The 72,089-nt window shown below is 44.6% G+C and overlaps 1 protein-coding gene across 1 annotated transcript; it reads right to left on the reverse strand.

Moving 5' to 3' along the window:
• Positions 1 to 24,637: 24,637 nt before the first annotated feature.
• LOC142767048 (uncharacterized) lies at positions 24,638 to 33,411 on the reverse strand. Its single transcript, XM_075868271.1, has 2 exons — positions 33,074 to 33,411; positions 24,638 to 26,280 (listed from the first exon to the last, which is right to left on the reverse strand). Exons 1-2 carry the CDS (start codon positions 33,353 to 33,355, stop codon positions 25,156 to 25,158), a joined length of 1,407 nt encoding a protein of 468 aa, XP_075724386.1. The 5' UTR covers positions 33,356 to 33,411; the 3' UTR covers positions 24,638 to 25,155.
• Positions 33,412 to 72,089: the final 38,678 nt, after the last annotated feature.

A 72,089-nucleotide genomic window follows, 5' to 3' on the forward strand; every position in this document is an offset into this window, starting at 1 on the left:
TGCAAGACTTGTAACCGGTGTTACAAAACGGTACGAAGCACTTTCCCATTATGCAGGCTCATGAAAAAGTTCGAAGGTTGGGAGCTACCTGGCAGACAAATGAACAATGCTTTGACAACACCCGGCGAGCAGCAACAACGCGCCGTGAACAAAGCTGCAAACGGCTAGTGCTGTCTGAGAGCGCGAAGCGAGTGAGCGGGCACAAGTTTCTAGCGCCCTCTCTTGACGAGCGGAGAAAGGAGAACTCTAAGCGTGCCGCAGTGGCCCTCGCCCAGCGCGCGCCGTTCAGTCACCTAAGCTACTACTTCTTACACCGTGGTCTAGCCCACTCACTGGGAAGGAATAACTTTGTAAAGGTTTTTGTAATTAAAATTTTGCATGGGCTCTATGAGCTGAAACCACAATATGATTACGAGGAACACTTCATTTCAGGTCTTTGGAAAAATCGAACACCTCAGGTTCTTTAATGTGCATGTAATTGCTACTCAGGCCTCTCGAATTGCACCTCCATCAAAGTAGTACCTCAGCAACTTTGATCACGCCCCTGCGATCTGCATCCACAGTCAAGCACTGTAACCACAGTGCACCAGTATCATTTTCGTCGCTGCTGTCATCCTGCAGTTGCCGACTATTGTTACCGTCGTCTGCAACATGCCTGCGCACTGTCTTCTCACTGCCTGTCTACGCAATGCACACCAACCACACTCAGTGACCTTGTGTGGCACATCCACCACACTGTTTCTTTGGAATGGGACTACATATACTCAGATAGTCTAGCATTTCAAGTACATTTTGCTCATTAGTAAATGCTGAAGTAATTCGAAAAAATAAGTGCGCAGTCACATTTCAAGCCAGAACTTTGTAAAAAAATATTTTGTTAATGCTCATGCCAATGCTAAGATGGTATACACTTTTTGTGAATAAATGCACGTTGTGAACCACGGTGTCATATATTCAAAGCAGAAAGTTATTGTCTAGAGTCTGGCCTTCATCAGGCCAGACTCTAAACCGAAACGTCAAAATAAACCACGTTGTGACCACTCACGGAGAATCTACTGGACTATATATATATTATATATATATATATATATATATATATATATATATATATATATATATATATATATATATATATAGTAAAGTACATCCTCCGTGAGCAGTCACAATGTGGTTTATTTCCACGCTTCAGCCAGTCTGGCCTTCATCAGGATTGAGGGTACAGTTTGTTGGTGCTCAGCTTTATAGAATCTCAAACCAGAGGGGGAGAGAGAGAAAGAGGAAAAAAAGAAAGAAGGTAAAGTATGTAAAGTGATGCGAGAAACACACAAAGCAACAAGCACACTATCCAAGTTTTCGATTAACATACGAGAAAGCTAACATGCGATTCCTCTGATGTGGTATACCTACTCGAATGCAACGTGTGCAGTATGCAGTACATCGGACAAACAGAAACACCATTTTCGATTGGCTTCAATAATCACAAAGCCCATGTGAAATCAGCCCCAAGTCTACCTCTATCGAAACATCTCAAGTTTCTCGACCATGCATTTGACAAGCTATCAGTAACACTCTTAGAGACGGGATTTAAATCAAACCGACAAACGTGAACAACGAGGGTCATACCTTATCCACCGATTTAAGACCCTCAATTGAGGAGTAAATGAAAATCCGCGTACACTTGCAGCAATTAAAGTATTAGAAAACAGTAACGGTAATAATGAAAATAATAACTGAGTTCACGATACCGCAGCTGCGAAGGGCACTGGACATCTCAAAGTATTTCCAAGTGTAACTACTCTTTCTAAAAACAGCTGTCATCCATTTTTACCTTACTATCCAATCAATTGTCCCAAGCATGACATGCCCAACAGCAATCCTGTGCACAATCGGGAGGCTCCTACTGCACGCGTAATCGAGAAGCAGGCAAGAAATGACATTGCAACCGCTTGCTGGCCTCTGCAGCAATATGCTGCGCCCCTTTTTTTTTACGGCGAGATGTCGACGAGGCGCTGAGTAGTTAAAGGCGTAAACTTCTTTAAAAAAAGCTCTTCCTCCCCCCCCCCCCAACACCAAACCACCGGAGCCAGGATGCGCGATCTGTTGGGAACAATGCTTTAGGAAAGAAAGAATACACAGACCACAGACATCCTAAAGGTGAAAGAAGAAAAGGGAGAGAGATAAAGGAAGTCGGAGAAAGAAGAGTGAAAGGGGACGTGCGGGGGAGTTCACCTTATGTTCTCTCTTTATTTTTTTTCATCTTTTTTCTATTTTTTTCTTTTTCCTCTTTTTCTCTCTCTCCCTCTGATTTAAGATTTATAAAGCTGAGCTAAGGCTGAAGCATCCAAATAAACCACGTTGTGACTGCTCGCGAAGGATATACGGCCATTCAACCACCATGCCTGCATATATATATGCTGGTTATTTTTTCACCCACTTTTCTTTCTTCTTATTTAAATTCCATTGGTTGTAATAACTTCCCTATACATTCTTTGGCATTACTGTCTGTTAGATCTGAGTATTATTGTGTCGAAACACAGAAACACGAGCCCTTAGGTATACACTTCTTTCCCTGATATATATATATATATATATATATATATAGATGTGTGTGTGTATATATATATATATATATATACGTGATGCCAGGCTTGTCTGATGAAATGAAGCTGAAGCCACGTGGTATCTGTTGTGTGCCTCATGTCAGAAGAGTGACAAGTACATGTAAAAGGAATTTGTAAAGATACCCTCAGATGACTGCGAAAAGGTGGATAATTGAACACTGTTATGCACCTTTGTCGTATTGAGAAGCTGACGAGCAAGTCAAGCAACACTAAAGAAAAAAGTTAGAGGTAAAAAAGATGATGCCCATGGCCATTACTGTGGTGGTATCAGCAAAGGCTAAGGAGTTCCAGGCACAACGACAATTAGGGTAGCCGAACGCAAGCCCCTCCCGTTATCGACAAGCTCCAGATGATGCAGACAAATCATGTGATGTATTTCAGACCCAGTAATGCAAAAATGTACAGGAAACACAAGTGATGCAACACCTGCCCAAGTTGGATGAGCAGCAAAACGTGGCATTTGTGACTGTTTGGAAAAGAAGGTAATTTTGATAGAATAAGCGAACCTTTTTTTGCCCATATATAACACAACCCAACCAAAAGAAGTCATAGAGATTGGATTCACTTGGCTTCTTCCGAACCTTGGCACAAGCACCTCAATGTAGCTTTGTTAAGTATCACCTTGCACTCAAGCCTCATCTACATAGTAAAAGGATAGCAGAACTTCTTAGGTGTACAGCATGAATCCACAAGCATGTTGTTAATCAATTTATCAGTAGCAGCAGTAAACACAGTAAAGTTGTAAAGAGTATGTAACCTGTGTCGTTCGGATTTTGCACCAATTTCAGCACACCAATGATGTTTTTGTTTGTTCTATTGAAAGTATGCTCCACCTGTCCATGGCGGGAATTATTTCAACACTTAGGTCATTTCACTCGGCAGTCATCAATAAAATCCATAAGTTCTTAACGGTTGTCCAGTAACCATGGAAAATTTTTGTGCCTAGCTAATTTAGAGACACAACACAATAGTAACAATGTCAGAAATGAAGTCTGCAATGTGTGACCTGGATTGCAATGACCACTGAAAATCCGATTTTTTTGTTCAGTGATCCAAACTATTTTTATGCCAAAAGAATTGACAGTTTTCTTACACTTTGAATATAAATGTAAGGAGATGGGGCTCTGAAAATGTTCTACACCGTATAGTACCAGTGGTCATTCTTCGTTATTTGTCTTTATCATGCATTAGTTTGTTGTCTGCCTGAAAATTATCTTTTCATGTCAATTATGCAGGCCAAATAAATAATCAAATGATGTCTGAGGTGCCCCGCCACGGTGGTTTAGTGGCTAAGGTACTCGGCTGCTGACCCACAGGTCGCGGGATCGAATCCCGGCGGCGGCGGCTGCATTTCGGACGGAGGCGGAAATGTTGTAGGCCCGTGTGGTTAGATTTGGGTGCACAATAAAGAACCCCAGGTGGTCCAAATTTTCGGAGCCTCTCCACTACGGCGTCTCTCATAAACATATGGTGGTTTTGGGACGTCAAACACCACAAATCAAAAAATGTCTGAGGTACGCTAAGTAGGCAATCATACTTGTCTCTTGAATCGACCTCCTGGATAATCAAGTGTACCCAGAATTTACCAATTAGCTAAGTTACCTCCACTTCAAAAACACAGTGCATCGAACATGACGGCAGCTGTACGCAGTGCTGCTCTGTAAACAACACTCGTAACTTGCCAACGAAGTCGTAGCCCTTCTGCTCGATTAGCACAAAAAACAAGTCTGCCGCTGCTGGGAAACTCTACCGAGGGGCTTCGTAAATGTTTTGCCACTTTTTCTTTCCAGTTCTCACCGCAACGCGGTAGGAAACCAATGCGCAGCATATAATACACAAATCATTAGCTGGCTATAACAATTATGCTTCTTCAATCTAATTGTTGAATCATGGCAAATGAAACACCTTGGCCTGCAGAGAAACACAAATATTTTACGAAACAAATTTCTACCGCGAGAGTTCAATTAAGACAAAAATGTCCTTGGGATGCAGTGTGTAAATACATGAATGCACACTTCCGTGTTATGTATCGAACGCTGTATTGGCGCTCGCCCACGCATGATCATTCATTAAATGAAAAAGTGTTGTTTACCTGTTAATAGACGACAAAAATTAAGGCATCTGCTGTTCACACTTTGTTGTTTTTTAATTGTGAGAACAAAAGTGAAGTGAATATATCGCGATTGCGGTATGCTTGGCTTTGTTTACTTACCTTACGGTATGATTATTGTTTCTACTTGCTCTTTATCACTTGCCATATCTTTCGGCGACAAAAGTACTCCACGGTTGTCGCGATTACATTGTTCCCTACTGAACGTTCCGTATGAAATCTTACAGCAAAAATGGACTCCGTAACATTTCCTTATGCTACATACGGAAAAAATATGGAGTTTTATGAAAATATACGGAAGTTGTATGGCATTTACGGAAAGCTTCTTATGGATTCTTTGGAAGCATAAGGAAATTGTATGGCGTATACGGAAAGCTTTTCATGGAGTATACGGAAATATAAGGAAAATGTATGGCATAAATGGAAGGCTTTTTATGGAGTACATGGAAGGATAAGAAAGTTTTATGGCGTGGATCAGGTGAGTTTTCTGTAAAATATGGAAAGATTAGGAAACTTATGGAGCATACAGAGAGTTCATTATAGAAGATATGGAAGGATGAGGAAAGTGTATGGAGTGTACAGAAGCTTTCATAAGGAAAATGCAGAATGTAAGGTCTTACGGAAATATACAGATTGTGTAAGGTGCTTACGAGATTGTGCAATAGTGTATAAAAGGCATGTAGAAACTCTACAGTTGTTGTCACATTTTCAGCAGGAAATCCGAGCTGTATAAAGTTATAAATGAATGCACAGTGACATATATAGTACAAAAGAATAATGCAGGCTAGTCTGTTTGCCAGTCACCGCTGTTCGCCCTTTTCCAGGATGAATACAACTTCTGCAGATGACCAGGTGCTAAAGTCTGTCAAACGGAAAATGTGTCATTCACAAGGAATGACAATAACTGTCATTTTACTTGCATGCTGTCACACGAAAACAAATCAAGCAAAAAAGCGTAACTTTAAGGGCTCGTTTTGTGGTAGAAACAATAATATTAATAACTAAATTCAATGTGAATGAACTTGTCAATAATAATGAAACTGTTCTCATTAACATTGGCAAAGAGAAATGTCATTTTAAAATATCGACCATGAGCTTAGCTCTCCTGAGAACCGACAAAAGAAATGAAAATCTATGAAAACTAAATGCATGTAGCCTAAAAATATTCTTTTATTGATAGTATGTGCTCCTACAATATAAATACAGCTATACACAACTTGCCACAGCTTCATGACAGAAACGAGGTAGGGGCAGAGGGAGTGGTCAGAAAACTAATTAAGTATGAGAGCACAACTGATATGTACGGACACATAATGGTGCTTATCATTGATGCACGGATGGTCGTGTATAGAGCTGGGTCGTTTTGAGATTTTCAAAAGCATTGTTTCAGACCACCATGCAGATTACGCTTCAATTGTAGTGCTACATAAGACACAACTTATTGGCCAGCTTTAATCAATAAGAAGATTATAGGTGAAACAAATGCTTTAAAATATATTAATGCTGCATGGACGCATACAAAGTATGCAAAGCGCAATAAAGTGAGGACGCATGAGCTTCTCTTGATGCTTCAGTTCTATATAGATGCTTCAACTGTGCTGCAAAGAAATTTAACCAATGTCTGTGTGTGCAACATTGTCCATTTTAAACCATCTATATGTATAATTAAAATTCCTACTGAGAGTTAAGCTACGTAGCACTCCATAACTCTTCCTTTTATTAAGGGCAATTTTTCAAACAATCAACATTATTCATTTTCTGTCTCATGACTTCGTGCCTGATTTTCTTGGTTTGGCTCGATCACAATTGTGCAGCCCTTATTTTGGAGGAATCAAAAAACATCAACCAAAATATATTTTGGAACTGCTTCTCGGTGATATTGCCTTCCCTGAGCTGCCACAGCTTGAGGTGAATGATATAGCAAGTCTCGCGCATACCTAGGGCCTACCCTAGAAGAAAGTGGCCCGGCTGTGAAATGCTCAGTTTTTTCTCAAATAAATTTTTTGGTTTGAGTTTTCTCAGTTCTCGAGTCCCTTCACAATCAAGCAGACCTAATGTTCCCCTTAAACCATAATTTTGTTATAATATGAAAGAAATAAAAAATTAATAATGAAAATAAAAATACTAATAACTGTTGCGCAAAAAACACGGTCCCACATACGTACTTGAACGCAATATTGCTTTTATTTTGTTTTAGAACCTAAGGCATTACAAAAAATAGCAGTACAATAAAAACGTTGAAAAAAAACAAAAAAAAAGTTATACTTGACGGGACTCGTACCTGCGCAACTTAGTTGTGCTCGCGTACGTGAACTGAGTGCGTTAACTTGCTGAGCTATTCGCGCTGAACAGTTCACGTGAGTTTAAGTTATGTATATAAATTTGCTTTTTACATGCAATGTGTTGGCATATTATGTACGATATGCGATCGTATCTATTGTTGTGTGCATATGTTTTGTGATTGTGTATACGTCACATGCTTTTCGCATGTCTTTCAACTACAGATTGCTGCCCCGCCGTGGATGAAATCAAGTATTTTTACACCCACACACAAGCTTGAGCAGTTGAAGGTTGTTTCCCGGGGCTCTCTTGCGATTGAGTCGGCCCCCACAGGGAATTAGAGTGATACGCCATTAATCCCTGCATCTAGCTGTATTCAACTTAGTAGCTCTATCGCTTGATGACAAATCGAGCGCGGGGCGCGACGCTATTGCGCACGACCATGCCTTACGTAGTGGCGACATCGGCTGATTGCGCCGGCCCGCTTGCTTCGATTTGCTTCAGAGCAAAGAAATGTCATACCTTGAAAGATTGCGTACTGCACTATGTCAGAATGTTACTGCTTTGTAGCCATCCTATGATTCATTGAGAATTGATAACTCTGATATCACTACTGTAGAGCTTTGCGTCGGCGACACGCACCGAACGGGAAACCGCACTACGTCTCTCGTGGAAGCAGTAGGAGGCTGTCGTCTGCTAGAACAAAAACAAAACAAAGACCTGCGAAAATATTCATAAGTTGTAACTTGTTTTCTGAATAACCGTTTATCACTTTTAAGGTTATTTGCCAGATAACATACATTTTTTTCAGTTTATAGCAGCGACAGATGTTTTTTTTATTTTCCTCACACAGATATCCAAGCCAAATCCATTCACAGCTAAAAAGCCACATGTTGTTTTTCTTTGTTTCCGACGGCATGCCGTTTGGGTTCGTCTCTCATGTGTTTGCGCTGCTACACACGAGCTCACGAAATGTTAAATTTACGCAAGGAAGCGCCGTTCCTCGTTCGTGTGATGTGCTAAGATTGCGCCCTATTCCCGTGGTTGTTCGAGTGCGGATCAAGTGCGAGTCGTCCAAGGAATCGGTGGGTTGGGCGGGCACTCGAAGGACACCGAGGTGACGGCTGACACCTGTGGTGGCTTTCCTCAGGACAGTGTGAAAGAAACTAAAGGTAAGGGGGACACTTTTTCATGTAGACCAATTATGCCACTCAGTGCAAGTGTGTGTGTGCTGCTGCACTCGAACGAGGCATCGTGAAACGGCAACCTTATGCGCCTGTGCGAGTGCGGTTGCCGATTCGCTTTGACAACGCTAACGCCAGCAGAGCCATGGCGCATCGGAGCGGCCTTACTGGAGCTAATTCGAGACAACTGCGGCAACATGCATGTGTATGGTGATCGATTTTTTCATATGTGCAATGTAGTGAGGAAGACGCACACGGCGCTTCCTACGTTGTTAATTAAACGAAGCCTGCAGTGCCATTGGATGCAAAGCAGCATTTTGTTTACGTTCGCGGGCGATACAATTTGTAACTTGGCTCGATTCACCTAGCCAACCGCCTAAGTGGGTTGATTAGCATACGTTCACGGTAGAGCGTTATTGTGCCCCTAAACAGTGGCGTGTGCTGGTTAAAAGATATAATGTGTGTGCCTAGTGTAGAGAGAGAGAGGTGTTCGTGCAATCTGCATGTGTACCTGCAAGACGCCTTTGCTTGTAACTAATAATGTACCGGCCAGCACCTACATTGTACGCCTGACTTTGAAGAAAACTTGCATGCACAATGTGAGATTTTGTAATCTGCCAGAGTTGCTTTTTATAAAATAATACACTGCCAGCATGTTCAAAATATGTTTCGCTGCTGTGTGGCAGGCGTGCGGTTATCACGCTGTTGTGTAGTTGCTGATGCAAGCAGTTATAGTTTTGATGCGCTAATATTTCTCATCAAACTCATCAGGTGTTCGGCTGTTTCAGCACAAACAAGGCAAAGAGAGAAGGAAGACGGGTAATGACAGGACCAGTGCCGACTTTTGTTTGCAGGAGAATACCCATGTTGGTGTATTTATTGTGACAGCCTTTCTGTGTTGTTTGTTTGCACAATTTATGCAACAACACAGTTGTCAGCAATATGAGAGAGAACACTGAAATTAGCTTTTAAAGATCGTGGTGACTAAATGCCTAGTAATTCACAGCACAAAGTAACAACAAAAGACATCGGTATGATCAATGTGGACGAGTACAGTCTTGCATCTAAAAAATATATTGTGCAAAATGTTGCCTATGTAAGAAACCTCTCTATGTTTGCAAATAGTGTGACGTCACTTCGAGCACTGTGCCATCCATTCCCTCCCTCTGTGCAAGGGCTGGTTGGCAAAGAAGTTGTTTGTGACGTTCCTGATAGACCACTAAGATGTATGCGATTCTAAACCTGTAGCCTAATATATACGTAATCTTTTGCGCAGTTACATCGCTGCATCTGACACCTACAACTTATTTGCATATTTACTTTGCCCCTTAGGACCTAACACACAAACTTGTTGTTTGCATTGTCACTTCATGAATATCGAGCGGTAAAGTTACTGAGTATATGTGAAACAAGAATCTCTGCTTATTACACGAAGACATATGAGGCCTTCGATAAAACGAGTTAAACCTTTATTGGGCTTGCGTACTCGTCGGGGCGATTCATACATGCAGCTTCAGCAAATGGTATCTTCTAGCCCCGTGACCATGCAATTTTTTTCTGCACACAGCGCAAACACCGAGATGTACCCACTCGCAGATGGTGGCGTCAAGTGCATATTTACCTTGACTAAAATGTCGAATCAAGTTTTTTCATCGACCGGTCCCTGCCATGAGTGCTAACGTTTTCGCAAACAAGACACATTGTTATTGGCACTGCACACACCACACACAATATTCTCAGTTGAATCGATATTCTCAATACCTTTCAATGCACACTACATGCCGCAATCAACAGTGCACATTTTTGAAGACTATGCCGCTGTTCCTCGCACAGGCCACCACGTGTGTTCACTTCTTCAAGATAAAGAGACAGCGTGGCAAATATTTTACCACACAGTTTACCACACAGCTAGATGTTTGCTGACACATATTACAGCTAATGTCGACATGGTAACGTGAAGTGTAAGCTTTGAAAATTTAACACTTGCCCCAAACACCACACGACTGTACCGGGCTCAGCCACCAGCGGGAGTGTTTTTCCAGCCACACCTTTTACATTTGCCAGTGACATCATGCTGTGACGTACCTCGGTAGGGGCCTATCGCTGCATCCTTTATGTGAATGAGTGTCCTGTTAGTGAAAGCAGGCATTGTTGATTTCGTAACTTGTTCATGCCCAACTGGACCTTCATTTGCACAAGTTGTCTGACTGATATTCAGGCGAACTGTTGTGTGATAATGTATACAGTTGGCAGTCTGTGCTTGCCCCATACTGTTGTTACTGGTGTCTCTTGTTGTTACTTTGCACTGCTCATTACGGCTCACCTACAGAAACTAGCCTATCTTGCTGCTGTTTTGGACAAGATGCAGCTGGCAAGTGCGATACTGTTCATAACTCTAAATTCTCAAGCAAAGTTTATCGTTTCATATTCAGTTAGTTGCATTCATATCAGTACATTATAAGAAATCATTGATTAAACATTGATCCGTGTTCCTTCACATAATGCTCACAACTTTTATATCAAATTGAATGGTGTTTATAAAAAACATGGGTTTTAGCTAAACTTCATGCTCTTTTCTCGAACAGCTGACAAAACGCTATTGCATGCTTACTTGCCATGAATTGGACTGTGCTTGAAATACATTGCAATTCTTCACCGGACTGCTAGTACACTTCACATTGGGGGAACATATATTAACCATGGATTGATTAATTAAAAACGGAAAGAAAGAAGCGGCAGGCGGGGTTACTTGATATTGGCATTCGTTTTGCTATCCAGCGCATTATTATGCAAACTTTCTATAGAGTGGTTATGTGTCTTGCATGTGTGTCTGTAAACCAAGAACTTTTGGTAGAACTATATTTATCTTACAAATGGTTGCAGGACTGTGGAGGCTGTAGGGCTGCTTAGGAATGGTGGAATCCCTGGACATGTGTTCAACCTTGCTGCATCAGCTCCTTGGTGTTTTCACAGCATCTTTATAGATGTGTTGGGTGAGTAAAGCAAGCAGGTTTCAACACAAAGAAAAGTATAATATGGTAGCACCTCTTGTGCGTGCCTTACATCCCAAGTATATCAAATATTTATCTTGCACCTTGTGGCCTGTAATTTTTAAAGAGACACTTCTTTTTTCTTTATATTTTAGTCTTGATGCTTCGACAGCAATGTATTTGTGTTTGACAGCAAGTGTTCTTGAACAAATAACTGATCTAAATAATGACAAAACACCCTTCACACTTGGTCCTTAGCATAAGCTAGCACATATCTGTAGCAGATTCAATTATTCATTTTTTGCTGGGATGATAGTGGGCAAGTAGCAAAGGCAAGTTCAGATTGGAGTGGTCGGTGACGTCTGTTTAGGCTCTGCCATATTGCTTTGCAACCAGAGTTTAAATGGGGTCATGTGGCCACATATACAATGAAGCAACATGACGTGCATTCTAAATGAGATTACCATATCACATTTCACTGCATCTTAGTATGTGCCAAACAAATGCAGATATCATTAGCTTGCCACTATAAAGGGATCCTAAACCAACACAAGGTTGAAATTTAGTCGTGGTGTTGCAGCTGTGGATGACTCTACAATGAATACATAGCCGTGATAATTTGTCTATATGTTGTTGCAATAGTAATGTTGCACACATTGTATGATACAAAAGAGGTCCTCGCTTATTTCGCTTTTTTTCGCTATGCTTCTATCTTGTCTCTTCTTGCCATGTGCTTCTCCTCACTGTACAAGGAGCAAGAGTAGTGGGCACACAAACACGTATTTAAATAAATGTCATGTGAGCACTGAGAAGCTGAACACTTCCAAAAGGCTCAAAGAGGTAAAAGTATTGTTTCTAGCTACTTTTTGGGCACCCATAGCTAGTTGTGCTGCTGCAGTTAAAAAATAAGTTAAATGTTAAAACCTAATTGGATATGGTTTGGCACCTATAATTGCAGTTACATACAAAACTAGGTTTCAATGCGTAAGCAAAATCTGTTCACTCTAAATCAATCATAATGATATATGAAATTCAGGAAATATTCACAGAAAAGCTCAAGAAAAGGCTAAGTGGTTGCCCCTTGAACGTGAAGAAGATACCCTTCTTCTAAAAGGTTAATAGACAGTGTAGTAGTCTCGATATTACATGCACTATAAAATATTCTGGTGTGGTACTTTTCATGCATGTTATAATGAGAGGGGTTTTTAATAGAACTGTTGTCACTTTGCCCTGCGTTGCTGAAATTGTTCACGTAGTTATAATACATGAATCACTTTATGCCTTTCAATTTTATGCAAATGATTTGCTTACCCAGTCGGTTTAACTTGATTTGGATAAAAAAATAAATGCTCTAAACTCTTTTTATTGTACAGCAGGTTTATTTTTAATATACGCGACCATTGATGTGAACGCAGTTGGTGGCGTGCTTGATTAGTCCTTCACTATCACCACTCTAACTACACCTGCTACAGTGCGTCGTGTGACGAAAGTAATGGTACTTAAAATTACTGGCAGCATACACTTTTATGTCTCAAAATGTGTTAAAAAGCCTGGTTTAAATGTGTGTACGTTTTTTTTTTTTCGCTCCAACTAAATATTCTGGTCTACTCAAAGTAGCTTCCGCTCTTTTAAGGTCCTCAAACTATTAGGTGTTCAAAAGAAGTATCAATGCCATATGCTTTTTTTGTCAGCCTACTCACGACTCCAATAATTAGAATTACACGACATTACCCAGTAAAGTACAGGGATGTTATAAAGAGTAATGTCAATTCAATTGTCAAAAAACATTGTACGTTTTTGTTCGCTTTTCTTTTCACAATTTTGTTAAAGTTACTTTTGATAACATCCCCTATAGTTTGTTTGGCATCATTTTCTGCTGGTTCTCATTATGATGTGTTCAACAAATCAACAAGCCCTCAAATTTATAGTTCTTTCCTTTACTAATGAATCTGAAAAAGTGAATCTCAGTAATCTTAGCAGTGTGTGACTTGTTTTTTTTTTGATCAGTTGTGCATGTGTTCAAGTACATACATTTAGGTGGGAGGGCGAAGCATTGCCACCTCCTGTGACTAGCAGATTTTCTTTGAACTGACAGATGCATAATGCTGCCAAAGAAGTATGGGGATATCGGAAGTAATCGTAACGTAATTGCAATCGTAATGTAATTGCCAGTAGCCAAAAAAAAAGGTGTCCCACACTCGCCATAATGGTAACAGGCAGCGCTGACTGACTCTTCCATGTATAAATGCACATATATACCGTACAAAATGGAAGAGGGATAGCCGCCATGGTAGCTCAGTTGATAGAGCATCGGACATGTTATTCGAAGTTCGCAGGCTCAGTCCCTGTACAGGGCAGGTTATCTTTTTTTCCTTCTACTTTTCTTTCTTCACAATTACAACCCTTCTATTCTTCTTGAAGAGTTTCTGGTGTAAAAAAGGTACCCTATAATCTGAAGAGGCAAACAGAATGCGCCAGTGTACGAGTTTGCTCTTGTAGTGGTTACAAGTAAGATATATTTTGAAGAATAAATCATTCTGCCACTTGCCTAAAGAATGGCTACAGGACATGGCACTGGATGCACTTTGTTATTTTTGAATCAAGCTATCTTGTATTCTATTTTTATAAATTACATGGGATACACATGACGGTATCACACACTTTAATGCCACAAAGATTATGCAGCGAACAATGTTATAAATGCGAAATTGCATAAGGATAAGGCGAAAACTGCACCCTCAATGAGAATGTACAGGGAGCACAGGGTGCAGGCGTCATTCCATCTGCCCGTGCTTTTCAAGTCTGAGCTGTTTTCACCTCGTTCTGACCAACTAACTAATTGTCATGTGTTGTTATAGTGCAAGAAGATTCTACACAGGAAACTAGGTTTGTCTCAAACTTTGCGTGTGTCTTTCAATCTATATGGTGCCCGGTTCAAGAGTTTATGCAGACCAGATCGTGTAAAACAGGACCGTGTAAAATGGACAGTGTAAATAAAATAAAATGGACCAAGTAATTCAACAGGATCGTGTAAAATGTCGTTTTCGTGTGCAACTGTAGTCGTGGTAGTGCTGAATGACCTTTCTTTATATACACTACATAACAAACTTGCTCCTTTAGAGTCGAGTGCATCTTCGGATCGATTGTAAATGTTTGCATATGCAAGGCCTTAAGTTTTATAAGAAATTCCTCAGTGTGCCACAAGGAAATGTTTGTTCAGCGAAAATTTGCATAATATTATATACAACTCTTAAAGCATCGTCTACAACTTTGTGCAGGTTGACCTGGAGCAGAAAACGAGGAGCGGCAGCAGCCCCCAGAAAAGAGCAAGCACCCTCCAAGCTCCCGAAGCTCTCTTCGACAGGAACAGCAAGGTCACTGTGTGGCATTGAAAACCATTGCAAGGAGTGCCTTATCAGTACACTGTGCTGCTCTTTCATCGCAGAAAACGAAGTTGACCACTCCAGAGGAACTTCACGCTGTGTATTGTGAGTGCTTCAGTGGTTTTGTTTTTGTCCAGCCAGCAGTTAAGAAATCATGTGTCAGATTCAGCCGGGATGGCTAGAGGGAGTCGGGCAGGCATGTTTGGACATTTGTCTAGCCAAGTAGTGCCAATTTTCGCACTTGCCATATTGGAGTTACTGCCACAATCACAGAAGCTACGTCACCTCTCTAAAGGTACAGATGTGTCGGGGAAGATTAGCTGCATTAGGTTTTTCTATAACTGATAGCTGCCAACATTCTTCATTATACAGAAGTTTTGTTTCTCACTTCAGGTTGTAAAGCCCTCCACAGAAAAAATGCAACACGTCTACTTCCTGAAGGCTCCAAGGCCCTACTTGTAGGTTTTTTTGGCTTGTATCATAAGCACCTCGTTTGGGTGTACATGAACTTTTTATAAACATGTAAAGCGAAAAATTTGGGTGGCCGGTCGTTTTGTCGTTATCATGTTCCTCGCAGTTTTCTTAAGCATGTTGTGCATTACGTTGTCAATCTGGTTCATGTGCATAGAAGACATGACGAAGTTTCAGGCTACAGTATAAAAAGCCTGGAAGCAAGCTATCAATATTTTTTTAACAGAGTTGCTTAATCTGATACATAATACATCACTAAACTTTCGTGCTTATTTATCAATGTAAGCTCGTCTTAGTGTTATCCAAAATGAAGATGTGAGTCGACAGATGGAAACATCTAGTGGGGTAATCAGGGTGAACAGTGGAAGTGCCTCAGACAGGCTGGCCGATGTTGCGATGGGAGGACCTATTTTTTAGAAGTCACCTTGTCATCCTTGGCGTGTTAGTTTAAATAGGGTCAGTAATGACATCATCTTATCGTGTAGGCGTGTGTGCCTGTTAGAAATGTTTGTCTGAAAGAAAAACCTATAGCGCAGAAGAGTGCAGCCCTTGCTTCTTTTCAAGTTAGGTTGCGCTGATACAAAGTGTTCTCCTGTCGGAGGTTGGGGGTAAGGGAAGCAAAAAAAAGATAAATGATAGAAAAGAAGAAAAGAGAAGAAAGAAAAGGGGGATGCAAAGTAAAAGTAGTGCTACACTGCTCCTACTTTGCATCCCCCCTTTTCTTCTTTTTTTCCCTTGTTTTCTTTTTTCACCTTTTTTGTTACATTTGCATTGTCCCATCTAGTGCATGAATCAATGACACATGGCTTTGCAATAGCAAAGATGCCTATGTGGTGTTGTATTGAACAGTGCATTGTACTTCATTCAGTTAATTACAGACTGATTAGTCTTGCAATATGTGCTTCCTGTCTATCACCACACATGTTCAAATGAAAAGTTTGTGCTTGGCTCTTAGTATGCTGGTATTTAGCTTGTGTCTTGGACTACTCAAAATGAATGTCATTTTGCTGCTTTTTATGGTAATTAATTTATCCAACATGAAAATATCTTGCCTTGTGAACTTTGTCGGACCTGCCTTTCTTTTTCTTTCCTATGCAGGCATTGTATGTGAGGGAGGCAGTAACACAGAGATGATAGCTTGAGCTTCGGAAGAATAAATGTTGGCAGTGAAGCAATCACAAATCAAACATCCCAGCCATTTTACCAACCGTCCTAAATGTGTTTTGAAAAAAAAATAATGTGCTCGTTTACTGTATTGAAAACAGCAAAATGCTAAAATATATCGCAGAGAACAAAATATTAGACCACGTTGGTGCCTTCTCGACTTCCCAGGATGTCGTCTGGGTGTTGTTTGTGAAAAGTAAAAAGTGTTTCAAAAATACTGCTTCTTCTACACCGAATTTCGTCTAGGTATTAAGTAAAGGTGATTGTGTGTAGTGCATGAAGCTCAGTAATATTAGTGCAATTTTTTGCCACATCAAAAGCAAGGAAGCAGTTCTCTTTATATGGCAAGGTATATGATTACACTTTGTCTTAAAGTAGAAATAAATTTTTGAAGTTTTCTTATGATGGCTGTTTTCTGCATTTGGTATACGACAGCTTCCGTTCCGAAGTTCCCCACGGCCCTCAATAGAAGACTTCAAAAATCATTTTCCTCATTTAAACAAAAATTGTAATGATAACACTTGCCCTATAACAAGAACTGTTTATTTGCTTTCAACTTACACATAAAAGTAATCTTTAATTAGACAAACACACAGCTCAAGTTGCATTTCAATGTGGACAAAAACGATACTATAGTGATATTTGTAATCTGGACCTAGCATTATTTTTTTCGTGAAATATAACTTCTGTGCAGTGAGTATTTGTGGATCAAATATTCATACAAAGTACAGTATTGCCATACAAGAAACGCCAACGAAAAACAGTTTGGCTGAATTCTTCAAAGCTTATGTAGCGGAAAAATTGCACTAATGTTACTCCGCTTCTAATACTTTAAGAAGCACCTTTACTTAATATGTAGATCAAATTTGATATAGCAAGAAAAGGCGGTACTTTGAAATTTTTCTCACAAATAACACCCGCACGACATTCTGCAAAATTCTGTAGGTACCCACGCGACCACTACTTTTTTCTCTTCAAAACATTTCTGCAAATAACTATTTTCAGAAGAGTAAATTACTATCACTTTTTATACTATACATCTGTGATGGTTGCCAGGCAGTATGGTTTGTATGTTTGGTGTAGAATAGCCCAGTGCGAAAAACAACAAATGTCTGAGCATCCTTTGACGCTTGGGCAACTTCGAAAGCATTTGTTTGTTAGCAGCAATTCAGTTAAGCCCTTGTCTTTATGCTTAGGCCCAGAAACAAAACACAAGTAACCAAAGTAGTCTTAACAGTCATGCAGTCTCGCTTTTCCAAGGCTTGTGGAGCCAAATTTAGTGCAAGCTTCACCAATTTTTTAAAAATTCAGATTCAACCAACACGTTTTGGAGGCATAGTGCATTTTCAGCTAACTTGTTTCACACCAGTTACTAAGAAAAAAAGCGGAAAGTAGAGGTAAAAATACCATTTTAAAGGCATTGTAGGTAATAACAAAAAGGACTGCTTTCTTTTTTGTGTGGTGCTTTGCGTTAACGCTGTGCTTTTTGTGGTATAGTTCATTGTCTAGTGAACATAGGCCTCAAAAACTAACATTAGCCATGTTGAGCTCGATTTCTTGGTTATAGTCATAGTAGCCATAATAAAAATATGACTTCAAACTTGATTGTTCTTTTGAAGATTTTTTCTTGCATAATGATATTGCAGAGTCTTAGTCAATTTTGTTATAAGAAAACGTGATGTCATAATAGGGTCACTTTTTGTAAAGTCGTTAAGTTCTACCTTACCTTTTACATTCCTAATAGAGCAGTTATTTTCAATATCGGTATTTAAAATTTAATGAGCGTGCTGTATGTAGAAAGGTGTAAGCACTTGCAGATAGCACATGCACCCAACTTTTCTGTTGGCAGTTTATTTCTGTTATTCTTGATTTATATGTGGGGTTTCACGTCCGAAAACCGCTATATGATTATGAGAGACGCCGTAGTGGAGGGCATTGGAAACTTCGACCACTTGGGGTTCTTTAACGTACACCCAAATCTGAGCACACGTGCCTACAGCATTTCTGCCTTCATCGGAAATGGAGCCGGGATTTGATACCGCGACCTGCGGGTTAGCAGCCGAATTTCTATTACTCTTGCTCCCCTATATGTGTGCAGTTCGGTTATAGTTATCTGGCTTGCACAGATTTTTAATGGCACCTGCCTGGTCCTGCTTGCTTTCATGGTGACTTTAACCTTCATAAGTTGCATAGGTATAACTCCCAAAATTGTTCAAGATGCCAATTTGTGCACAAACTGTATAGTATAAAGGCAGCAGATGTACATGCGCACACTAATAAATGTATATTGAGAGCTTTCACTTGCAGTTTCTAGAGTTTTACTGTGCAGAGAGCATTTAAATCATAATTTCATAAGGACATATTAATCGATTATCTCTACCATTGAAAATTGTGACAACCTAGTTATGTTCCCTGTGATAAGCATGCTGTTTTCTTTGATGTGGCAGAACTAATTTGTACACACATTCCTTCTATTATTCACATATGCATAACATGAAGGATTGTGTGCCTTACATTTTCAGTTTCATTCTGTGTGTTATATTTCTTGTGCATGCGAACTAATGTAATAACATGTGTCTATGACATTATTTGTGCCAATTATTTTCATTTCCAGGTGCCTATGAAGGACACATAAGTTCTATGGCAGTGACCTTCCAAATTTACAGTGGTGCCGGAGCCTCAAGCAGCAATTCGCCGATCTCCACAAGGCGTTCATGAGACAAACACAGCGCCGCACTTTCACAGGGCTATGATTATTATTTATGTTTAAACATTTCGTTTTAAAATTGCTGTTACATTGTGTTTTGTGCCACCATCCTGTGGCTTAGGTGGAGCTCGTGAAATTACGGTGCAGTCACCTCATTTGTGTACCATCAACACTGCAATGTCACTATTCACAGCTGGAGCATACCGACAAATAAAAAAATATTTTGATTGTAGCAGGGCTGGTGTGTATAATAATGCTTCTGTATTGATAATAATAACTTTATAAGTTCTTTATGTCTCGCATAGAACACTGCATTAATGTGTTGCAATGTAACCACCATTTATGATCGCTAGCATGTTAATTTAGTAGTTTTGTAATGTATTTTATTTGAAAGGTAATTTGGCTTCCGCATCACGACAATTAGAAAGATGCCGATGATTCAATCCCTCATTAAGTAGCTTCTCAACACATTTGTTTCTTTCAAGCCTTTGTTTTCCATCAAGGCTGTTTCAGATAGCAAACATATTTCACCTTCATGCAACATATAAAAATGAAATATTCATATATATTTCTACACAGTACTTGCTTTTGCAAACAACGTGAATGGCCAATTGCTTTTACTCGAGATCTAGGATGTCCATCTGATCTTTGCAAAATGCAGCAGATAGCTGCATGGTTTCTGCATTATGCTGATTTCCGTAAGCTGCTTATCGGGTAATTTAGCATAATATGGCACTTTCCGTAAGCTGCTGATGTCCGCATCTTTCTGCACGATATGGCGTTTTCCGTAAGCTGCGGATGTTCGCATCTTTTCGCATGATATGGCGCTTTCCGTAAGCTGCGGATGTTCGCATCTTTCCGCATGATGCGGCTTTCCCTAGTCCAATAATTGCGTATGTACGGATCCGTATCTGCGGAACGTTTCAGTAGGGTTCTCAAAGATATATATGCCACAGAACGCAAAACGCGGCTCCCGCAGACGATCAGCTGTTTTTTTTTTACTTTACACACAGCAGCCATCATATGACTTTGATTGTATGCAAGAGCGACAAACGTGTGGCTTCGACTCACAACACACAAAAGTTTTTCATATCCTTTCAGAAATAGAATTCATTCATGTCAGCGCTAGAAGCCCATAAATCAATTTTTTATAGTACGTAGGGCAATGTTTTTCGTAACATGCTCGGGAATAAAACAAATAAAATATATGGTCCCTTTGCAACTTTCAATCAGAAAGTCGCTAAACTTCTTAAAGTTTCTTCCTCAAAATACCAAGAAAATACTTGGGATTTCTCCACATTTCTACGTAAACTAGATCAACTGCCACACTTGTATTGTTTTCACACTATGGGCTACAACGAGCGCTCTTCCTTGGCCAAATTCAAAAAAACGTAGGAGCTTCCGGCATGAACGGTGCTTCAAGCGTGACGTAACAGGGAAAACGAAATACGGAACAGAACTTCGTTATACAGTCACAGTGCACAGTCTCTTTCACACTAAAGGGAAATATCGGAGCATGTGGCATCGTGATGCGGCCATTGCCATAGCTGCGCTTGCGCAGTAGCTTCAGGGGCAAAGTGTTTAACCACGTCGCGTGCTATGGTAGCACGCACTCGTCACATTGTCAGGCAGTAGGCTGATCTTTAGCTAACAGGGTTGCTTGGGCATGTTGGTACGACATGATTACGAAGCACACTTCACTTCAGGTCTTTGGAAAAATCGAGCACCTGAGGCTTTTTAATGTGCGTGTAAATGCTACGCAGGCCTCTTGAATTGCACCTCCATCAAAGTATGACCTCAGCGACTTTGATCGTTAGGCTGCTTCGGGAACTCGTCCCACATATCTCATCGCTCACAGAAACAACATTATTGATCGAGTCACTGTGTGCCTGTGAAAGTGAGCACCGTCAGTGCTGCCGCTGAAGACGTAACGTGGTGTTAAGTAAAGCTGGAAGCTTCACGCGTATGTTCCGGCACTGGCGAATGAGTCCTGCCTGCGTGCAACGAAGTGTCGTCGAGGAGCCCCTTGAGGGCGTTATCTATAACCTCCGGAATTTCTGAATTCGTTGTTTTTTGTTTCATTGCGTTTGACCTGTTTAGCTGCACGACAGTCTTTGTAGAGGGCGTCGATTTCATTATGTGTGAAATCAATACCGAGCACGTTACGTGCTCACTATGGTCCTTCCCGTCGCAGCGTGCTGCGGTGGACACACAAAGAAGATATATACGTGAACGTGATCCGTACCACGGCTCTTCAAAAGCGCAAGCGCAGTGTGCTGTCAAATACTGTTTTCAGAAGCTCAATAACGTCAATGAAGGATGAGAAGTTAACGTCGCACAGAGTTTAGGCAAAATATCGGCTCAGATTCCTCAATCACAAGGAAATCAGCAGGCTGCCAGGCCATATGGCCAGCGTGCGTTACCGTAGCAGACCATGTGGTTCAACACCACGCCATTAAGCGGCTGCGTACGCGAGAACTGATGGCCGGTTCGCTACTGCAGCGCTGTCTGCAAGCCGTACGCTCCGAGTTTTTTAAAGACAATAGTCTTTCTTGGGGACATTCGACGCTAAAATTTTGGTTTCTCGGTCTTTCTGTCTGTCTGTCTTTCTGTACATTTGTGTTTAGAAAAATATGTTTAATGATTTTGAGTACTTCGTACACAACTATTGGAGAGCATGGAGCTGTACCGCATACGAAGGAGAGTATTCGCGTTACATTTGTTGTTTACCGTGGTAACGATGCCCCTAACGGCACCAAACGATACTTTAAACAGCCAACCCCATCGGCAGTGCCCACCAGTATTTCTCAAGTTTCAGCGTTTATACTAGTGTGATTGTCCATTAAAAAGCAACGATTGCGCATATCTGAGGCACCACAACAACACCTAGATTTTTTTTATGTGTGCCTTTTTTACTAGAGAAGGTAGAACCAAGTAATTTTAAGAACCGTAGCGTTTATCATGCTGCGCTGACAGCGCAACGCGATGTTTTAAAAGGCAAGTGTTTCCAGCGCTCTGCTATCACGATACGGTGGTGGCACCTGCCCATCGCTTTCCGTTCTACACCTTATCGCCTCCAAGGAAGGTGCGCATCTTTCTCCGCGGGCGCGCACGCCTTCCTTCGTTTTCGAAGATAACTGCTAAGATTGCTCTCGTGTCTAACGTGTCTAACGTGCCTCGATGTGCTCGTTCACCTTCGCTGCACAGATCGAGACTCTCTAACGCAGCGCTTCCAAAATAAAAATTAACCAAATTTCTCGCGCAGAACATCAAATAAACGTTTTGTTCACTCTTTCCACACGCTTGATTTGCAGTGAAAAATTTAGATACGGGGCAAAGTTTTTCTCCGGCGAATTTTTGACATTCTCCGACTGTGATAAAACTTTCAGCATAGGTTCTCCTTGGCCGTGCGATATTCTGTGCCAGAATATACAACCGCAAGTGATTTGGTTTTTTTAGAAAACAAACATTAAAATTGGTAGCAAGTTTCGGAATCACATTTGTGAACGGGGGCACCCAGCGTATGGGACGTATCTAGGCGTCTGGTCTCAGAGTTATTCATTTATATGAGCGGCGAAACTCCCCATAGAATCTGTTTATAAATAGCTAGACACGTTATTGACCGAGATGTTCGGAGTGAGCAGATGGTCGCGCCACCTGTTTATCAGCGCATCCATTGTTATACGTAGTATTTGTGTGTTGCTGCTTTCAGGTGGCGCGTCAGTAAGCTAAGCCCCCAAAAATTGGGCTAAGTGCGTATCCCAATTTTCGAACGCAGTTTTGTAACCGGTATAATCGAACCATTTTGGTTGGGTCTTTCTACCCCACCTCAACCAGCAGACGAATGCAGCGCTCACTTTCCTCTATAAGGTGACGACGACACGAAAACAGGTCAGTTTTATCATCGGAATAATGGGTTAGTTATCGTTGGCCTCCGGTCTCACAGCATTATAGCGCAACGAGGAGATCAATGTGGGACAAGTATGGATGAGACAAGTAATTTGCTTCACTTGCCGGCACGTTAAAATCAAAAGTCGATACTTCCGCGCTGACATAGCAGCTGCAGTAAGCGCTGAACTACTGATACTAAGTTCAGACCAGCTGTCGCAGCTCAATTCTACGTCGGATGGCATCGTCAACTTGCGTTTTGCACATTACAAGAAGCACGTGTGTAATGCTTACACTACGTCAGCCACGCTGGCATGCAGCCATGGTTCCGTGCTGCCATGATATTCCCACGCGGAGCAGCTCTCCTGTTCTGTCCTGGTTCATGGTTTATTACTCATTTAAAATTATTGACGAGTTCGTCGGCAAAATGAACAATCCTAGCGACAACAGGCCTGCCTAAACTATTGAAAAACGCCATTATCTCAATATAGTTGAAAATGCACCGGAGTTGCTCTATAACCGTTAAAACAAGTTTGCCGTGGCAAAATCGCTGGCAGAAACATCTTTAGTGGCGTGCTGTGTGTGCGGGCCTTCGTAGATGGCATAAAATTGCAATTGCTATTATTATCTACCAGCCTAAAGAGTTCGTTCTCTACATACTCGTACAATGGCATTATTTTTTCTTAGGCGAGAGAGTATGTGCATTTCAGAAACTGTTGAACCTATTATATTGCCACGGGGTGGTGACTACAAAATATGTGGCTGTCACCCTGGTTGAGATTAAACTATTGGGCTAAATGGTGCGATGAAATTCAACTCGGTGTACAAGCATAGCGCACTGTTTCCTGATAGCGGCAATAATTTTGATCAGCCTTCGGCAAAACAATTTCACTTTATACATACGTGACCTCATTTTCCAGCGTTATCATTGTTGTTCGCGTAAGCCAACGAATGTGCTTAGGCGAGTACGCGCAGTATACGCGTATTGAGGGTACTATAATAATAGATGTCACGTTTTTACTCCCGTTAACCACGACAAGATTCTCATAACTTCTTCGTGAGAATCTTGTCGTTAACCACGACAAGATTCTCACGAAGAAGTTATGGACCTTGGAACTTTCTAACTTCTGGGCTTCTTCAACGTGCATTGAAATTGAAGTACGTGATTGTCTAGCCTTTCGCCTGCATCTAAAATCAGCCGCTGCCGCCTAACTTTCGCATCACCCTAACAAAGCAATCTGAAACAATCCCATACTTTACGAACCATTGCGGTGGGGCTTGTGCCGGGCTTGGATAACTTTTTTTTCGGATATGCACTAACTACGTGACCTTAAGAGAAGAGGCGCAGTAAAGCGTGTGCCTTTTCTAGCGGGTGGCCGGCTTGAAACCACGATGTCACTATTATAATCATTTTCGTACACCGGTTGCAATATAGGCTTGTATCACGCATTATTAGTGCAATATTGCATTCTATAATGTGAAGCTTGTAAACAGGACGCGCGTGTTTGTAAAGCATGTGTTGCTTTCCCTACATTTCTATGCAGGGTAAGTTAATTCACTCTATTCGCAAGCAAAAGTGTGGCTCTGTAGTGGAACGCCCACTTGCCGCGCAAACGACTGAGTTAGACCAAAGTAAGACCTAGGATTTATTTATCTATTTGATTTCCATCGTTGCAGATTTCTCGGTCGCAAACAAAACAATTTTTCACTCACCACCAACAACCCCAACCGCAGAATTTCTTTAAAAGGCGGAATTTGAGCGGAGGGAGCTCTTTAACGCTACTGCAGTAAAAATAGGTGAGCTTAAATTGACAACTCAGTAACCATCCAAGACAAGCGCATTTTTCAGGAAACCATCAAGTATTCCATTTTTATTATAACAATTTGTGAGCATAGCTCTACTCGTACATAGGTAAAAATCTACAAAAGCAATGAACACTGCAAAATCTTTCTTTACAAAAACAGTGATAAAGTTAGAGTGAATAATATTAGAGGGCACTTTTCTGTAATAATGTTGCTCATTTTAATACAAGCACACTGCAGGCACGATTGACGACAAGTTGTTCGTAGAGGAGCAGTTTGACACCTTGAAACAATAACGTTTCGTTGTAGCGCACATCTGCTATCTTTTGTTCATCGATTTCTTGAAATCACAGGCTACTGGTAAACCTGTGATTTTTTAAAGACGCTGCTCGATATAGAAAGTAACAGGTAAGCAAGCAAGTGATAAAAACACATGTATTAAATGACCCTCCGTAGATATTACGAACACAGGATGCAAAACAAAAAGGGATGAAGCAGCGGACGATTACTCATCACAGCATGGTGAAGCGGAATTCTCGAGCACGTTTACTCGATTATGTCGTCAGCTTTATTTCGATCGTCCTCTTCTTGTCTTTGCAAAAGCCCTTCGGCAGGTGACTGACATCTGCCAAGAATGATAGGTGAGCATGATGCAGTGTATCAAGACTGCGCTTACATGAACAAGGCGGGACATGGACTTCGAGCATATCGAATCTCTTTCCGTTTGGATGTACCACGGTAACCGACCGAGACGAAGTCAACCACTGAGAACCTTCACGCAAAACATTGAAGTCGATCTCTAAACCTAAAAGCATGGCGTCTTGAGCAGCAATCTTTCGTACAGCGACCACAAAGTAGGTGTCTCTCATGTGCCACGTAGTCACTTCAGCAAACGTACAGTCTTCCAAGGCGCTTGAAAAGATTTCGTCAGCATTTTTAAGTGTCAGATTATAGGTGACACTAGGTATTTCTGCACCCACTTGAGAGTTAGCTGTTTGTACTTTAGTCAAATGACGCAGCCTATCGCGACTAGGAAGCGTGGGCTCACAACGAGCAATTACTGCACCATGATCGAATTGCCGCATGTTCTGACGCAACTCTTCAAGAGTGCCGAGCGTTACATCGGCGTATTGCTCAAGCTTTCTAAGAATGACTGCCTTCTCCGAAGACGGTGACAGGGCTGACGTCGCGGCATTATCATGCTCGAAACTTGCTCCCTTTATCTGTTTTCGAAAAGCTTCAGATACCGCCGAGGTTACGACCTCGGTCACGACATTACTAACAGTAAGGGCAGACTTCCTTTGCCCGTCATTGAGTTCCCTTATTAAAATTTGATGGTACGCGACATCTTTAGCAAGCTGAGTCATTTGGTCCTGAAGTGCAGCCAGCTGAGCGTCTTGGTAAACGTCTATAGCAAGCGTCTTCTCGTGTTCCTCATTGACGCTGCAGTCTGGAGAAGCCACTGGAGTAGTTTGCGACGCTGAGGGCTCCGTCTCGACACACGAACGTTGGTAGCGGCACCCGTTCATTTTGTGTTCTACAGCGTAATTGCGCAAAAGGTAGTGGTTTCCTGTCCCGCAATACAGCACGTGGAAGGCGCAGTCGTTCTCAAAGTGCTGTAGAAGGTCTTCTAGGGGTCCCGTGAACTTGCAGCCCATTGATTCGTTCCAACAGTACACCTTAAAAAATATAAAACACAACGTTGGTTATCAGATCAAGTCGCTGAGTTTCAAGGCAACATGAATGGTCGGATTGGTCCTGATATTAAAATAAAAGATTAACTCATTGCCACAATAGTGGATTTTTTTTACAGGTGATTGCACAACATCATGAACAGTGACAGCTCGTTGTATATTGTAAATATTTTTAAGAACAGCATGAGTTTGTCTCAATTTTTCACATACATTTTTTAATTGGAAGGTGATGTAGTAACACAGACGCACGCTCGAGGCCAACGAAGAAATGCCCTTTATTCAGATAAAGCATGTGTTTAACTAGGCTTCCCTTTTACCCCGCGGTGGTGCTGCTGCAGCCGCTATGTTGGTGCGTTGGCACAACACAGGGAAATAAGTAAGAAGTGCTGATATTTGCATTACTAAAGCTCAGCTCTAGACAAGCAAAAACTATTACTCTGGCGGAGTGATCTTGCAGACTCAAAACAATCACTACATAGGCAAGAAGACAACTCAGTATATCTGGATAGGTGTCGATATGACCATGCGTGTTTACGTAACTATCGATTCAATAAACATATATATGCATTACGCCTCAGTTTTAGGATTCAGTGCCACTAGAATGGTAAACTCGTTTCCATATATATGGTGAACCGCTGATTATGTTTTGTTCGATATAGAATGTTATAAATGATATATAACATAGAATGATATAGAGAAACTAATGCCACGGGAGGAAAAGGACGCAGCCCGCGTTTTGCAGTGCGTTCTTTAAGCCAAAAAGACGCATGAACAGAAAACAGACTAGATGAGCGGAAATCAACAACTGTCACAGCTCGACACCTAAAGCGCCCTTCACTACACAAAAAAAAGAGTCACGAAATGATCGCACAAGTATACATAGAGACGAGTACTGAAAACTGTAGCGTTTGTTACTTCTTTTTGTGAGAGTGGCTCGCTACTTTCCCCAAACGCGGCCACTGCACCACATGAAACGACCTTTCTGCTTTCCATAACTTCAACTTAAACCTGCGGTGAAAGCAGATGACATGCAAGCCACCCACATACGGGAATAGTTATATGCGCGGACGATCGACCGCACCATGTTGAGGTGCGTGGGCATCGGAATGGGTGGGGCGATGACCCTTAAAGCTCGTCTAACGCACTCTTTGCGCTATTTCGCTTCTGATAATAACACGCCGAAGCCACCAAGCTCCGAGTTCTGCCAATGACAAATGGTGTTCTTAAATGGCTCGCTGTCACTGAGTTAAGGAACGCATTCATTGCAGCCGAGCCCATTCACACTGCGAAGTGAGCTCATTTCGACTGAATATTCTCACCGCCTAAAGCACTCCGAATTTCAATCGGCGGCGGCCAGGTCTACCGAAAGGGCCCTATGCTCGCTGATTGCTCTCGAACCGATGTTTGTGGCGTAGGAGCGCCAGTCGAGGAATTTGAGTAAATGGTGGCCAAGTCCGACACGCTCGTCATGTCAAAGTCTAGCAAAGTGCACTTAGCATATATCCTCATTAAATTGGGGCGCAACCGCACCGTCCTATTTGACAAACGCCACACCAGTCAGACAGCTTGCGAAAGCACGACTTGTGGAATAAAGTAGGAAACGAGCCCCGATAGACCCGTTAGTAAGAGTTGCCTCTGCCTCGGTCACTTCACTCCTCAAAGGGCGAGCCCCTTGCGATGTAGTTGCCTTTCCCTTCCAAGTTGCGAGGAACATTCCAATGCGCAAAACTAAGATACAACTATTCACGCTAGCACTAAGTTTTGAGCTGCCGACAACATCCGCGGAACCACGCATTCATCCCGCCTTCGACCCGTGGTTCATTGTTCACTCGGCAGATAGCTATCCGGCGCTGCGGTGTGCGTCCCGGCGAACGACGCTGCGTTTTGGTGACAGAAGAATTTCGGTCGCTGTAGGAAGCGAATGCTTCAGTGTTAACTAGGGTTTGGTGTAGAGTCCTGGCCATGGTAGTGCAATTGCAGTGTCATCGTTCAGGTTTTCGCTCTAGATATTACGCCTACCGTGACATCTATGTCTAGCGTGTTTAAAATGTAGGTTGTGATGCTGCTTTGATCTGTAGTGAAAATGGGTCCGTGAGGCACCCAGAAGTACGGAGAAAAGCAGTAGTTCCTTGCCAATTTTACTTCAATTTCTTCAAAGTCCTCATCCTCGTAACCTGGCCACTAATGCGCTTTGCTGCTTTTATAGTTGTTATTTTGATTCAACATAAACGGCGCAGCGCATTATTGATGAGCGTCTATGTAATCCGCCTCACAATTTTCCATTTGTCACGCATCGTTAGACCGTTCACTCTTGATATCATTTTCAAGGCAAGTGTAATAGCAGCTGCTTAGATATAAAGCAGCTGTTTTTTAACGTATTTGACGGTACAGCAACAAACAAAAATGTATGCACATACTGTGGAAGTACACAAAAGCAGGAAAAACGTAGGTGTAGTCAACGTAGCGTAGCCGGACCCTCAAACATTTTTCATAATTCCGTATAAACACATTGGACCCATAGACCAATCCCAAAGAGACAGTTACAGGTCATTTGGAGCCCTTCGTGTAAACTGTGCAATTTATTACAATAATTTACGCAGAGAGCTCAAACACGTTTTCAACCGTCCATTCACAGAGCGACATGCTCTGCGCAGTTGGCGTCACCGTGGCTGCTGATCTGATTGGCTGCGGAACACGCGACACAGGCCCGTGAAGGCCGACCTTAGCCCCAAGCTCCCGAAGGAAGCCTAAATTGTATGTGCGTTTAACGTTCCAGCGCCACCACACGATTATGAGAGACGCCGTAGGGCTCCGGAACTTTCAACCACCTGGGGTTTTTAACATGCACCCAAATCTGTGCGAATGGGCCTACAGCATTTTCGCCATCTTCGAAAATGCAGCCACTACACCCGGGGATTGATACCGTGACATACAGGTCAGTAGCAGAGTGGTTTAGCCACTAGACCACCGTGGCGGGGTCGAAAGAAGAGTTTATGTAGTTGAGGGTGAAACTACGAGCGGAGGAGCAGGGTAGCTATTCATTACTCTTAGATCTATTAGTAACGGGAACTTCCATTGAATTTTGGTGTCAATGAGTTGCTCCAGTAGTGTTCTAGTCAGAACAGAATGTAAAAAAATTTGTTTTCGGACACCCTTTAACCAGTTCACTGTCCTAATGTGTTCTACAATGCAAGTGCTAAGCGTTAGGAATTTTGTGTGCAGTGAGAGACCAACGATACTGGAAACGGAAGGGACGCAGAAGAGCACCGACTCCGAAATCGGACAGAGTTCACATATCTTCTCTGCACATGTGCCATTAGGTGATGCACTTCATAACCTTTTTTCATATTCGTACTTAGAATTTCCGCGCAAGGTTGATACGCTTCTTTTATATGATATTTGTTGTTTTTTGTATTCTTTTCACACGCGAGGCAGTGCTCGCCTGTGTCCCGTCTCCCGTCTTGGTCGACCTCACCCTGTACCCGCAAATGCTGCTATACCTACTAGATCCACTTTCAATACTATTCAAAGCGCGCCCTTAGTGCAACGCTGGCGTCTTTTAGGGTGGTTTTACTGGTTCCGTCGCATGCCTAATACGTCTACAAGCATTCATGTTCACCACTCGCTCTGTTGGTATCTGCCTTGAAGAGTACGGAACGACTGAGTTCAGCGTTTTTCGCTGGGGACTTCACAGAGCCGCTATCGCTACTCGGCCGGCCATGCGGCGCAGGCGAGATAGTTGTCTCTAAGGTTGTCCCATTATATGCCGCGGGTATGAAGGTTTTTAAAAGAATAAGGCGTATCTTGAGATACTTCAATAAATAAATGTTTCTTTGGCTTTCTGTTGCTTTGTCTGTCGCACGATTCAACCACCCAGGGAAAGTTCTGCTGTCTGCGTTCATACTTTTGAACATTTCAAATCAAAGTATCACGCAGTTTTTAGGTAAACACAAATACATAAGTATCAGGCAGTGCTTGTATTCATTTCTAAAATGTATTTATATATAACTGTAAAGGCAGCAGTACTTAACGCTGCGCCGATGATGTGACGATATGAACGAAATTTTGGGTGTCTCCTACGCTTCGCTAAAACAATACGGCGCTGCCACCTACCAGTGGCCATTTGCTCTAGAAAAACTTTCGTTTCTTCAAATTACTGCCACATGACGTCCATAGCTCATGGAGCGTCTCCAAATTATCAGGGAAGGTGACTATCATCATCTTTGCCATACAAACACGCAGTTGCACGGACGCGTTTTAAACATTATTGCCCTGTTGGCGTGTCTTCTATCTCGAGTCAAGTCCAGAGCTGCACCCGCTATTTTCTCAAGATCAGCAGTTCATGACCCAATCGGTGGTTTGTCTAGCTCGCTATCCTTGGCCTGAATCTTGTCTCTCAAAGGCAAACGAGGTGTTGTACTCTATTTCAATGCCTATTCCTTATCCTCAATATGCAACACTTGTTATTCATCTTTTCAAGCTCTCCTCATAACAACAAAACGAAACACGTAAAGGACTTACGTCATCGCCAGACACACCCGACATTGAGAGAATTAAAGCCTTCGTCAATATGAGAGTTTTTGTTTTTATACGAGAGCTCTCTGCATAAATGAAGATGTATTCTGACTTTTCCCACATTTTACAGAAAAAGTGTTTTGTTGCACATGACAACTGAAGCACCAAAAGCTAGCTAAACTATTTAGGTTATCTTTAATATATTGTACGCTAGTACGCAAGAACTAATTGCTCTAAGCTAGCCCAATCGTTTTGAAAGAACACATTCATATACCGTTGATATATATATGCAAGTCATCACTCAAAATTAGGACACAATTATGCATGCGTGAAAGCAAATCTTCTGCAGTCATCATTCTGCGGTGGTGTGTGAAAGTTAAGATTTAATGTGTTTCATTAGCAACAAATTAACACAAATATTTCAACAGACAATTACATAAGTCCTAACAACCTTGCGAAATCAGCAATCCTAACCCTGAGTAGTTTCAGCCAGTGCAATATCATTAAAACAAAACTGAGTTCGCTTGAGTTTGGCGTTCTAGAGTACAACGTGATTACGTTGTCAGGCCCCATGCCCATCGCTCTTGTCAGAGCCGCAGTGAAATAAATGTTCGCTCATGCTTTTGAAGCAATATTGCGATTTATTGGGTCGTTTTAGATTAACATTTGCAGGTGTTGCGGGCGTTGCTTCAGTTGCGGGAGCTATGCGAGTTTTAGAATAGTGTTCGCCCCCCCCCCCCCCCCCTAGAGAAAAATCTACAGACTTTCGCCCCGACCGCAAACCTTAATGCACAGAAGCTACACACATCACTTCGCTTTGGATTTTCTGCGAGAAGAAGGGGGGGGGGGCGCAAACGCGAATGGGGCCGCGATCGCACCTCAGGGGCCCGCAGTGCGCTATTCGAAAACTCCCTACTATGTCCGAACGTTTTGCAGTGAGTGGCCCTTTAAAACAAGCACTTGTTTGGAATCATCTTGTTTAGATGCTTTTCATAGACCTACGCACCTATCACGCAATACTTTACATTATTTCAGGTTATTCCGTGCACGTCATGGCATTGATACGGCATCTTTTTCTATATCTAGTTATTCTTAAGTAATAGAATTACTGTCTGGTTCAAGATCTGCTTGCGACGCAAACAGCCTGGGTTGAATCCTCACTCATAATCGAGTCTTTCAAGTTATTTTGGTGGCATTTCTGAAGGTTTCTGGTCACGGACAAGACTAGTTTTCGGTCACAATCAACGACACCAACGCTAGTGAACGAGCTGATGGCCACCCACTAAACTGTAAGCACACCTGCATGATAGAATTTCTTAGCGTCGTTTAAGACTATTTTCAATTTCTTGTGCACCACTGCTTTCTGGTATAATTAGCTCAATGATTACATTTTGGATGGTTCTTGGCAGGAAGAATAGCGCTTGTTAATCTGCATATAAGGTTTCAACAAAACGGTATGTGTATATCTCCTTGGTTTCCGTTGCCATGAGATCGAATGTTTCTTACAGTAGATGTTGTTTAATTTAGGGAAAAGGAGGGAAATGAACGTTAATGTCATAAGCCTTCCGCAGAGTTAAGTGCAGTATGCGTATCGGGGATAGAAGGGCACTATTGTACCGTACGCGAATCAAGGTTGCTCCTCGGAGTAGAATAATTTCTAGTCCCCGAAACCACCTTGGCAACTGAGGGTGAAAAAGTTATGCTGGTGCACGAAAGCTTTATCCTAACATGACTTAAACTTTGTTAATTTTGGCTGACTGGGCACCGGCTCTTTTTCATTGTGTAGCGGCAGGGTATGGCCACGTGAGCATGTATTTAGTAGGAGAAGTTTGATTGATATGTGGGGTTTAATGTTCCGAAACCACCATATGACTATGGAAGATGTCGTAGTGGGGGCTCCAGAAATTAGGACCTCCTAGGGTTTTTTAACGTGCACCCGAATGTGAGCACAGGGTCATACAGCACACCCTCCTCCATCGGAAACGCAGCCGCCGCAGCCGGAATTCAATCCCGCAGCCTGAGCGTCAGCAGCCCAGTACCTTAGCCACTAGACCACCATGGCCGGGTACTAGAAGTCAATGAAGGAATATACTGAAAGCAGTTGCGAATAATTGCTGCCATTAAAAACCGTAAAACAACCTAAGAAAAAGTGTTACGAAACGTTCACTTTTCCAGCTGAAAGAACTCCGCTCATGCCCCTCAGTATGCCTCATTGAGGCTAAATTAAAACAGGTGGCTTACAGAGGTGGGGAATTTTACTCACTTTTACGCGGTTCACTTTCTTGGCAGCGAAGTTAATGGGTGTGCACTCCACCGCCGTGAATGTCTTCTGATCCTCGGGGCACTTCCCACTGCCAGACTGGGAGACGCACGCAAAGCAGTATTCGCGCAAAACGTGCGAACATGGCAGTTTCAGTGTCTTCTTGGGAATGATTGCGCAAGCGCTGCACACGCGCACGTCAGACACCTCGTCGTTCAGAAACGTTGGCCTCCAGTTCACGCCGGTGACTGGGAGGCCGCTAAAGCGGTGTGGTCTTCTTTCCATTTGGAGCACGAAAGCGTTTCAGCGACGAGCTTAAGGCCACAGAAGAGGCGAGTGACGATCCGTTAAGGTTCGATAAAGCTTGACAAAGGTGATTTCAAACTTGTGGCGTACGCAAGAAATACCTACGTTAAGGTTCGCCTATTTATTACGTTGATAAACGGAATGCGGGCTAGAACAATCATGTTCAGCTGCTTCTCAGTGCCACGTCACATGGTAGTGCTGGAGCCAAAAACTGATCCAAAATGGAGAGCATTTGTCTGCTAAAAACTATCTTAAAACCCGACTGACGCAACCGGGTGTGCGCCCATATGGCAGCCAGTAAGAGATACTCATGTGCACCGGTTACGAATGGTCAGTTGAGTGTTCACAATAATACACAATGATCGCAAACGAAGTGATGGAAGAATATTGCATAGGCGATGCTACAAGAAAATAGCAGCATATCCCTTGAGTGAATGATGGATAGTGGGGCGAAGCATGCGTTCGTTCATTTGTTCTTGCTTCCGTCCATCCATGCGTGCGTCTGTTCGTACGTCCGCACGTTCACCTGTGTGTCCATCCCTGCTTTCGTCCATGCATCCGCTCCTGCGTCCGTCCATGCGTCCATCCGTCCGTGCAGCCATCCATGTGTCCGTCCATGCATCTGTCTATGTGTCCGTTCGTCCACCTATTCAACACTCCAAGTACTACCATCTCGCATCTTTTCATCTTATATTCCTCATATAGAAACACTGCCATCCAGCCGACATTCCAAGGACTGAACGAGAGGAGGCACACGCACACTTTCTTACGGCTTGTGCTTCGTCTCTACTTCCCCCCTTTAACGACCTCGACTAGTTCACTGTATTCATGGCACTTCGGCCCAACGCTCGCTAAACCTTTCTAAAGCCTAGGATGTTATGCCCAGCGAGTATAATGCAGCAACCCTTTCTTGTCTTCTGTGCATTGCTGAACAATAAGAATTCGCAGCGTGCGCGTTAACTAAAAGGCGAATTCTCCTGTCTCTCATTACCCCATAGCAGCCACTGGCATGTACATTGAGCACTATCTCCTATTGTTCAACAACGCACAAAAGAAATCTCTCACCGGCACCACCTTGAAGGTCAAAATGTTATTCTTGTTACACACTACTACAACGGCAACAAGGGACAAACAAGTGCTGCTGTAAGGAGCTTCGTCCCTAATATTTGGCTGATCGTACGTACCAGGGAACCGACGTTATGCGAATCATTCGGAGGGAAGGTGACCGTGTTGCGATTTTTTCAGTGAGCGACACGTCATGAAATGACGCTAAGTATGTGTACAAATATTGCACGCACAGACATATCTTGTAGAGTGGCAGATGTTTATACAATCAGTTGTTTGCACTTGCGCAACTAAGTTAACTGAAACATGCGTATTAGGAACACCAGAAGCTTATATGAAGCGAAGATGCGAGCCCTGGACACTGGTACGTGAAGCAACTTCAACGCATGGCACCTAACAACAATTGACGTTAACCCGATATGCCACCTGTATTAAAGGAGCTCATATGTAACGTTTATATAATTGGCTGGGCAGCACCGCAACCACTATTGACGTTTCACAGAGATTAGCGTCTATTTTAACGTCAATTGGAAATGTAGTTCTGAGACCTACTGAGAACTTCTGAGAACTCTGGGGTAGAATGTTTGACTGCCACGCACAATTTTTGGGTACTGTTCCTGCTGGGAGAATTAAAATCAAATATTGGCCCACGTCTGAGGCATCATTATTGTTGTTATGATCGTCCAAGCTTCCCTACTACACAAAAATTATGATTATATTTGGAGTTCTGGGCACCCTACAAGTGTGCTTATATCACTTGCCCAAATAATGCCTAAAAAGAGCTCTAAAAATGCCGCTTTTCAAGCATTCGCTGTGGCTGGGCTGAGCGTTCCACGCAGGCCTGGCGCTTTTTTCCACAAAGGATACCTAGCTATACCTATCTTAAGAACGAATGAGTACATGTAGAGAAAATTTAGGGCTGCAAGAACTCTCCCAGGGGTTCCATGTTGTTTCACAGCATGCCTACGCGCTGTGGCACACGCCTTCAACATATTGTGTGGTCCATTTTATTTCTGCATCTTCACGCACACTTCAATATAGCATCATGCTTGAACATTACGCTAATTAAGAAAAGACGGCTTGCGCTTCAACTACTTGTGTTTAACCTGTCACTCAAATGGTGAAGGGCGTCCCCACATTGCTACCCCACTCAGTCGCATGCACACTCATTTAGACAGGCTAGTTACTACATTTATTCTCGCCAAATGAAACGACTGGTTTACTGCGTTATCAAGCTCAGGATTGTAAAAAGCTTTCATTACACCACGTCTTTTTCACAGCCGTTCGGGTTCACTTCTTCATTGCATGACGTAAACAGCAATGACAACCATGTGAGCACGTTTTGCGTAAAACAGCGTGACGTTTGCCCCCAATAAACTGGCGCTTGCGTGAACACCATAGCACTTTTAAAGGTGCACCAATCTCTCTTTTGCCTGCCCACCGTCAGACCTCCTGCTGCACCTTAGAAGTTCGCCACACGAGCACTGTTTATAGACAGATGGATTCTCGCATAACAGAGATAGCGGAAGCCTTTGCTATCTGCCAAAATGGTGACGTGTGTGTTAGCCCACCTGCAATTTTATTGCTTGATTGCAATCTGATGAACTACGAAAAGACGTACAGATGCTAAACGTGTGCTTTTCACTCACGTGCACAGGTTGCACGAGCATGATTTGTTTTGGCAATTGAACTAGCTTAACTCTCATTTTCGCTTGTGCCCATAAGAAGTGTGTGACACTGTTTGACAGCGATTTACTTGGGGATCACAATGGGATGGCTACACCTAATACGAAAGCCCAAAAAGCAGCGAGTCTATATACGAGGACAGACAAGTGGTAATGCGACCATCATTGAATGTTTTGTCTCCTCGTAGGCGTCCGGCGTATAACAGCAGCGATATGACACGCAGCTTTACCCGAAATACGTGTTTGTGTTCGTGCGTCCTAGTGTATTCTTCGCGCATAAACAGAATTATCACCCAATAAGAATAACTAGTAAACTAAATTCACAGGCTCTGATTGTGGGACATTTCAAACACTTCATTTGTGTTACTTGAAGAGCTTTGTGTGTTTTTCAGGTACTCTTTGTGAACATCCGGCATACCAGGTTTGGTACAACCTGAACTTAGTCAAACGCCTTTTCGCAGTCTACGGAAGTGGATCAAAGTGTTTCATTATGCCGGGTGAATTTCTCAGTTGATTTACTGTTCGCACCACTGTAATTCATCTCAGAATATCATTTCGGTAGTCCTTAGCATTTCGGATAAAGTCCACTTCTCAAATTTTTCATTTTACCTTAACTTCGCAGATACTCTATGTTACTGAGAGTATGTTGATGGATTAATAATTCTTGAACTCTTTCACCTGCCCTTTGTTGTGCTCTTGTTTAGTGTTGGCATTCTTCCAATCAATAGAAGCTTTGAGGTTTTCAGGCTCTAAGTGTAAAGTACAGGAGTGTTCTCGAATATAAGCCCACTTGTGTTTATTCAAATCTCATGTAGATACATTATCTCCTGCTGCTCTTTCATGGGTCATACTACAATTTTCGTTTCATACCTCGTAAGATGTTATCGATAGAATTACCCTTTCAGATGTTTTATGGTGGGTGGCTTCTGAGAACCATGAGGGTCAGAGTACCAACCATCTGCTACTCTTATTATATCATTGAAATGAATGGCATTGTGGCTCTGTTATCTTTTAGAGTCTGTTCTTTGCTCCTTCAAGAGCACCATTTATTTTCAACCCTTTTTGATACTAACCTCAATTTTGCTAGATACCTCTACATCACTTTTGTTAAAGCTGTTTGTGGCCCTGTTTTTATTCTTGATTAATAATGTTTTAGCTGACTCTATTTTACTCCTTCTATATGCATGTTCATTTTTCCCGTTTTTTTTAATAGTTTCATGATCTTGGAGACTTCGATTACTCTTTTTCTGGCAGATTCATCTTCAACAACGTTTGATGCTACAGAAATTCCTCTGACTGTTATTTTTTATTTAATTTCGAGAAGTTTCTTGCTGGTTGTAACTTGTGTGCTCAAGTACGAAATCCTGAACTCATTTCATGTCATTTCGACTAAGCACAGGCTGACTCATTTTTAATGGTCCATTTTCGCTTTGCACTTTTTCATATCAAGCGTAATGCTTGTTCTCGCTATAAGAAAATCTTCAAAATTTACGTTGCTGGTGAGACATACCTGCTGCTCTGATCCTGCTTTGCCGCTCAGAAAAAAACATAATTCACTCGTTGTTTCATTCTTCAAGGCTATAGTTTGTTCTTCACAGGGCTAATGAAGTGAGCTAAAATCTCCTCGCATATAACAAAAATAATTCTACTCCGGCGCTAGCTGGCTCAAACTTGTTAAAGAAAAGCAAACCCCAACCGAACATTGTCAATTTGAGGTCATGAAAACGAGAACTAAGGCCATGACATTTAAGAAAACATTGTTGTATTCATGCACCTGCCGCGTGCTCCTTTCAGATGAGGAGGACGTTAAAGGTAGTAATTATGTACAAACCATGAAGTTTGTCGTTCAGAACAATCAATTCTCTCTGTCGCTCGTTGAACATTCAAGGGTGACTGCAACCATAATTGTTTGAACAAGCAACAGAAAATGCACAGAACACACGCACACATTAACATACGTCACCAGAAGTGATGTACCAGATAAAAATATCTGTACCAGATAAAAAAATTTACCAGATAAAAATATCGAGTAAAAACATGTTCTTCCTATAGTTTTTGTTTCAAAACAAGCAATAAATAACCGTGCATCATATATAGCTCTCACGACCGTTCTTTTTTTATAATTGTGCTGCTCCTGCTAATGTTTTACACCTCAAAGTAGGGTGATAATAAACTTTCTGTGATCGAACTGCTTTCAAACATCTTCAATTTAAAGCATTTTAAAGGTTAAATCAGTGCTACGCAACAGGTACCTGGAAAGTTTTTTTGTCACCAACTGACACCTATTCGCTTTACGTCCGCTGCTCATATACGAAATTACATAGCAGTCGCTCACGAAAGGTATGTTTGGTTTCATATTTGAACAGTGTTCAAAGAAACAATGTGTTTTCTTTTGTGCGCTGCCTAATTTTGAATATGTTCCAACTCGCTCTTCAGATCAGTTCTACTACATGTTTGTTGGAAGCTTTTGAAATAAAAACAATGTAACAAAAAAGTGTTGATAAAGTCAGTTATTTTGTTGTTGGTAGCATACACCGCCACAATAATGGGCAGTTTGATTATGAATGAAGTGACTAAAATGAAAAGTAAGCGCAAAATGTAATGCCTGAACAAGCTATCTGTGCATGCATCAGGTACGCGACTTGGAAGACGCAGAAACCAACTAGGCATGTTCTATTTCAGCCCCCCTCTAAAAAACTGGCCCAGTATCTGCATATTACACTGCAAACGTCGCGCAAAGCGATAGTCTCGCTTCTGGAGGAAGAGAATAAAACGTATATTTGATGTTTGCGCAAGAAAATTGGCGAATGGTATTCTGAAGGCACTGCGTTAGAGTGCCTCGAGCGTGCAGCGGAGGCCAATGAGCACATCAAGTCACGTCACACGTGAGAGATTAGCTCTGTCCGGCTGTTATATTAGAAAACGAAGCGTGCGGCGTGCGCACCCATCTCGGAGGTGATAAGGAGTAGAAGGCAAGACGACGGGTAGGTGCCATCATAGTGTAGGCTTAGCTAAAACCCTTTGATCTTGAAAAAAGCAACGACACTCTCATCCACGCGAACGTTTCCTCCTCAATTTTTCTCGCCCACTTGCCGCACGCACAGCACTCGGCGTAATTTTTCACCGACGCTCCCGCGTGCGCACCGCAAAATTCAATGAGTGTGGTTTTTGCAGCAGCTTGTGCGCAACAGTAGCGCTGACTGTTCCTGAAATGTTGGTGATCAATTTAGAAAAACTGAGTCAACCGTTTATTAAAGGAATATGTTCTTCAAAATGTCCTATAAGTGGGGCGTGCAAATCAAATACAAGTTTTCAAGAGAAGTTTTACGAGCGGATGTTTTTCCGCTGCATGGTACTATTCTGTACGTTTTTCCTGGTGATGACATTGAACAATTGCAAATGGTCTTGCAGGCCATACGGACCACAGGTCTGACACTCAAGCCGGAGAAATGTCACTTCTGCTTTGAGAAACTGCAGTTTCTTGGTCATGTCGTCAGTTACGCAGGAGTTCATCCAGATCCCGAGTAAGTTGTCGCCGTCACACAGTTTTCAACACCATCAGATAAAAAATGATTGAGGCGTTTTCTGGGTCTCTGTGCATATTATCGGTGGTGTATTCCAGCTTTTACACGCATTACGTGACATTTAACTCGTCTCACGAGGGATGACGTTCCATTGGTTGTGGGGCGATGAACAGGAGGCTGCTTTCATTGACTAGCGGCAACGTTTACACACGACCCTCGTGCTTGCCCATTTTGATGAGACCGCTTCTACAGTGCTCCATACCGACACCAGCATTGTTGGCCTCGGAGCTGTGCTTGTGCAGCACCAGGACGACGAGGAAAGAGTGATTGCTTATGCAAACAGAGCTCTGTCACGCACAGAAGCAAATTACTCGACCACTGAAAAGGAATGCCTCGCCGTGGTGTGGCAGCCATGAAATTTCACCCATACTTGTACGGCCGCCCATTCAAGGTTATCAGTGACCACCATTGGTTCTGTTGGTTAACAAGTCTGAAAGATCCTTCCGGGCGATTGGCACGCTAGAGCCTTAGACCACAGAAGTTTGATATAACAATGGTGTATAAGTCGGGAAAACGACACACGGACGCCGATTTCCTATCCCAATCCCTAATAGAGTCGGCTGTTTCTTTTGATGAAGAGACAACGTTCCCCGGAATCATCGACACGTCAAACATCGCAGATAACAAGCATGACGATCCTCAGCTACTTGGCTTGATTAATTATTTAGAAGGACGAAGCCAGAATGCGCCCAAAGCCATTGCAAGAGGACTATCGTCGTTCTGTCTACGAAACAATGTCCTTTACAAAATTAACTTCTCGTCAGACGGGTCCACCTACCTGCTTGTTGTCCCTACCTCCTTCGTTCTGAAGTATTTCAAGCATGCCACTACGAGGTAACATCTGGACATTTAGGCTACACGCGCGCACTGAGCAGGGTGCGAGGGAGGTATTACTGGCCTAGACTCACCGCTACCGTGAAGCATCATGTTCGGACCTGCCTCGGTTGCCAGCGGTGCAAGTCACCTCCAACGAAACGAGCCGGTTTGCTACACTTTGTCCAGGTCCCGACAACGCCATTTTATCAGATCGGAATGCACCTTTTGAGCCCACTACCCACCTCTAGTGTTGGTAACCGCTGGGTTATAGTGGCGACCGACTACCTTACTCGCTACGCCGAGACAAAAGCCATCCAGAGACGCACATCAGAGGAGGTGGCCCGGTTCTTCATAGAAAACATTGTGCTGAGACACGGTGTGCCATCGATCGTTATAACAGATCGCGGAACCGCATTCACAGCCGCGCTTTTAGACTATGTGTTGGTGCTCAGCGGTACTATTCATCGCAAGTCAACAGCTTACCATCCACAAACCAACGGCTTGACCGAGCGACTCAACAAAACTCTGGAAGACATGCTTTAATCGTATGTGGACATCAAATACAAAAACTGGGACGAGATTCTTCCTTACATAGCGGTCGCATACAATACTATGAAACAAGAAACGACACAGATGACCCCATTCAGCCTTGTTCAGGGACGAGAAGTAAGAACGATATTGGACGTGATGCTGCCACACGAATGCGATGACAACGAAACGAGTGCTGACGCGTTTCCTCAACGCGCAGAGGAAGCCAGGCAGCTCGCACGTCTGCGAATATACCAACAGCAAGAGTACGACGCAGGCCACTATAACCTACGTCATACACCTGTAACGTATGAAACTGGAGACAGGGTATGGGTGTGGACGCCTTTACGAAGACGGGGACTATCCGAAAAGCTGCTCAGTAGGTACTTCGGACCTTATCGAGTGCTGCGATGACTGAGTGCCGTTACCTATGAAGTCGTCCCCGATAGCCCAAACTGTACAAGGCGTCGCCAGCACCGACCTGAACTTGTGCACGTAGTGCGCATCAAGCCATACGTCAGCGAGTAACTCTGCGAGGCACCGTCGCTTCTACAAAGTGACTTTATGCACGAATCACTGGCTCAGCTATAACATCGAGGTGATGCTCTTTCAAGAGCAGGTAAATGCCGCGCCCGAAACCGAAAACGAAGACGATGTGCGCGCCCACATCCTCGTGAAATGGACACTGAAAGGACGACGTGCTTTTGCTTGGCTCTCTTGTTTTTTGCTCATGCATAAAAACACACGCCGTCGGGTGTCGGACTCAACGTCTCCGTGATCTGCTTACGTTGAACCGCGACAGTGTAGTGTCTTATTCGGGAATAAAAAACATGCTAATGCAGGCGTGACCAAAGCGATTGCGGCCACGGTCTCCTAGAAAATGGCTCACTCGCTATCACCATGCTATAGCTTTTTTTGCTGTGCCTCTGTGTTTATCTATTTATTTCAATGGACCACATCTCTTTCATGATTTTTCTGTGTTAATTCCCACCTCCGAAAAACAAATAACAGAATGAATATCCTTATAAAACGAGTGCAAAAAGAGTGCAATTAGTGTTATCTCTATTCATCCATTCATTTGTTTTCAGCAGCCAAATTCTCGTAAACGAATCCTAAAGGTCACAAAACGCGCAATTCTGAATCGGTGTCATCCCACGTAATTGTTCGCAGCGAAAGCAAACTAAAATGGTGCAATTTCTACAATTTCCGAGGTCCGTGCGAGGTAAAGAAGTATGATTTGAATACTTTTATTTGTTTTATTTGTTTATTTACACATACTGCAGACTGGCATTTTTATCTAGGCAGGAGAGGCATAATAAACATCAAGTGAATTGTAACAGCAAAAAAAACATGTATCACTCTGCTAACAGATGTTAAATGCCTTTGAAACAGCAACAAAATTTTTAACACATTTGAACACTATAATTACCAAGTAGATATTGTACCAGCGACATAGCAAAATTATCAGCCAAAAAAAACCTCATGAGCAGTGAATCAATTTTATGAACTGTTCTGGGAAAATATAGCTGTATTTGTAAACATTGTTCGTGCAAATATGGGTGTGAAGGTTTCATCATGTTTATGGCGGGTATTCTAGCACTGGCTAGCTGAAGGCAACACGATACATTTATGACAACTTTGCCTGACATAATTTTGTGTAAAAACGTTCAACGATTTTCCTTTTTTCTGGTTTGTAACAAAAGAATTCAGTATATCGATGACAAATTCACTTTGAAGCAATGCACGAATAGCGAGAGAAAAATGGCAACCACTAGGTGCATGATGACGAGTAAGATGAAGCGTGCAGACGGACGGACGCATGAATGGACGTATCGATGCACACACGGACGCATTGAAGCATGGACGGACTGATGGACACTTTGTCCCAATCCTCGTCCTTCACTTCGTCAATATGCTGTGACACTGTTTTTATTGACATTTAATGGAACGCAACTGGCTACTACAACGATAACGGACGTAAGACCCAAGGCGTAAGGAGTTTCGCCCCTAGAAAACACGTATCTTAATGAGCAGGTCTAAACAATATTTGAAATGCAGCATTTTGCGATCAGAAGTTAAAAAAAAGCCTTGCAGAGCATGCAAAGAGGTAAAGCTGCTGGTGAGGACCAGGTAACATCATATCTGCTGAAAGATGGAGGACAGATTGTGTTAGAAAAACTATCCATCCTGTTTACGAGGCGCCTCCTCACGAGAAGAGTACCAGAGTCTTAGAAGAATGCTAACTTCATCCTAATACATAAGAAAATGAATGACAAGGACGTGAAGAATTACAGGCCGATCAGCTTCCTCTCCGTAGTAGACAAGCTATTTAAAATGTAATTGCTAACAGAATTAAGAAAACGTTAGAATTATACTAACCATAGTAACAAGCAGGATTTCGAACAGGCTACTCAACAATTGACCACATTCATACTATCAATCAGGTAATGGAGAAATCTTCAGAATATAGCCAACCACTTATACATAGCCTTCATATATTACGAGAAGGCGTTTGATTCTGTAGAAATATCAGCAGTCATGCAGACACTGTGGAATCAGGGCGTCGATGAAACATACATAAACATCCTGGAAGAAATCTACAGAGAATCAACTGCTAGCATAGTGTTTCATAAAGAAAGCAACAGAATACTAATCAAGAAGGGTGTAAAGCAGGAGATGATAATCTCACCAATGCTATTTACAGCGTGCTTACAGAAGGTTTCCAGAGGCCTGGCATAGGCACAGTTAGGGATAACACTTGAAGCAGAGTACCTTAGAAATCTGCGCTTCGCCGATGCCGTTGCTTTGCTGAGTAACTCAGGGGACGAATTACAACTCATGATTACGGAGTTAGACAAGGAGAGCAGAAAGGTGGGTCTTGAAATTAATGTGGAGCAAACGAAAGAAAGGTACAACAACCTTGAAAGAGAGCAGCGCTTTGATATAGGTAAGGGTGAACTTAAATTTGTAAAGTACTCTGGCTGCGTAGGGCAGGTAATAACCACGGGGCCGAACCACGAGACTGGAGTAACTATAACAATAATAATGAGGTGGAGCACTTTTGCAAGAACTCTCAAATAATGACAGGTAGATTGCCACTACCCCTCAAGAGGAAGGTATATAGCAGCTGCATCTTGCCGGTACTTATAAACCTGGAGACTAACAAAGAGGGTTCAGCCTAAATTGAAGACGACGCAGCGAGCAATGAAAGGAAAAATGGTAGGTGTAACCTTAAGAGACAAGAACAGAGCGGAGTGGATTAGAGAACAAACGGGGGTTAAGGATATCATAGTTGAAATCAAGAAGATGAAATGGACATGGGCCGGGCATGTAGCGCGTAGACCGGATAAGCGCTGTACATTAAGGGTAACTAACTGGATTCCCAGAGAAGGCAAGTGGGTTAGGGGGAGACAGAAGGTTAGGTGGGCAGATGATGTTAAGAACTTGGCGGGTATAAATTGGCAGCAGCAAGTGCAGGACCGAGTTGACTGGTGGAATATGGGAGAGCCCTTTGTCATGCAGTGGTTGTAGTCAGGCTGATGATGATGATGATAATGGTTTGGCGACGCTTTGATACGAGCAATGAGAAAGGCGCCTTACGTCACAATGTACAGCGTTCTTTGTCGGAACGAAGTTTTTTTAGCCGCCAAGTATTCCAGCCACTGCTCCTTGCGCAAGCCATCGCGTCTACTTAGGGGTATCATAAGTGCATAACTATTTTCCCTGTGATTGTTGTAGTCATAGGCACGACAGCACGGCTTAGCGCCCGTACAGAGCACAGAAAACAATGCGCGTGCTACGTTTGTTACGCAGAGCGTAGGCGAAAATTGGCACGAGCGAAAAACACAACACAAGCAAGCGCAAGCCCATGCGTCTCTTAGGGCAACCGCAAAAGAGACCGATCATAGTGCAGAAAAAGTGTTGAAAGCAGGGAGGACACAAAAGGGGGTCAGGAGGGAAAAAAGAGACTGAGCACGGCGGCGAGTGCAATGAGTAGTAGTATTTTCCCAAGATCAAGGGGCTTCAGTCTTAGCAAAGCGTAGAAAACGCTTGCCTTTCCGTACAAGCATTGCATTGTCCATGAAGCGTGATAAAAGCTATGGTCCTTAGAACTACTTATGTAGGCCTTTCTAGTAAAAATAAGCAATACAGAATTTTGACGCCTTGCGGTGCCTCATATATGCGCAATATTTCATGTTTAATTGACAATCGCACAAGTATGAACACCGAACCTTGAGCAATATTTCTGGGAGCTGCGGATAGGGTCGGCCATTTGGGGTGCCGTTTAGACTTGGTGCCGCTAAGGGTACCGTTAAAGGCGGACAAACAGACAACTGTACAGATACACAGACGTACCAAAATTTTTGCGCCGAAGATCCCCGAGAAAAACTATCGTCTTTAATAGAAATTTCTGCTACACGCCTGGTTGTTCTAGCTGTTCTCTTTCTTTTCAATCAACTAGTATGGAGTAGTAGAACTTACTCAATGTCCCTGGAGCATACCCGTTTATGATGCCTTCAAGCGTTCCCACGAATCCCGGACATAAAATGCTTGACCAAGAACAGCTTCGGTGGGAATACGTGCCTAAAGACAAAAGCAAGAAAATCTGAAGGAGATGCCGAAAGCCTCATGGTTGGCGGTGAGTCGCAGTGATATAAGCGCGGAACTGCGAAGAAGGCCGCAGCGAATCCTAGAAATAATAATCTATGCAAATTTTCACGGGAGTAAATTACGAGAGCATACAAGACAGGTTCTAATACGGCACTTCGTAATGATTATGACCAAGCAGGGCTCTTGAACGTGTATCTGGCCATGGAATATGAGCATACTTTTAGTTTCGGCTGTATTAAAATTTAGCTGCATATTAATTCCACGTACTTGTGCCAAACAGTGTGATATTCTAACTGAAAGGAGTGTTGCCAGATTTTTTTATCCGGGTGATGGTTCAACAATATTTTATATATGCTTGTGCGAGCGTTTCATTGTGTGTACTCCACGCAAGCAACAAAATAGCAAAAAATGGCGAGAAGGGTGGTTGGTGGTCGAGTTTCGAGAAATTTTCTAATTTTGACCTTCCCGCTTCTTCGATACCACCCTGTTCACTTATTGACGACGAGGGTGGCTGACCATCAGTATGGACTTAAGTCTATAACAGGGTTACCAATTCCTAAGGAAAAGCATGATATTACACGTGCCCGAAAATTTCATATTGCCTCGTGATGTCAGAGTGAACACGGACCATTTTATTGATGAAGTGTTCACACTTTATGCACGCTGCGTATATATAGATATGATTTTCTTCCTATCTATCAGATACTACAGCTTCTCGTGTGCGAGATTCTAGTCATGTCTGAATGAACTTCTCTGCCTCTCTCCAGTTGTGTATTTTAATATAGACCTGCGTACTTTATACTAGATCATCTGACGCTACGTTCGAGACAGTACCCCAAACGGCAGGACCCCTTTCTGTGCTTTTTTTGCTACAGTGTAACCGACGTGGCAATATTTACTGTTAAAAAAATCGAGTGTCTTGTATTATGTACCAAATGTGTGCACCTCACCAGGTGAAATATATTGTGTTTTAAAAAAATGAAAGGTGATCAACCTGACTGTAGCAAGCACCTCACGCGCTGATTAGCAATGCAACAAAATTAGTGCTGTTCTTATTCGCTAAGGCTATTACTTGCACATTAACATCAAGTAGCGACTACGTCGGGTTCGGTATCAGTAATTTATAATAATTTACCACTAACAGCCTTCATGAAGAGGATTTCGCTCTGTATTTGTGCTAGAAGTAATATTTATATATTCTTGGTTGATAATTTGGCCATTTTTAGGCTGAGTCAAGCCTACTGCAAAGTAAAAAAATGAATATATTCACCTCTTGGCACTCCAACACAAATGTTATAAATGTTATTCGAACTTTTGTTTTTTTCTTCTTTTATATACAGAAAGTTTTACGTGTCTCCCGCTATGCTACAGCATTGAAACTCATATATCTTGAGTGCCCGTGAAAACTTCCTCAACTAAAGCATGAACATAGTTTGTCAGTTTGTGCATGTGCATTGACTTGTGCATTGACATTAAAGGAGCACTGAAATCGAATCTGAGGATCAATATACGCCCATGATTCAATCGTTGGTATGCATAAGTGTTCTTGGCCAAATTTGAACGGCATATGTCACGTGTAAATCATTTTATTCGATGTCAAACGGCACAGAAAACCTAAATAGAAAACGGAAAATAGACTGCCCTGCAACATCAACACTAGTGTTTCGTATTCGGTGCGATAAATTCCACAAATAATATCCTGAGTAACGAAGCCCTAGTATCAATGACGTGTACGATCTGAGTGTTTTTATTGTGGCGGCTACAGGCGCCGAAGCGCAGAAACGCACTCGCTCGTCCCGCCTCATCTCAGTCGCACCAGTTTGAATGATTTCGTGAAATTATCAAGATAAAAACCACCCTTAAAAGAACGGCGAAAGAAAATGGCATGATTAAACGTGTGCTTGTCGGTCAGCAAGCCAGAGAATCGTGAGTTGCAGGTGAGTTCCAGTCGTCTAGTTAGAAGCACGAAAAAAGCGCAATGAGGGTGTCTTTTTTTGTATTCCGTATGTGTTACACTTCACTACGACCACAAGCTATCAAAAGTGGAAGAGCGTTTAATCAGATATCATCGCTAACAAGTAATACGCAAGTATAGTTGAATTTTAGTTCATCTGTAAACTTTGCGTCTGCGTAAAAGTGGTAGTACCAAGTTAGCCGCGAGAGGCTGGATTGTTGGGGCCATCTGGAGGCGCAAAAAGAACCTGACAAACAGGAAACGTATTCTATTTCTCCGCTGATGCTCATTCGCGATAGCTATAATGCATTGACGCTTTTGCGTATACCTGAATACTTTGCACGCCAAAACACGCCAATATAGCTAACTGAGACACAGAAGCGAACATGGTTGAAGCGTGCATCTTCGGGCACCTCTGCAGTGCTGCTTGGAACGGCGTCCATTTCAGAGTCACTGTTCTGCAAAAGGTCGATCGAAGCAAAAATAATTCGCGAGTTCGCGAATGGCGGAGATTCCGAACTCTGGACTATCGTAATGAACGCGAGTCGGCTACTTTGTATGGCGACGACAGCAATGCAGGTGACAAGGTTGACTAAATGTGTCCGCCTCGCAGATGAACTGTTTGTGGAGCAGCTGAGCCTGACGTCACTCATTTGTGTGGAGAAGTGGTCAACTGTGGCGTGATCTCGAGGTGACCGCGGCGTAGCGCCACTGCTGGTGCTCCCAGCGCTAAAAAAGTGGGATTGCCAACCGTTTTGAATATTCGAAGATACGAGTGATATAAATCAATAGAAATGATAGTTATTGATCCCTAAGTTGCGTTTTAGGGCGGGAATCGCTGCTACGGGATCTATATCTACTCGCTGACGCAAAAATCTTGCCATGAGTAAATTTGATGTCAGTGCTCCTTCAAGGTCTGCATAGCTCACGGTCACGAAGATGTCACGTGTTCATTTAATGTGTACGAGGTGACATGCCAGAAAAACACCAGCGTCACGAAGTGACAAAGGTACATAGAAATACATACTGTAGAATTCCTCTTTCTATCAATGACATGTCAATACTAAATATATGCACTATGTTCTCTTATGTTTCTGCGTTTTCAACACTGATCTAGCGTTCTATAAAACCGAATATTCAGTGAAAAATCACGTTACGCAATAAAGCAGCCCAAAGGCGTGCCAATAGGGCCCTAGACTACTGATAATAGAAATAACAATATAGTGCAGGAAAATAACTCGCATACTATTACCTTTTGCAAGCAATAATGTGGTACACATAGGAACACAAAGTTGTATGCATATATGTAGAGTACAAATTTGCGAAAATGAATCACTCCAGTTATAGTTTTTTTCAGTTTTTAGCTGCTGCTATTTTTGAGTGTTGTAGCGGTTGGTGCATACAGAATTCAGCGCTGTCTTGACATACACAAATCAGCAAGGCATCAGAAAAAAAAAGCTTCTTTCTTTTGGTTTTTGAGCACGTTTTAAACAGTTGGCATAAGCAAAACAAAAATGATATCGGAGAACGACCAAATGACAGGTCATTCATTGGGTTTGTTCGTCTTGCGCAGGGCTGGGTAGAGCTATTCCAAAAAAGTATTCCGAAATACAGAAATAGAAATCATGAGATGTCAGTCTAAAGTACAAACACTAAGGTGCATTTCTCGCTCACGTAACAGCATACTTGGAGATGCAATCACAAAGTTTTTGAAAAATATCCCGGAATACAGCTACATAAATACAAATACTGAAATACAATTTTTAGTTGGGCAATAGAGAAAATCCGCCAATAGAATAAATAAACTGCAGTACAATATTGCATTGATGTGGCAGCGTTTCGAAACAGAAGCGAAGCATATCGCACACTTTACTGACGAACGCGTATCAATGCACAAAAAGCGCATGATTATTTTAGACAGAGAATCGGCTTTGCTGAGAGTGCTGCTGGTTTAACTGCGTTTAGACAATAGCAGCTTCTGAAATATGCGATGGGCTAGAGACAGCTGGTTTGTCTTTAACATTGGGCTTGCAAACTCGCCTAATGGCTGGCCCATTGAAAAGATTAGGTCTGCTGCACGAACCTTGAAAAGGGGCTTCGGAAAAGCCTTTAATAAAGGCAGGCTATATTGCTCCTCTGTATATGCAGAAAGCTGAATCGAGAACTTTGCCACATGGGACATTGTGTGCGCTTAGGTAACCCCTCATCGCCCTCCCAGTGTCACGCACAGTTGACGTTTCTTTGCTTGCCTTGACCGACAAAAAATGTAACGAGATACCCGTGTTCTGTGCAGTATTGTTATGTGGTTTCGGCTCACGGTAATACGACGTAGTGGGACGTATTCTCAAGTGCGCCTCATACTGGAAGTGGAGAGCTTCACGTTATTTTTATGCTGAGTTGTGGCTGCGGTCTGTCTTTTGTTAATTCCACAAAACATTTGGTGGAAGTGCTGGAGGCTCTTTTGACGACCAATTTACGCAGTGGATGCCTACTTAAGTCGTCCGACCATCACTCGCGTTGAAGACACACCTTCGACACCTACCACGGCCATGACAGCAACCCGATACGTCGCCCTAACGCAACCCTGTGATCCCGGTACCTTTACTTGAGAGAACAACACGAATGTGGACAAGTGGCTCAGTATGTATGAGTGCGTCAGCAAGCAATATGGCTGAGACCTAATCGTTATGCTTGCGAATATCATATTCTATCTTGTAAAGACTCCTCGAATCTCGTTTGAGACCCCCGAGCACAAAGACACAAGCTGCGAAATATTAAATCAAGGCTTCACGACCTTTTTGGCAATTTGTTCGGCCAACAGCTTGATGCTCGAATGCAATTGGCCATACGTACACGGACGTCCACCAAGGCCTACTTGACTTATATTCAAGACATGTTATCCTTGTGTCAAAAGGCTAATCCCAACATGGCGGAGGCTGACAAGATATTGCACATTTTCAAAGGTATCGCCCACGATGCGTTCAATCTGCTTGTCTTTACAAACGTAACGACCATCGACGCCGTATTCAAAGAGTGCCGCCGTCTCAAGCAGGCAAACAGTCGACGCATTTCGCAACAGTTCCACCACTTACGCAACACCACTGCAACGTCGTCTTGCGAAGTCACCAGCCAAGCTATGAAGGAAATTATTGTGCCAAAAAGCGCCTTAGATGTCCGCGGCTTTGTGGGGCTCTGCTCCTACTTTTGGTGATTCATCAAGAACTTTGCGGAAATTGCTCGGCCCCTACCACATTTACTGCAACCAGATGCGACCTTTAACTGGGGTCTCTCGCAAGCAGTAGCTTTCGTCGTTCTCGCTGCTTTGGCCACTTCTGTTTTTGCTCACTGCGACCCTACTGCACCGACCGAAATCCACACCGATGCCAGTGGTTACGGATTGGACGCTGTGTTCTCTCAGCCACAACGTGGGCAGAATTGCCTGATAGCTTGTGCCAGGTGGCTGCAGTCCCCCTTGGAGTGGAATTATTCTTTGAAAGAGCGCGAATGCCTAGCGTTGGTGTGGGCGGTCACGAGGTTTTATCCTTACTTTTACGGTCGAGCATTATAGTTCTCATCGGCCACCACCCTCTCCGCTGGCTCACCTCCCTGAGAGATCCCAAAGGTCATCTCGCTCGCTGGGCACTCCGCCTCCAAGAGTATTCTTACAGCTTAGTCGATTGCCTGTCACGCTACTCTGTGGCATACGAGCACTAATTCAATTCAATGCGTCCTTTCCATCACGGAGCTGCCTCATTTCGGTAAATAGCAGTGTCGCGATGCGGATATCATTCGCTTATTACAACAGCTTGAATCTTCTACGTACGACCCTTCTGTTCGCATGTTTACATTAAAGAACCACACGTTGCACTGGCGTAATTCATCAGCCGCTGATGATGACCTACTTCCGGTCGCACTGAAGCACCTGAGCTCCGGAGTCCTCCGCGACCTCCATGACGCGCCAACTGCGGTCGGCTTGTGTCTCTGGCACGTATGACCACGTGAGCCGCCGCTTCTACTGGCCTGGTCTTTTGCGCTCTGTACGTCGTTATGTCAACACTTGCGAAATTTTCCAGTGCGGCAAGAAGCCGTAGAGACTCCCTGACGGGTATCTTCAGTGCATCAACATGCTATCAGAGCGCTTCTTTTGTGTCGGTTTGGACCTTCCCGGTTCCTTCCCAACATCCACCTCAGAAAACATGTGGGTCACGGTTGCTACAGATTACGCGACTCGCTATGCAGTTACACGAGCCGTGTCAACAAGCTGCACAACTGACGTCGCCGATTTTTTACTGCACGATCTCATTTTAGTGCACGGTTCCTCGTGTCAACTGCTGACAGACTGAGACCGTACGTTCCTTTTTAAAGTGATTGACAATATTCGGCGTTTCTGCTCAACCCACCATAAGAGCACGACATCGTATCTCCCCTCCCCCGACAAATGGGCTTACAAAATGCTTAAACCACATCCTGATGGACACGCTATCGAAATACGTCTCAGCCGATCATCGTTAGTGCGGTCTCGCACTACCCTACTTGACGTTCGCATACGATTCCTCCCGGCATGACACTGCTGGGTACTTGTCATTTATCTTTTGTTTGGGCCTGAACCAACGTTTCTGTTAGATACCTTCCTGCCGGCTGCTGCGCAGTCTACCTCTAAATATGCACGCAATGGTATTGCCCGCGTTCACCATGCTCATCAGCTTGCCCGCAGGTTAATAATGGCTCCCCAAGACGCATCGAAGCATCGTTACGACGAGCGGCATCGCAACGAACAATTTTCGATGGTTTCCCTTATTCTTTTTTTGCTCCCCTGCGCAACATACAGGCCGGAGGACGATAGTGATGACGCCTTGAATGTGGCTTTCATACAAGCATTTTTGTCGTTTCATGGACCCACACTACGTGCTTCGATGAGTGACAGACACAACACACGAAATTTTTCCTGTAGATCTATCAACCTCTTCTACTCTGTTGTCCCGGGACGTCGTCCATGTATCAAGGTTCAAGCGTTACCACACTGCTCCTGCTGTTGCCCCGCAGATTCACCGGGTCGGTGCTTTTGCCGCCGAGGATTGTGTTGCGTGGTTTCAGCTAACGGAAACGGCGCATAATGGGACATATTCTAAATTGAGCCTCAGATTGGAAGTGAAGAGATTGACGTTGTTTGTGAGCTTTGTTGTGGCTGCGGACTGTCTGCTGTGATTTCGACGTAACAATATCACGATAACTAATACAACGTGAACGTATTTTGCAGCATATATACTAATCAATATTTCAAATGTATCTCGATATAGAAATACAAAATACAGTGTGAAAGGCCAGAGGGCGGTCTCTAGCACTTATGTTGCAATGTTTCCAAAGTAATAGCTATTGACCTGCGTTCAGCGCTTCAACCTTCTTTGTGCACAAGAATGAGTCGTCTCACCGCCACACACTTGGCTTACGTGGGCGTGCACATGAGAGCAATGTGCTGTTTCTGCAGGTGTTTAGTAATTCAAAGTTCGATTTGTGACTGTGTGACCTGCACTGAAGACTGATGTTACAGCTTCGCAGTCATTACCAATCGTTGTGATATACGTTGCCCTAATACGAATAACACTCACTTCAAAAAGGTGACAATCACGGATGCCATTGCAACCACCTTGTCTTCAAATTCCTCAGTAAAGAATCATTGACCGAAGAAGATGTCTTGTTAACACAATCTAGAAAAAGCAGGCCATTAGCCTCATTTATTGTTTTTGAACAACCTTTGCTCTTTGACTCGATGTTGATGACGAAATGTGGGCTACATTTCTTTATGAGTGCAAGCTATGTGCAAATTGTTGTCTATGGGGTGAAATGTGCTACACTTGGCAATGATGGCAGAGATGAGGTTCTTGCATAAATGATGAGGCTAAAAAAATCACAGCATATTCACTTAATGAATGAAGATGAGTGGCGCGAAGCGTCCATCAGTTCGTCCGTACTTCCGTCCATGCGTCCGAACGCCTGTACATGCGCCCGTTTGTGCGTCTGTTTGGCCATCCGTTCGTTTATGCGTCAGTCCATCCGCACGTGCGCCCGTTCATGCGTCCGTCCATGCGCACGTCTGCTCGCACCTCCTGCGTCCGTCAATCCATTCGTCCGTCTGTGTGTACATCTGTCTGTCCATCTGCTTGTCTGTCTGTCCGTCCATGAATCCCTTCATTCATCTAGTGAACATTAGAAGCACTGCTACCTCGCTTAAAAGAACTAAACACTCCAAGAGCTAAAGGAGAGGTGGCTACCTGAACGTATATCAAGGACGCACGATCCACGACTTAAGGAGCTTCGACTCTAATATATATCCCCTGTGCCACTGCCACTGGTGCTTACAAACGATAACGAAAGATGAACGGGTAATTCCATAAGCAGCTTCGCGCCTAAAAATGTTCACCGCCTGCTTGGTTATAGCGAGCCAAGCGTGTTGATGTTAAAATTTATTTACTAAACTGATGTGCCATATTTTCGACAACTTTTTCTTGGTGTCACAGGTCCCGTCAATTAGGGAGGCGATCGCCGGGCTAATTTTAATGGCCGATGTACAGGCCCCCCGAACTGCCCCACGAAAGTGCGGAGAACTTAAAAATGGTCCCCACTTGCCACGCCAGCGGGCGCTGGCTGTGGTCCAAAGAAGAGTAAGAGCCGAGAGTTCATAAACAAAAAAAATTCATATTCTCAAGTATGGCTGATCAAACGATACACAAACATGAACACTTAGCAATAGTTCAGTACATTATTTCAGCAATCAAAAAATTAACTACCCAATACAATCAGCTACCCTCGAAACAACGAACACAAAACCAATACGTGCTACAATGCAAACACATGCATCAAACAAGCAAGACACTTAAAGACTAGAGAGTTCAAAAACTTATTCAGTCCAAAGTCCTTGGAATAAAATTTGAATATTACTCTTCCAAGAATCACTCACTCAAAGTTCAGCGCTGTTGTCTATCCGCTGCCCTCGAAGTTTGGAAGCCTCTTCTTTATATGTCCGCTCTTCAAGCACCAAACTTCTACGCCGGAAACACGTCGGCTACGCACGCGTTGCGATCGCAGGGCGCATCTTCGCTCTCTGGAGGTAGACTCACACTATTCTTCTGCTGGTAGCACCAGCCTTCACCCTTCAGACGGAAACCGTCTTATTCACCTACTTTGTCACTGGCGACAAAAGCCTTCGCTGACAAGACTTACGCTCACTTGCGCAAAAGTTCTTTGATATCCCGCCTCTTGATCTCCCTTCTCCGCTGCTCACTTAAATACCTTTCGCGCTAGATTCCAGAAAATTCTAATCGTTTCGTCCATGCGATGCACAGCCAAGGCTGGTGAAAGAGCGAGACGTTTCGAGGACCACCGCGACACGTGACGCAACTCTACATCACCACCCCCATTTCATTACGGATCATTCCAGGGCTTGCTCTGCGCCCAATGTGAGGAGGTTAGTCGGCTAAATTACGCTTACGATGAGAGAGGCGGCGCGCCGCCCAGAGTACATAGTACTAGAATTGGACAGTGGTGTCATGGAGGAAGAAAAGATAGGAAAGGGCATGCCTAGCCGGCGCGCGGCGTGAAAAGTGTGGCGGAAATGACGTAGTGGCGGCCATACTCACTGGGAACAATCGGGGTGTTGCTACGGTTACGTGTTGCGCAGTGGAGCTGGTGTAGCAGAGAGCAGATGCGGCTGGCGGCAGCATGTGTGCCTCCCCAGGTCTCGTGCTGAGCAGTGGCGGACAATATCCGTGCTCTGCGCCGCATTATTGGTTACGCAGTGTTCTCCTGGCAGTCACTGTACTCTTAGCAAAGTTTAGAAATCCCTTTGTCCATCACGGGGTTTCAACAGTTCGTAGAACGAGTGCATATGCATGTGTCCTGCGGAGGATGACGCGGATGAAGCAGTTAGTGTTTAGCGCAATTGCGTTGGGCACAATGACGAAGCTGAACGGTGACGACGGCCTTGCAGGTCAGTTAAGGTTGAGCAGCGCTACTGCTTGTGACAACGGACGACACTGTTGAGCCCAGCAAGACGCCATGAGGACCATGTGCACATACGCAGTTTCGTGTTGTGTGTGTACAGTAATAACTTGCATGTGCGTAATAAAACATCTTTTCTCTTCCGCTTCGTACACTCTCTACCAGCATTGAATGAAATCTTAACGTAACAGCACCCGCGTTCAAGTGGCACTTGCACCGTGCTCAAAGTTACCACGGTCGCAGAATACTGATGCCGGTGAGTTTCACGCGGAACACGGACACAGTGGCCATACACTGCGTCGGCCGCTTGGCGGAATGCAACCGTAAAAGGCGCATGACCGATCGTGTTGTCTGTACAGTTGCTGAATTAATGACGTGAAAACATTCGCCCTTGTCAGTGCATATAGCGCGAGTTCTCTTGTAGTTGCTTCGTTGTCGGCGAGCCGTTACTCCCTGTTATTACTCGGACGAAATGAATTCGCCAAAGGTGTCCCGCTGCCTCAGAGTGATGAGCCCGTTCTATTAGTTTCGGATCGTCACGACACACGCGCTGCGCAGCCCACGTGCTTTTAGTGCCAGAGACAGAGTCGCACATTTCTGCTTTACATTCGAATGTGAACAAGAGAGGAGAATTTGCCCAGCCAATATGGCCGACTTCTGGCTGCATCGCGGCTTCACAAAGAGTGACGTCAGGGCCTCTCCTACCTTTCCTTCCTTCACGAGTGGAGTGAACGAGCTGACCGCGCCGCATCTCGGCTGATTCTCCGGTGGGTGACAGTAGCGGTGGCGCTGTTGTTCCATCATACTGAAGATCTTGGGAGCATCTGTATTGGTAGCGTGCGTGCCCGAGCCTGCAAAAGCGTATAATTGCTCGTTTGTAGCCTGTTTAATGAGTTTCTGAGCCTTTATCAGTGGACGCACCTGCTACACGCCATGGTGCAAGAGTGAATATGCAGACACACCTTTATTTTGCCAATACATCCACTGTTTCAAGAGCCTGCCAAACAATCAGAAACTGTCAATCGAAATTTGCACGGATCTGCTTAGCTTCTTACTTAATCAGCGCTTTGAGCTCCGTTACATTATAGGTGGCTACTGGCAAACTACAGAGAGCGGAGAATTATCAAAACCATGATTAAATATTACGTTCATTTTGGGGAAAGTCTCTATGATAACCAGAGCACAGTGTACCTCATATGAGACTACATGCGCTCAATTGTTTCACGAAAAACCCGAGTATAAGTAACGTTGTCACAACAATATTCGGGGATGACTTTGTGTTATCATGCCATTTTTGCGGAAGATATAAATATTGCTCTCTGAAAGGAATATTAAATTAAAAACTTATAAAAGCTACACACAAACATGTTTACAAGTGCCAATTGTATAAATGGACCGTTTCTTAATCTGTGTAAGTTCATTGTAACTAGTTCTCATTTTTATCGGCAGCTTTAATTGTGCTGTCTTCCCAATATTTTATTGGCGTAATGCTATTGCAAGCGAGCAAATTTATGACGATGTTGTCTATTACAGGCATAGTTCTATTATTAAGCGTCAATATGTGTAGGCAGGCTGTGGGGCATCTTGTTTGGAGAAATTCACCTTCCTTGTGAATATATATATATATATATATATATATATATATATATATATATAGGGAAAGAATTGTATACTTAAGGGCTCGTTTTTTGTGTTTTTACACAACATTTTATGAGATCTAACAGACAATAACGCCAAGGAAAGTATAGGGGAAGATATTAGACCAATTGTAATGTGATTATGAAGAAAGAAAAGTGGGTGAAAAGATAACTTGCCATGGGCAGGATCCGAACCTGCGACCATATATATATATATATATATATATATATCCTGTGACCCTTAATTGATATAATGTTACGGGTAACTTATTTAATAAATTAAGTACGATGCACTGTGCTCGGCGAACAAGATGGCGACAGTTCATAAACAACCAGCCAGCAACGTTGTCTTTCTCTTTCTTCCAGACAGGCTGTGCCGGCTGTTGCGTATCATAACCCCCCGGCGGTAGAAGCACCGTCTCGGTGCTTGAGCAACTCGGATGCGGTAGAAGGAGGGTGATAGGGCTTGAGTCGAGCTATGTGCACGATGTCACTCGAAGGTGACGATGATGACGTTGAATCGGCTGGAACGATCTCGTATGTAACGTCAGTCACCTGGCGAACGACGCGGTATGGTCCAGTGTAACGTGACAGCAGTTTTTCAGAAAGCCCTACACGCCGAGTGGGGGACTAGAGGAGGACAAGGGAACCCGGTGAAAAGTGGACTTTTCGATGATGGGAATCGTAGAACGGTCATTGGTGCTCCTGTGAAGCCTGCAGGCGGCTGCGGGCGAGTTGGCGTGCGTGGTCGGCTCGCGCGATGGCTTCGCCGGCATACTCAGTGACCAAGGGCAGCAAGGTGTCAAATGGTAGGGCGGGTTCTCGGCCGTATAGAAGATAGAATGGTGAATAGCCGGCAGTGTCATGACGTGATGAATTATATGCGAACGTCACAAATGGCAAATGAACGTCCCAGTCCTGGTGGTCGGCCGCTACGTATTTAGAAAGCAAGTCGGTTATGGTGCGGTTGAGGCGCTCCGTAAGACCGTTCGTTTGCGGATGGTACGAAGTGGCAAACTTGTGCTTGGCCAAGAGCGCAGGATTCCATCAACGACAGCTGATAGGAAGGTGCGGCCCCGGTCAGTGAGAAGTTGGCGTGGAGCTCCGTGTACTAAAATAATATGATATACCAGAAAGTCCGCCACATCGGTTGCGCAACTCGTCGGAAGTGCTCGTGTGATAGCGTACCGTGTCGCATAGTCATTGGCGACAGCGATCCATTTGTTGCCTGAGCTGGAGATCGGGAATGGGCCAAGCTGGTCGAGGCCAACTCGAAAAAAAGAGTCAATGGGAATGTCGATCGGCTGAAGGAATCCAGCTGGTAGGGAAGATGGCTTTTTGCGGCGCTGGCAGGGTTCACAAGCGGTGACGTAGCGTCGAACAGAGCGGGCAAGACCAGGCTAAAAGAAACGACGACGTACACGGTCGTATGCGCGAGAGACGCCCAAGTGGCCCGCCAAAGGAGCGTCATGAAGTTGGTTGAGAACAGTCGCACGAAGATGTGCTGGTATGACGGGGAGCAAGTCATGGCCATATGGATCGAGGTTACGGCGATACAGGATGCCGTCTTTTACCAGGAACATTTCTAGAGATGCGTCGCAGGCCTTGACTCAAGTTTGCCAATGATGGTTCGCAGGGAAGCATCCGGGCTTTGTTCGTGCCCAAGGTTGAGTAGCTGCATCACAGACAGAAGGTCTGGAAAGGTGTCAGTATGGGCAGCCTCTTAAACGCGGTAGCGTGATAAGCAATCAGCATCTTGGTGTGACCGCCCTGTTTTGTACGTTACGGTGAACGTGTATTCTTGTAATCGTAGGGACCAACGAGCGAGGCGTCCTGTGAAATCCTTGAGTGAGGCCCGCCAGCAGAGCGCGTGATGGACGGTGACTACCCGGAATGGACGCCCATATAAGTATGGGCGAAACTTGGCGACTGCCCACACGAGAGCGAGACACTCACGTTCCGTGATTGAATAGTTGCGCTCGGCTGTAGATAGCAGGCGGCTTGCATATGCTATAACACGGTCATGTCCGCGTTGATGTTGCATTAGCATTGCCCCGATGCCATGCCCACTAGCGTCAGTGCGAACCTCGGTTGGAGCTGATGGATTCAAATGGGCTCAAATCGGCGGTGTTGTAAGGAGCTTCGTGAGCTGGAAAAAAGATGAGGCTTGATCAGCGCCCGAGAAAAATGGGGTGTCCTTCTTCAGGAGGTTTGTGAGTGGGCGTGAAATGATGGCGAAGCCCTTAACAAACCGTCGAAAGTAGGAGCACAAGCCCACAAAACTGCGAACGTCCTTTGTTGACTTCGGAACAGGCAAGTCCGTGACGGCGCGAATTTTCTCGGGATCCGGGCGGACTCCTGCAGCATCGACGATGTGGCCAAGTACGGTTATTTGACGACGAGCAAAGTGGTATTTCGACGAGTTCAGTTAAAGTCCGGCTCGGCGAAAAACTTCAAGAATCGCCAATAAACGCTTGAGAGGGGAGTCGAACGTGGGCGAGAAAACGATAACGTCGTCTAAATAACATTAGCAGGTTGACCATTTAAACCCTTGGAGCAACGAGTCCATCATTCTTTCGAATGTGGCCGGCGCAATACAGAGACCAAAGGGCATAACTTTGAAGTGATGAAGCCCGTCAGGAGTGACGAATGTGGTCTTCTCACGGTCCATCTCATCCACAGCGATCTGCCAATAGCCAGATCGAAGGTCGATAGTGAAAAAATACGTAGCACCGTAAAGGCAGTCTAAGGCATCGTCAATTCTAGGCAACGGATAATTATCTTTCTTCGTAATTTTGTTGAGATCTCTATACTCTACACAAAAGCGCCATATTCCATCCTTCTTTCTGATCAGGACGACAGGAGAAGCCCAGGCGCTACAAGAGGGTTCGATTATATCTTTTGCAAGCATCTTTTCGACTTCCTGTTGTATGACTGTGCGCTCGGACGCGGAAACACGGTATGGACGTCGGTGAATGGGACTCGCGTCACCGGTATTGATGCGATGAGTAAAAACACTCGTTCGGCTTAAAGCCGTGCTGGCGAAGTCGAAAATGTCACTATAAGACTCCAGGACGTGACGAAGGGCTTCTGCTTGATCAGGAGCGAGGTCTGATGGTACCATGTGGTGAACGTCGACGCCCGATGAGCGTGTTAAAGTTGGTTCATTGTCTGAGGTGCAGCAATCATCCACTCTGAAGGGTTCAACCGTATGGTCTTGTAGAGCAGTAATTTCGGCCAGGGAGATACCTTGTGGAAGAATTTGGGCAGTCAGGGCAAAATTGACAATAGGAAGGCATGTGCGGTTTTCAACGATTGTCAAAATGGTGTGCGGAACAGCGACGACATGCGTAGGCATCACGGCATGAATTGGTGCCACCATGTAATAACCGTCAGGTACAGGTGGTGTAGAGAAGAGGTCGATATGTGTTACGCAATTAGGCGGAAGGCGTGCGAAATCAATGCAGCAAAGGTGACCTTGGGGTGGGTTGGTCAGATCAGAAAGTGGAGGCATTTCAAGATCAAGAGAGCCGGCTGAACAATCTATAAGGGCCGAGTGAGCGACTAGAAAATCCATGCCTAGAAATACTTCATGAGGACAATTTTCTATAACGGTGAAAAGAACAGCAGTGCTTCTATCGGCGACAGTCACACGGGCAGAGCACATGCCAATAATCTCGGCAGTTCCCCCGTCGGCGACTCAAACGGCTCGGTTCAAGGCGGGTGTGACAACTTTCTTTAGGCGGCGACGAAGAGCAGCACTCATTATGGACACATGCGCGCCGGTATTGATCAACGCGCGCACAGGTACATTGTCTAAAGTAACGTTCAACAGATTCCGGGTGGTCGGTAATGTTACACGAGGATTTCTTGCAGAGGTCGTCGTCAATGTAGCTTCACCTCCAGAAGCTGCACTGCCTAGTTTTCCGGTCGGGGCGCTGCGAATAGGTCGGAGAGGCAGGACAGCGTTGTGGGGGCGAACGAGATTGACGGCGAGCAGGGGATGGTGAGCGGGCGTAGCGAGGTCTCGTCAGAGGTGCGGCAGAATCAGAGGATGTGGCCGGCATAGGGTAACCAAAATCAAATGTGGAGGACGACTGGTGGTCAGAAGTGGCGACTGGTGGTCAGAAGTGGCGACTGGTGATATTGCGGCAGTGGCGAGCAATATGACCGACACGTCGGCAGTTGAAGCATATGGGCTTGTCGTCCAGTGTACGCCATTCGAACAAATTGCGCTGTCGAGAGTAGTTGGACCCAAATCGAGGAGCGGATTGACGACGATAAAAAGGCTCGGCAGAGTAGACTGGTTGAATGGGGTGTAGGCCGACGTTCGAAAATTCTTGACGAACGACGGCCTGTATCAGAGAGATAGTGGTCGCTGAAGGATCAGGCGTTGGAAATGGAGTAGCTACTGGTTGGGCTGCTTCGACCTCACGACGAATGATGCGGTTGAGGTTGTCACATCGGGGAACTGGGCGGACGGAGTCATCACAAGAGGAAGTAGCAGCTGTGTTTGGCAGGCGCGTGATGACGTGGGTGACGTGGCGGGCTTTAGCCTGTTCTAGACGGCGGCACTCTGTCAGGATCGTGTCGATTCTCGTGACATTATTAAAAACCAGCAGGTTGAAGGCATCGTCAGCAATCCCTTTGAGGACATGGTTAACTTTTTCTTCTTCTGACATGCGCTGGTCGACCTTGCTACAAAGCGCCAAGACGTCAAGAATGTATTAGACGTACGATTCAGTAGACGTCTGGGCGCGAGTGGCGAGAGTCTTCTTGGCAGCGAGCTGACGACCAGATGAATCGCCGAAAAGATCACGGATCTTCAATTTGAAAAGATCCCAGCTTGTGATTTCGGCTTCGTTGGTTTCGAACCATGTCCGCGGCGTGCCGTCGAGGTAGAACACAACATTGGCGAGCATCAGCGTGGGATCCCAGCGGTGGGTAGCACTGACTCGCTCGTACCGGTGCAGCCAGGAGTCAACGTCGATGGTGCCGTCAGCGGAGAAAGTTCCAGGATCCCGCAGGGGTGGCAGGGTGACGTAGGTTGTCGACTCGGATCGAGAGACCGGTGGGGATGGGGCACTGGCAGTTAAAGTAGCCGGAGAGTCCCCGGTGTTGCGACCGCTGCGCGTCTCCATCGATGTACGGGAGTCGTCCACCTCCACCAATAATGTTACGGGTAACTTATTTATTAAATTAAATACGATGCACTGTGCTCGGCGAACAAGATGGCGACAGTTCATAAACAACCAGCCACCAACGTCGTCTTTCTCTTTCTTCCAGACAGGCTGTGCCGGTCTGGAAGACCGGCACAGCCTGTCTGGAAGAAAGAGAAAGACGACGTTGGTGGCTGGTTGTTTATGAACTGTCGCCATCTTGTTCGCCGAGCCTGTCTGGAAGAAATATATATACAGTCTCGGCACAGCCGAGACTGTATATTGCCACGTTCCATTTCCCAAGTTTTTGTTATCGTCCCAAAACACCACACGATTCTCAGCGCAAACCGCGCCTGCAGTTTTCTAGAGGGTTCCGGACTGTAGCAGATCATTTCGATAAGATCACGCCCACTGTGCGAATGGTACAGATTGTTCTGGAACGCACGCCGCCGCCAGCGATAGCACTAGAACATTCGACGGCGGGAGTATAAATGCCGACGCGCTTCGCCGCTTGTCAGTTGTTGATGGAAGGCCGACGCTCCGTTCGCCGCTATCGGTCCGAGACTGCTATCTGTGCGAGACTGCTGCTGTAATTGGACTTTCCGTCTACTGGGCACAGGTTCGCCCAAATAAACAGTTAAATCCGAACACGAAATCTCCTGTCTTCGACCACGTCACGACCCCGTGACATCTGGTGGAGGTGCTGCTTCGTTCATGTACCGGACGCCCTCGTCAAGCCGTGAACCCAGCCCACGTCGCGGAGAAGACACCGACGCCAACCAGGAGCAACGAACAAGCCGCCGACAGCAAGGGCTACCACCGGAGTACGGGCTTCTACACGACAAGCCGCGGAAGACCAAAGCCATGACCGCGACTGCAGCGACAATGACAACCGCAGCGTCCCAGCCCACGATGGTCATGCATCAACCCAGGGAACCACCAATTTTCTATGGGTCATCGTTCGAAGACCCGGAAACCTGGCTAGATACATACGACCGTGTGGCCGCCCTCAACCACTGGGACAATGAAGAAAAGCTCCGTCGTGTGTACTTCTACCTGGAAGACACCGCAAGGACCTGGCTAGAGAATCGGGAGTCCACGCTCCGAACGTGGGATGTCTTCTGCGGCGCATTTCTTCAAACGTTCGCAAGCGTCGCTCGCAAAGAGAGGGCCGCTGCTCTACTCGAGACCCGGGTTGAGCTACCAAACGAAAAGGTTGGAATTTTCACAGAGGAGATGACCCGCCTATTCCGTCACGCTGACCCAGACATGCCTGAGGAAAAGAAAGTTCGTTTCCTCATGCGAGGGGTCAAACAGGAGCTCTTCGCGGGGCTGATGAGAAACCCACCGAAAACCGTCCAAGAATTCGTAGCCGAAGCGACCACTATTGAAAAGACCCTGGACATGCGCACCAGACAGTATAATCGTCGCCTGACTGCAGACTGCGCTGCTGCTCAAGTCAGTAACTACGGAGACCTGCGTGAAACGATCCGAGCGATCGTGCGGGAAGAGCTGTGCAAGCTGTTGCCTTCGGCGCAGCCTCAAGTGGATTCGATCGCCGACATTGTGCGAGAAGAAGTTCGGCAATCGCTTCAAATTCCCCACGCACCGCTGCCCGAGCCGGAAGCTATGAGCTACGCCGCTGCACTGCGCCACAACGCTCCTCCCCGTCCACGCCAAAACGCCGCCCCATCGCACTTCCGTCGACAGACGCCACCGCCGCCACCACCACCACCGACGTCATACCGTTCGCCAGCGGCCCAGCGCAGTGCACCGAGGAAGACTGACGTCTGGCGCACCCCTGACCATCGCCCGCTCTGCTACCACTGCGGCGAGGCCGGACACACATACCGCCGTTGCCATTACCGACAGATGGGACTGCGTGGCTTCGCCGTCAACGCACCGCGTCCACAGCCAGGAGAACGACCACGTGACATCGCCGACTACCTGACAGGAACTCGGTGGACACCACGAAGCCCTTCGCGTTCGCCGTCGCCCAGCCGCCGCACGTCACCGCACCACCAACAGTACTCTGGCCCAACGCGGGGCCGGTCTCCTAGCCCGTATCCGGGAAACTAAGGGCAGCAACCGGTGGAGGTGCGGTTGCTGTGCGACGAACTACCGAAGATCCTCCGACGACGACGACGCCGCGACGGAGCTTTCAGAACACAACGCCAAACAGGCAAAGCCCTGACGGCGAAAGCTCACTTACCGAAGGTGGCCTGACGACGCAACAGGGAAGCAGCGGAACAAGCCGACGCAGCCGTGACCCGACGCCACGCCCTAACTGTAATGCGAGACGGCGAATTAGCGACCTCGACGTTCTTATCGACGGCCACAGTGTGACCGCTCTCGTCGATACTGGAGCCGACTATTCTGTCATCAGTGGGTCGTTCGCCGCGAAGTTAAAGAAAGTTAGGACAGCTTGGAAAGGCCCTGAGATCCGCACAGCCGGAGGTCATCTCGTAACGCCTGCAGGAATCTGCACAGCGAGAGTCACCATTAACGGCCGTATTTATCCTACAGACTTCGTAGTCCTACAGCGTTGCTCGAGAGATGTCATCCTTGGCATGGACTTCTTATGCCTCCATGGTGCTGTCATCAACCTAAAAACAAAGTCGATAACGTTATCCACAGAAGAAGCACTACCGCCGCGCACGCCGTCTGGACACCATGCCTTGAATGTGCTGGAAGAACAAGTCACCATTCCGCCTCGCTCAAGCGTCATTATTTCAGTCGGCGCTCCTGAATCACCTGACTTCGAAGGCGTCGTTGAAGGCAGTCAGCATCTGTTGGTCACCCGAAATATTTGCGTCGCAAGAGGAATTGCAGAGTTGCGGGGAGGCAAAGCAACGGTTATGCTCACAAATTTCAGCAATGAGTACAAACATGTGAACAAAGGTACAACGGTCGCATACATCGAAGAAATTGTCGAAGCCACCGGCGCTTTCACCCTCGCCGATTCTGCGGAACCTGCTCAGAGGAACCAACCAAGCCCCTCCCATAGCTTTCGACATCAATCCCAGACTTCCGAACGATAAGCAAGAACAGCTCAAGGCCCTGCTCCTGCAATACGAAGATTGCTTTTCGTCGTCATCGAAAATTCGGCAGACCCCAATCACGAAACATCGCATCATAACCGAAGAAAATGCCAGACCACTCCGTCAGAGTCCGTACAGGGTGTCGACGCGAGAAAGTGAGGCCATCAAGAGACAAGTTGATGAAATGCTGCGGGATGATATTATCCAGCCGTCCAAGAGCCCATGGGCATCCCCCGTGGTGTTAGTGAAGAAAAAGGATGGGACCCTACGTTTCTGCGTCGATTATCGCCGCCTGAACAAAATCACAAGAAAGGACGTGTATCCTCTCCCACGAATAGACGACGCACTTGATCGGCTCCATAACGCCAAGTACTTTTCGTCAATGGATCTCAAGACTGGCTATTGGCAAATCGAAGTCGACGAAAGAGACCGAGAGAAGACGGCGTTTATAACACCGGACGGCCTCTTCGAGTTTAAGGTGATGTCCTTCGGCCTTTGCTCAGCGCCTGCAACTTTTCAACGCGTTATGGATACAGTACTGGCAGGATTAAAGTGGCAGACTTGCCTTGTGTACTTGGACGACGTCGTCGTGTTTTCCTCGAGTTTCGACGAGCATCTTCGGCGCCTTGAAGCTGTACTTCAAGCCATCAAGACTTCCGGACTCACACTGAAGCCAGAAAAGTGCAGATTCGCGTATGAGGAGCTCTTGTTTCTGGGGCACGTTATCAGCAAGTCTGGAGTTCGTCCTGATCCACGGAAAACAGCCGCCATCGCCGACTTCCCGCCGCCCACTGACAAGAAGGCCGTGCGCCGATTTCTGGGCCTGTGCGCCTATTATAGGCGGTTCGTGAAAAACTTCGCCCGCATCGCCGATCCTCTCACTAACCTTACCAAGGCCGACTCGGAGTTCAAGTGGGAAACGCCACAGGAACACGCTTTCCAGGAGCTTAAACATCGCCTCCAGACGCCTCCGTTACTTGCCCATTTCGACGAATTCGCCGAGACAGAAATACATACGCCAAGACCTACGCTGCTGACGCAAGCAGCGTAGGTCTTGGCGCCGTTCTTGTGCAGACGGCTGACGGACTTGAAAGGGTTATTAGTTACGCCAGCCGATCGCTATCCAAAGCAGAAGCAAATTATTCCACAACAGAAAAGGAGTGCCTCGCCATCATCTGGGCTACGTCGAAATTTCGCCCATACCTCTACGGCAGGCCCTTCAAAGTTGTGAGCGACCACCACGCCTTGTGTTGGCTAGCCACTTTGAAGGGCCCTTCAGGTCGCCTCGCACGATGGAGCCTTAGACTTCAAGAATATGACATTACTGTCATTTACAAGTCCGGCAAAAAACACTCCGACGCCGACTGTCTCTCTCGTGCGCCTGTCGACCAACCACCACCCGACGACCCGGATGACGACTACTTCTTGGGAACGATAACTACCGACGACTTCGCTGAACGACAGCGGGCCGACCCGGAACTTAAGGCCTTACTAGAATACCTCGAAGGCAGGACCGCCGAAGTCCCGAAGGTATTCAAGCGCGCACTTCCGTCGTTTTTTCTACGAAACGGTCTTCTACAAAAGAAAAACTTTTCACTGCTTCGTGCTAAGTATCTCCTTGTGGTGCCTTCAGCTCTGCGACCAGAACTCCTGCAGGCCCTGCACGACCATCCGACGGCAGGGCACCTCGGTGTTTCTCGCACGCTCGCGAGGATACAAGAAAGGTACTACTGGCCGCGCCTTACAACCGACGTCACTCGTTATGTGAGGACATGCCGGGACTGTCAGCGACGCAAGACACCGCCGACAAGGCCAGCGGGACTTCTGGAGCCAATTGATCCGCCTTGCCGACCTTTCCAGCAGATTGGTATGGACCTATAGGGGCCGTTCCCGACGTCGGCTTTCGGAAACAAGTGGATCGTGGTAGCCACCGACTACCTCACCCGCTACGCCGAGACAAAAGCCCTGCCAAAAGGCAGTGCATCCGAGGTAGCTAAGTTCTTCGTCGAAAATATCGTCCTACGTCACGGCGCCCCAGAGGTCCTTATTACCGACAGAGGAACGGCATTCACTGCCGACTTAACTCAAGCGATCTTGGCATACAGCCAAACAAACCACCGCCGGACGACAGCGTACCACCCACAGACCAACAGCCTCACCGAGCGGCTTAACAAGACGATCGCCGACATGCTGTCAATGTACGTCGATGTCGAACACAAGACGTGGGATGCCATTCTTCCGTATGTGACCTTCGCATACAACACGGCGGTGCAGGAGACGACGCAGATATCTCCATACAAATTGGTCTACGGAAGGAGCCCGACAACGACGCTCGATGCCATGTTACCCAACGTCACCGACGAAGAAAACCTCGATGTGAGCGAGTACCTTCATCGCGCCGAAGAAGCCCGACAACTTGCGCGGCTCCGTATCAAGAATCAACAAACGACCGACAGCCACCGTTACAACCTTCGACGACGCTTCGTGGAATACCAGCCTGGTGAACGTGTTTGCGTGTGGACGCCGATACGCCGACGTGGACTAAGTGAAAAGCTTCTGCGACGGTACTTCGGACCGTACAGGGTTGTTCGACGTCTCGGCCCACTTGATTACGAGGTTGTCCCCGACGGCATCACGAACTCTCAACGACGCCGATCGCGACCTGACGTCGTCCATGTCGCACGCCTCAAGCCGTTTCATGCGCGTTAACAAACTGAAACAGTGTTTTTTTGTATTATTGTTGTATCGTAATTTATTCATTGTACTTTCTTGCATAATTATTGTACCTTCATCTTTAGTTAAAGCATCGAGACGATGCCTTTTTCAGAGGGGGGAAATGCCACGTTCCATTTCCCAAGTTTTTGTTATCGTCCCAAAACACCACACGATTCTCAGCGCAAACCGCGCCTGCAGTTTTCTAGAGGGTTCCGGACTGTAGTAGATCATTTCGATAAGATCACGCCCACTGTGCGAATGGTACAGATTGTTCTGGAACGCACGCCGCCGCCAGCGATAGCACTAGAACATTCGACGGCGGGAGTATAAATGCCGACGCGCTTCGCCGCTTGTCAGTTGTTGATCGAAGGCCGACGCTCCGTTCGCCGCTATCGGTCCGAGACTGCTATCTGTGCGAGACTGCTGCTGTAATTGGACTTTCCGTCTACTGGGCACAGGTTCGCCCAAATAAACAGTTAAATCCGAACACGAAATCTCCTGTCTTCGACCACGTCACGACCCCGTGACAATATATATATATATATATATATATATATATATATATATATATATATATATATATATATATATATATATATATATATATATTGGAAACAAGTGTATACTTAGCGCTCGTTTTTCGTGTTTAGACAAATGATTGTTGAGATCTTACAGACACTAATGCCAAGGAAAGTATAGGGGAAGTTATTAAGCCAATTGCTTAATAACTTCCCCTATACTCTCCAATGTGAAGAAAGAAAAATACATGAAAAGATAACTTGCCATGCGCACGATCCAAACCTGCGGCCTTCGAATAACGCGTTCAATGCTCTGCCGATGAGCTACCACGGCGGCTATCTTCCCAGCCACTTTATTCGGTATATATGTGAATTTAAACGAGGGAATGTTAGTCTGCGCCCCCTGTAGCCATGGCGGTGAGTGTGGCACGCTCTTTCTGAGCCTGTGTGACGTCACGTAGCATGTGAACTTATTACGAGCTGGCAGCTGACCAAGTGTCCTTCGTATGCAACCTAAGCACAAGGTCTGCTAGTACGAGACCCTCGTTAATGAATAAAGGAAAGAAGTTTATACCGAAAGGCCCGTTTTTCTATATTTTAATACTATAATAATGAAATCTAACAGACAATAATGCCAAGAAAAGTATACGGGAGGTTACAAAGCGTAGGTAAATGTGAAGAAAAAAAGTGGCGGGAAAGATAACCTGCCGTGGGCAGGAACCGAACCTGCGGCTTTTGAATAACGCGTTCGAAGCTCTACCACTTTCCTGTTCGAGTTCCATCACGTGCTGCCACTGCATTTCTCTTTCAGCCATCTCCGCTTCCCTTTCTTCTTTCAGCTGTCGCTCCTTCTCCTCTCTTTCTTCTTTCGGCTCTCAGCTGCTGCCTTTCTCTCTCCAACTCAGGTGCGTTATCTTTCTTCGCCATCTCAGTTGCCAGCCTTCCTCTCTCCAAATAAGCTGCTTTTTCTTTCTTAGCCATCTCAGCTGCCAACCTCTCTTTCTCAAGCTCAGCTGCTTTTTTTCGTTCTGGCTCTTTCATCCCCGAACCTTTCTTTTTTCCGCTCAGCTGCCTTTTCTTTTTTGGCCCTCTCTTTTCCTTCTTTTCCTTCTGGCTTACTCAATTCCGTAGCCCGGTGTCAAAAAGACCCATCTTCTCACCAAGAGCTACTAAATTCTCGAGATCCATGATGTCTCGCAAATTAAACCTTATCGCGGGTACAAAATATCTGCCTAAAACAGTCTATCGAAAAACCCTCTGCACACTCGTTAAGGAGAACCCTGAAAAACACACAAAATTGTTCATATAGCACAATCAACAACTCGAAACTCTTTCTCACTACTTTAGACACACTGCGCACCAACAAGAACCCTGTCGCGAACACAAGAACTATTGTCACGGGCACCGTTATTAGGGAGGCGATTGCTTGCGAATCCCAAGAGCTGAGTTATCAGCCCCCCGACCTGCACCATGAAAGCACCGACAATTTAGAAGTGGTCTTATTTTGCGCGCCAGCGGCCACTCCCTCCTGAAACGTTTCGTATGAAATCTTACGGAAAATATATGGACTCCGTAACATTTCCTTATGCTACATACGGAAAAAATAAGGAGTTTTATGGAAATATACGGAAGTTGTATGGCATTTACGGAACGCTTCTTATGGAGTATATGGAAGGATAAGGAAATTGTATGGCGTATACGGAACGCTTTTTATGGAGTATACGGAAGGATAAGGAAAATGTATGGCATATATGGAAAGCTTTTTATGGAGTATAAGGAAGGATAAGGAAGTTTAATGGCGTGGATGGAGTGAGTTTTATGGAAAATTTGGAAAGATAAGGAACCTATGGAGCATACAGAGAGTTCATTATGGAAGATATGGAAGGATAAGGAAAGTATATGGAGTGCACAGAAGCTTTCATAATGAAAATGCAGAATGTAAGGTCTTATTTTGTAAGGTACTTACGAAAATGTGCAACAGTGTATGAAAGGCATGTGGATTGTTGCAAAAATGTGGAAACTCTACAGTTGTTGTCACATTTTCAGCAGGAAATCCGAGCTCTGTAAAGTTATAAATGAATTCACAGTGACATATATAGTACAAAAGAATAAAGCAGGCTAGTCTGTGTTGTAAGTCACCGCTGTTCGCCCTTTTCAAGAATGAATATAACTTCTGCAGATGACCAGGTGCTAAAGTCTGTCAAACGGAAAATGTGTCATTCACAAGGAATGACAATAACTGTCATTTTAGTTGCATGCTGTCACACGAAAATAAATCAAGCAAAAAAAGCATAACTTCAAGGGCTCGTTTTTTGGTAGAAACAATAATAATGAGAACTAAATTCAATGTGAAAGAACTTCTCAATAATAATGAAACTGTTCTCATTAACATTGGCAAAGAGAAATGTCATTTTAAAATATCGACCATGAGCTTAGCTCTCCTGAGCACCGACAAAAGAAATGAAAATATATGAAAATTAATTGCATGTAGCCTAAAGATAATTTTTTATTGATAGTATGTGCTACTACAATATAAATACAGCTATACACAACTTGCCACAGCTTCACGACAGAAACGAGGTAGGGGCAGAGGGAGTGGTTAGAAAAATAATTAGGTATGAGAGCACAACTGATATGTACGGACACATAATGGTGCTTATCATTGATGCTCGGATGGTCGTGTATGGAGCTGGGTCGTCTTGAGATTTTCAAAAGCATTGTTTCAGACCACCATGCAGATTACGCTTCAATTGTAGTGCTACATAAGACACAACTTATGGGCCAGCTTTAATGAATAAGAAGATTATGCTTTAGAATGAATAAGAAGAACAAATGCTTTAAAATATATCATATCATGGCTGCATGGACGCATACAAGCTATGTAAAGCGCAATAAAGTGAGGACGCACGAGCTTCTCTTGATGCTTCATTTCTACATAGATGCTTCAACTGTGCTGCAAATAAATTTAACCAATGTCTGTGTGTGCAACATTGTCCATTTTAAACTATCTATATGTATATATAAAATTCCTACTGAGAGTTAAGCTACGTAGCACTCCATAACTCTTCCTTTTATTAAGGGCAATTTTTCAAACAATCAACATTATTCATTTTCTGTCTCATGACTTCGTGCCTGATTTTCTTGGTTTGGCTCGATCACAATTGTGCAGCCCTTATTTTGGAGGAATCAAAAAACATCAACCAAAATATATTTTGGAACTGCTTCTCGGTGATATTGCCTTCCCTGAGCTGCCACAGCTTGAGGTGAATGATATAGCAAGTCTCGCGCATACCTAGGGCCTACCCTAGAAGAAAGTGGCCCGGCTGTGAAATGCTCAGTTTTTTCTCAAATAAATTTTTTGGTTTGAGTTTTCTCAGTTCTCGAGTCCCTTCACAATCAAGCAGA

The sequence above is a fragment of the Rhipicephalus microplus genome, chromosome 7, assembly GCF_043290135.1.
Source record: "Rhipicephalus microplus isolate Deutch F79 chromosome 7, USDA_Rmic, whole genome shotgun sequence".
Taxonomy (NCBI): Eukaryota; Metazoa; Arthropoda; class Arachnida; order Ixodida; family Ixodidae; genus Rhipicephalus; species Rhipicephalus microplus.

Bases quoted from the DNA above. Each gene is read 5' to 3' on its own strand.
- LOC142767048 (XM_075868271.1), bottom strand. From the start codon at position 33,355: ATGGAAAGAAGACCACACCGCTTTAGCGGCCTCCCAGTCACCGGCGTG. The intron at 26,281-33,073 runs GTGAGTAAAATT...ATATTTTTTAAG, and splicing joins AGAAAGTGAACCGCGTAAAA to GTGTACTGTTGGAACGAATC.